This window comes from Aphelocoma coerulescens, chromosome 9, assembly GCF_041296385.1.
Source record: "Aphelocoma coerulescens isolate FSJ_1873_10779 chromosome 9, UR_Acoe_1.0, whole genome shotgun sequence".
Lineage (NCBI taxonomy): Eukaryota > Metazoa > Chordata > Aves > Passeriformes > Corvidae > Aphelocoma > Aphelocoma coerulescens.
Genome location: NC_091023.1, coordinates 8,255,578 through 8,327,666, shown reverse-complemented (window position 1 = coordinate 8,327,666; position 72,089 = coordinate 8,255,578). Strand labels below are relative to the sequence as shown.

The 72,089-nt window shown below is 37.8% G+C and overlaps 2 long non-coding RNA genes across 2 annotated transcripts; both read right to left on the bottom strand.

Moving 5' to 3' along the window:
- Positions 1 to 16,073: 16,073 nt before the first annotated feature.
- Positions 16,074 to 47,739, bottom strand: LOC138114915 (uncharacterized). Its single transcript, XR_011152881.1, has 3 exons — positions 47,462 to 47,739; positions 18,939 to 19,017; positions 16,074 to 18,509 (listed from the first exon to the last, which is right to left on the bottom strand). It is a non-coding gene; the product is annotated as an uncharacterized lncRNA (long non-coding RNA).
- Positions 47,740 to 52,573: 4,834 nt separating this feature from the next.
- On the bottom strand, positions 52,574 to 55,392 carry LOC138114821 (uncharacterized). The gene is made up of 3 exons (XR_011152819.1): positions 55,303 to 55,392; positions 55,029 to 55,105; positions 52,574 to 53,992 (listed from the first exon to the last, which is right to left on the bottom strand). It is a non-coding gene; the product is annotated as an uncharacterized lncRNA (long non-coding RNA).
- Between the last annotated feature and the right edge of the window lie 16,697 nt (positions 55,393 to 72,089).

Genomic DNA, 72,089 nt, shown 5'->3' with positions numbered 1-72,089 from the left:
CAAAGAAATGCTTAAGTTTATGAACTGCAGAATGGAGAATCAATTTTTCTGCATGGAGAATACTTAATTACAGGAACATTTATGCCAAGAAAATGACATTCTGAAAACTCCATGAAAAACTGACACTGGCATCCCACTGAGAGGCTTTTTTCTGCTTTCCATAAATAGACTGCTGGGCCCAGCTATTTATTGTCTATGATACTATGAAAGGAGGAGCAGAGTGAAGGTTTGTGAGGATATTCTGTAGGCTGCATTCACTGAGAAAGTAGGAAATGCATATACAACACTTAAAACTGCTCAAAGTCAGCAAAAAAGGTCTGGAGCATTTGCCAAGCTCACAAATATCTGTCAGCTGGAGGAATGGTGAAAAGAAGGCGAGAGGATGAGGCACAAAATAACAAAAAATATTCAAGCTATTTTATAAACCTCTTTGTCAAAAGCAGGGATCTCTGATATTATCATGGAAGGCAATTACAAAGGCAGGTTTTTTTGAGGTGATGACAGGAAAGAACAGCTGTAAAGCAAGTCCTTTACAGGATGGATGAAAATTGATGCAAATCCATTTGATTGAGCCCAAATAGCCCCTCACAAAGCCTGGATATCAAAGGGTACATGGCTGCTACAGAGGAGCAACTGCTTGCTGAAACCCAGCTAAGGAGGCACAGTCCCTCTCTTATTCCTTCTCTGTAAAGAATTTTGGGAAGCCTGGAGCCATCAGGCTGTCAGAGGTGGCATGACAAGGATTCCAGAAGATTTACGTTAAATTTCTGTGGTTTCTATGTCAGCTTCTGGTTCTGAGGGCATTGGTGTATATAAGTATTGAGGGGGGAGGGAGATGAGGAAGACAGAGGATGGAATTAAAAAAAAAAAATCCAAGTAACTCCCAAAACCAGGGGAGAGGGAAGAAGAATCAAAAGAAAAACCACAGTGTGGAACCATGTCCTTTCAGGAGAAAACAGTAAAAATAAATAATATGAGAATTTTCCTATCATTCCAAAGAATTTAATGTTTTTATTGGTCAAGTTTTGTAATAACCTTCTGCAAAACCCTTCATGATGTGCTATGCTGAAAACCAGTACTAGAATAAAAATAGATCCTTTTAGAAATTTTATCTGTGACACCTTAACTCATATACAAATTAGTCAAAGACTCATGGAAGTAAGCAAATATAAGCATTATATCAAGTACACCTAACAACAGCTTAAAAAATAATATGCAATATGCAAGGATAGACTTTACAATCAAAGATCATTAGCCTAACTCAGCAGTTGAAAGATAAAAAGCACATTCTCTTTATGATTGTACTTTGCTAAAATATAAGTAAAATATGATCAGCCTCAGGGGTTTAAGAAAACAGTTAATAAAAATGTAGTTAATTTTTTTTATGATGAAAACAAACCTATCCTTCTTAATGCCAAAGACACTGTACTCATTGTAATCATTTTTTATATAGCTTCTTTAAAGGAAAACTTATTGATGAAGATAAAATTTCATGCTTCTTAGCGGGCTGAAATTGGCTGATGATGAAAGCTACAGAATTCATTGCTGCAATTAATAAGCAATAAGTTAAGAGCAAAACTCTGCAAAAATTATTTCTAATCGGATTTTTTGCTTTGCTTGTTGGATAATTTTCAGATCACATTTCAAAGGAGGCATTGTAATAAAAAACTGATTAAATTGAAATATTGTACAGCTAATTAAACCTGGGGAGCTCTAGCTCCTCTTAAATAATACTGACACGATGAATGCTGATGCCAGTGTATGCTAATGTCAGCATTAAAACTTAAACTTTGTTTGCTGCTCAGCCCTACCATTGGAACACCACAGCTGTCAATCCCCAGCATATTAAATGCCCTGCCAGAAGAAAGAGCAAGTCCTGCTGTGGGTACAAACTGTGCCTGGAAAGGTTTGCAGGGGAACACACCAACGTCAGGGTCACCTCTGAGGGTTGCCTCACTCTAAAAAGGAAATAACACAAGAGCATTTTTATTTACGCAGCACAACCAAACTAAAAAAGTTTAAAAGATTAAAAGAACTCTTACTTTGCTAAGAAATTCATCTGAGAAAGATGAATCCAGAAGTTTCTTTGACAGTAATTATTCCCTTTTCAGCTTTGCATGCAGAAAGAATTACTGGAATTTCATTACGATCCCTGTTATTTAATCAATTACGTTGCTAGGGAGGTTAACTTTACTATCAAGTGAGAATTAACAGGAACTTCAAAGGCTGTAGGAGGAACCACAATAATGAGATATTACAGTGCTCTTTATGCAAGCCTGAATTTGAAGAAACCATTCATGAAAACATTTTAGATTGCTACTAATTAATCAGATTGATACATATAGTCTCAAAACCACATCTGACAGCTAATGGTACTTCTCAAATAGCCTGATCCAAAGCCTATTGAAATCAAGGGAAAGACTGTCATTGACTTTGATTATGCCACACAAATGCAATTCCCATATGCATGGAGTACCCAGTGAATGATCTGCATTACAACAATCATATTGTTATAACAATATTATTGCATGTTTCTAATGACTGGTCTATTATTTATAAGATGCCAAGCATTTGTTGAGCAGTCTATACATTTAAGAGACTCATTTGTAGGGCACAATGCAAAGTTAATGAGAGCCTTTACACAGATTTTAATAACTGATTCCACAGGACTAATTTCAGCTCAGGATGCCAAGCATGAAGGAGAATGACAGAAGGCATTTCTCTCAGGCAAATTCATTTTTCCAATGTTTTTACGAATGGTATTTAATTTTATAGAAATATCAAATTCCTCCAGTTGTTTTTCCTAAACACAGCCCTGTGACATCAGTACAGGCAGGTTCTGTCCAACTGAGAGAAAAAATGTGCTGGTAAAAGTGCAGGATATCCTTTGATTTGTCTTCTTTGTTCCTTTCCTTCACCTGCCCTCCTTTTCCCTAATTTTGCATGTGGAGACTTTTCCTTTCCTTATCTATAAATAATGATGTTTGCCAGTAGAAAGTCATTATCTTACATTAACCTATAGAGAAATTGTATATTACAGTTTCTTTGCCTAAGTGCAAATTAGAGAGCATTTATGGAATCACGAATACAATTGAGATCAGCAGCAAAACCAAATCAACACACAGTATCCCTATTTAATTCTATATTCGACATTTGTGGAAATTATCTGTATGTTTCCACCAAAGATAAATTATTACAGGTCTTGGCAGCTATTTATGATCAATAAGTCTCTTAGAAGTTACAGAGGATCTCACACTGACAGGATTTCAGGAGGAAATTTTGATTGACTCTACCCATAAGTAGAGAGGACAGCTACTGACATTTCTATGAGATGAATATTGGATAAAGCACTTAAAATGATAGTAATTAAAAAGATGTAAAAAATGACCATTCCTATAGCACAACAGGATTTTCAGGAGTGCATTGCATTCCAGAATCTCCTGTTTTCTAGCACCATACAGAACATCCTATCCACCTCCAAAAACAATATGAAGGTAAGTACAATGTGTTTCGATAACACTAACACTGTTAATGTTATCATCTGAAAAGGAACAAAATGAAAGGGACATTAAAAAGATAGTTAACCTCAGAAGAGAGACAGTTAACAGACATACACTTGGAACACTAAATCAACAACAAAATTATGGCTTAATATTTCATTCTTCTACCATTTCAATTTATTGCAGGTAGTTTTGCATATCTATAGACAAAATGTTTTATAAGTGTCAGTCAGGCAGAAAGGTTGTCACAAGGATGGGGGAAGAACTTTTTTTTTAGTTTTTAATAATCAACAACCTCCCCAATGACCCAGCACAATGGATTACTTAATTTACATATACAGTCAATGACTGTGGGACTGTCTCCTTTCTTTGTATGTTCGTGCTGTTAGCAGTGGTTAACTGAAATTAAACTGTCATGGGCTTAACAGAAAATGTCATCTGACATGAAAAGAAATGTGTTGTTTCACTGGGGTGTGAAGTTGGAAACACAGTAGTGGTCGTCCAGTATTATTTTCCTAAGACAAAAAGAAAAACCAAGCAAACCTTTACCAGTTTCTTTTTTTTTTTTTTTTTCCTAGGCTGATATAATCTTCCTAATCCCTTGGGGTTTTCTCTGCTGAGAAGGTTTCTTCAAACTTATCACTAGAAAACAATTAGAAATGAAACATAATTCAGTCACTTGGTCTCTGTTTCCATTCAGTTGCCAAACGGTTCATGACTTTCCCAAATATCTCTGTTGTAAGCAATTTTTAAAACAGCTTACCTAGTCAAACAATGCCAACTCCCAGCCACACACTGTGAAACAGTAGCAATTAAGCTGCCTCCTGAAGGCTATTCCTACCTGGAAGTTCAAGCTGGAGCTGATTTGACATGCATGCTGACATTCCCTAATTAAAGTGGTTTCGCTGGAGAAGCTTAGATTTATTAAAAAAAAAAATTAAAAACCCTTTTGTCTCTACTTCTCAACTATTTGTCAAAAAGAAGAATAGCAATTTCCTCATAAAATAAAGTTTTTCCAGAGTAAGGTAGACCTGTCTGAGCAGCAGTGTCTGAACAAAGCTCTACATTCCAATAGCATTAAGAATTTGACAAGAGACACAAACATGGCTCTGTATATGTTGCAGCACTCCACTGTCATCTCCCACAGTTTTTTATGTTCCATAAAACAAGATCTTTTGGGACATTATATACTAAATACTGTAAGTGTAGTGAAAGCCCTTTCTGCATGTGTGAGACTGAGTTTCTTGAAACATCAAAATATAAAGAAAATCAAGCAATATTTCTGCAAGTCTTGGGGAAACATTAAATGTTACAGGAAAATTAAATGAAAGCACAAGAATTTTTTTCTGTACATAACTGACCTCAAAATACAACAAAATAAATAAAAAAATCACACACCTTCATAGGGGAAGTTTATACTGGAGGGGCTGAAGGCATCATTTCTCACATCGTTATGAAAGAGTTCTGGCTTTGAGCCTCATTACAAGTGATACAGGCAGCTAACATGCTGTGCTTCAGAATGGAATTCCATTTCACCTGGAATTATGGAGGAGGCTTTAGTTAAACATTGCCATGATGTTAGTTTATTGTGTTCAGTCCTTACCCCCTTACGTCATTTTATTATTTCACTTTCACGGTTTCTTTCATTGTCTTTTTCCACAAGTATTTCTTTACTGTGTGTGCTTCTTTTGTTCTCACCACTGCTCTTTTATTCTATGACTTGCAGTGCTCAACACAATTATGACAGCTAAATCAACGTTACCAACCTACTCAAGTTTTCTTGGCACAGTAACTATCATTTAAGATTTGTGTGTCCTAGAGCTTTGAGCTTTTTTCATTCTGGAAGGTCACTTCAAAGTCATCTCAGAATTACTGAACTGTTTATTGATCTCCTAATCATTCTCTGTTTGAAATTCTTCAGCTGTCTCTCTTTGTGCTATTTTGTTATATTAGCTTAGCTATTTAATAAACAAAATAATATTTATAAAAAGAGAAGATTATAGAAAGGGGAATAAAATCCCTAAGTTATTCAAATGAACAGGAGAACAGTTAATTTCCACTGAAATATGAGGATGGAGATAAAATTAAGAAGCTGAAGTTTGATCTACATGGCTGTGTTCTCCTGAACAAAAACAAAGCAAAGCAATAACAGATTTTGGTTTTAAATAGCTTGGCTGCAAAGGTATGATTACAGTGCAGAAATCTCAAACAGGTTTTGCTGACTATATTATCCAGAACCATTTTGGACTTGGGTTTGTTTTGCTTTTTGGGGCTATTGGATATAATCCTTGTTACCCATAAAATACTCCTGATAATGAATTTAGAGACACCAAGAAAGAGAATAATATTTCCTTAGTGAGGCAATTTGGTATTGATCCTTATAAGTATTTCTGCTGTGATAAAATACATTCAACAAATTGAATGATACCAGAGTTAGGTTCACAATGCAAATATTTAAAGTTTTTTAACTACAATTTACCCTGTGGTTCAGACAGATCAACCCTGCATTTTAAGAAGCCAAGATTCTGTGCTGTAATACAGACAAGGTCTGGAGAGTAGGTGTTATTTTAAAGATGCACTCAATGACCCCACAAGTTAAAGTTAAAATAAATGTCCCTGACCTCATGTGTAGTCTCTAGCACACTGCTAGCTATAACTTTTGCCAGCTCAGCAATCAATAAATATCATCCAGATTTTCAATATTCCTCTAAAGGGAAGGAACACACCTTTCTGGTCCACCTGAGCAGCTTTACTTCATGAGAAAGATAAGATATTTTACTTTTTTTTTGGTAACCATTGTTCACTGCTGGGTTTGACTTCATTTGTACACAAATTATTCAATACAAAGCTCACTGTAGGGCATGACCTAAAATTGTGTCCAGACCTTTTCTCCTCAAAAGGTAATCAAAGAATCAAAAAGGACCTAAATAATCCATGGTGCATTTTCTCTGTAACAACACAGCAAATTTCACTCACTGCCTGCTTGGTGTCTATACAGATTTAGCAAACACAACCCATATATCTCTACTTGATCTACATCTTTACGTGCTATTATCAAATAATTTTATAGGCAGAATAGAAATTGAACCATTGAAATGCTTCTCAGCACCTCCTTCTGTTTTAACATTGATAAATTATGATTTTCTAAGCAATTTTGCTTGACCCCATGCTGGTTTAATCTTGATAACTTGCTTCAAATGTTACTGATCTCTTTGTGGTCTCAAATGTTTAGCTTGGTTATTTGCAGCATTTTCAATTTCTGGGGGTTATAAACTAACAGGCAGTCTTACAGAGCAGGCTATGGTAAAAGGAAAAAAAAACCTGAAGAATAAGATCCTGAGAAGTCCAAGAAAGCTGCAAAGCCCAAAGAACTCCTTTGGGAACAACAAAGCAGTCATTTAAGTTAGGAAAATTAAAAGCCTCCTTTGGCAATGATTGGGAAAACCAGTGGAAGTGTTTAATTATTAATGGACCCAGCTAAACATAATTGTCTTCCCAATAAATCAAGATAACTTCATTGTAAAAATTAATCTGTGAACACACACTTGCAGTTATCTTGTTCTGAGTAACTGTTTCCACACTGCAATATCAAAAAGTGACAAACTGGAAGGTGTGGTATATAAAGTGCTGTGATTTTTTAATTTTTGTTTTCCCACCCTATGAGAAGAACATGGGCTTCACACACTGACTTTGGCTTAGGGAGCACTTGCTGGAGTCCCTGTAGAGTATCATTCACATCATGATCAAACAAAACCATTTTGTTTTTCTAATGAGCTCACTGAGCCAAGATGACTACCATGTGCAGATAGAAAAAGCATAGGGTTTTTTTGGTGTTTTGGATTTTTTTAATGTTCATAATAATTACTAATGGTCTTTCCTGTAGCTTTTGTGGTAGTTATGTGCACAGCCATACATTTTATAGTACAGTTGTTCATTATTACTGGTAAAAAACCCTACAGAGTTACATGAAACAACCACCTGGGCTGCAGGGTAGTATAAAAATTTCTACATTAATGTTTTATTTCTCCTTACTCTATGTTATTCACTGCTTATTCCCATTATCCATTCTATTCCATATTTTTATTTTCATAATATCGCGTTCAGTTTATTTGTTTTCATTCCTTATTTCATTAAGGCTCATTAGCCCTTCAAATTACCCACAATGTGACTGACATTTCCCTTTGAAATGATGCGATAATTTATGCAAAAATTATTTCTTTGCATCGGTATTTTTCTGAGGATTAGAGGGAACCAAATCTGCCCCAGGTAACAGAAATACCTTGTGTATCCAGAGCCCTCCCCTTACTCAAGTGCTTAAGCATCAGCATTCATTTGTTTTCTTTTGGATCTGAATTAAGAGATTCTGTGGATACCACAAACGGGATATATAGACGGGGTAAAAGAGCCCAGTTCTGGGTCTGAAGCTGGCAGAATGAGCCAAAGCAATCTGAAAGACTGACAGAAAGTTTCCTGCTGTCAATGGAAACACATTCTCTGCAACGACTTTTGCATCACAGCCCAAATACTGAAACAATAACACTCGATGTGAAGAAAACAAAATATCTCAACAGTGCAACTGTAAACTGTTCTAAGTTGTACAGCTTTGTGAAAATCTCCCTAATTCTCACTGACAAAAGGCAGTGATACAAGTAAGTGACTCTACAGAAACAGATCTTATTTTAAATCAAAGCTGATGAGTCATCTGACAATCTAGCTGTTGTGAAACAAAAAGAGAAATGAGAAAATTGTGTCAGTTCATTACTTGATGAGATTTTGTTTCATGTATTTTATTTTCAGTATCTGATTACCTCTGTTATTTATGTTTTCAGAGTGCTTTCATTGGCTCACTTACTGATTTTTAAAGATAAAAGTCTAAATTACAATTAAGTTGAAACTGGATTTGCTTAAAAACAAACAAGCAAAAGAGGAAGAATTTCCCGTGTAATGGCTGACAGCAAAATTGTTTGAAGTAATGGGGTCCCATTTAAATACCAAGAACTTGGCAGACCTAGGAGAACTGAATTTGCGTAGGCTGTAAAATCTTAGGCGTACTTTGAAAGCTTGCTGGAGTGCTCCACAGAATATAAAACTTTTTGGAATTGCTACAAATCTTGATAAATTAATAGGAGAAAACAGAACACTGTTCACAACTAATTTTCTTTTCCAGGTATGAGGTTTTCTTCTTTCTCCATCTCCCCTGCTCCACATTTGTGTGCCAAATCTTCCCTCTGTGCCCCTCTATGCCTCACAGTGAGCAGTTCCCACTGATTCAGGAGATGCCTGCTGGTGAAGGCACAGCTGATCAATATGGCTTTTTCTTCTGCCAAACTTCAGCCAATGAGCTATTCATGGCTCCAGTCCCTGTTTCTGCTCATTAGGCCACTGGGAATTACATGAATCATTTTCACTCCCTGCCAGGAAGCAACGCCAGTGTTTACTATTACTTATGCAAAATAATTTTCCAGAATCACTTTACAAATGCTGAATGCTTGGTTGACTTATAAAAACTGAAATGAATTAATAAGAAATAAATAAGCAGTCCCAACTGCATGGGTTATCAGTTTTATGCACAAGATGAGTCAAAGCCTTACATATTTCCACTAAGCTGGAATTACAATAACCCCCTTTCTCTAGGGAGAAGCAAAGGCTGAAGTACAAAATTAAGATGTGTGTTATTTTTCTTTCGTAACAACAGGGAGTGGACTTGGTTGAATTAAATTTTATGGGGTATGCAAATGATGCTAATCTATAGGTTGCCTTTACCCCTCTCTTTTTTGCCTTCCTCCTGAATGCTTTCTCATTCCTTTTTCCTCACATAGGACACAGCAGGGAAATAATACTCCTAAAATGTACATCTACCCTGAGATGGGGAAAGGAAATGCTCTTGCCAAGCATTAGATTAGGCAGCCAAAGAACAAAATAAATATTGGCATAATTGAGATATATATATAAATTTAAATAAATAAATGTGAAAATGTATGAATCAGAACACTAACTGTTTTTAATAATTTGCATGTCAGTTAACTTGACTGCTTTTGATCAGCTATAAAGACATTACTGTTAACCCAACAGAAAGGAAATTCTATTGAAAAACAGAAAGAAGCCTTTGTTGGAAAACCAGCAGAAAATTGTGGATAAAACCTGATGGGAGCCTCAAAATAATCTCATTAAAGCAGAACACACTTATTCAAGACAGACAAAAAGGGTTCACAGCAGTCTTAAAATCTGTTTTAAGAATTTCATTTTATCTCTTTCATGAGTAGGGTTCTCTCCAATTACTCTATATTAAACTCTCTGACATTTTAATGTTCTCAGAAAAGTAAGGATTTGTCCAGAGCAAGTAATTTTAATACTCAAGCTAAAAAACAGATCTACCTGATAAGGACAGACCCAACTCATAAATCTGCCTTTCTGTAACTCAGAAGGACACACTGGCCCTAACTTTTCCTTGATGCTCACCCTCTCCTCACAGCAGGATTTCTGCAGACTTGTTAGGAAAACCGCTCTTTCTAAGGCTGAAAATATGGACAAAAGAAGAAGAGGTTTGTTCTGATTTCCTCACTACATTGCTACTCATAACTCATTGTATTATTGATGGAGACAATTTTTTTTCTTCCATGAAGACTTTAGTATTTGGGTGTTATTATTTTTCACTCCCTCGGGCAACAAATCAGCCAGTTTTGACTTCAGGACTTAAAGGCCAGCTGAACAGGTTCCCATTCAAACACAGGAGTGTTGTTTCTGTGTTTATGCAAGCAAGTATTTGTATTTAACTTGTGAGACCTCAGTTCTGTGGCTTTGTGCCTGAAATCCCCACACTCCTCTGCTTTAGCAGTAGGCTCTATTTACACCCAGGAATCCACCTTTCCATTCTTCAACAGGATCTCAGTACATCCTCCAAAGCCTCCTCTTCTTCTCAGCTTCTTTCCTGTTTGTCCCTCTGCCTGCTCTGTGACAGGCAGGCCATGAGGAATAGCTGACTTGAACTCACATCATAGTGAAATTTTAGCCTTTACTGTCTCTTTATCCTCAAAGTAATTATTAATTTAAAATATACTGCTGTCAAACTTGGTTGTAACAAGTCAACAAGCACAGGATGAACAAAAATTCACTATATTAATCTCTTTTTTAGGAAAATTGAGCTAAAATAAAATGCAAATATTTTTATTTAATCTAAAATACTTTAAACATGATTTGAAATGTATTTAAAAATTCCTTCAAGCTCCCTGAAACTAAAAAATATCTAGTGATTTTTATAAAATCTGAAAATACATTGATATTCCTCTCTGTTAAGCAAGGCAGCTAGATTTAAGAGCTTCTAATCCATGATTTTATGCCCTCAATGCAATGTTTTCAATGAAAAAATTGCAATTATCAGACTTAGAGCAAATTTTCCAATTATATAAATTCTGCCTTTCAATAGATACTTATGGTAATGCATTATTGCTGTTCTGCAATACATCAGTGACTGCTGACAGTCTTATCACTGCCAAATTGACCTCTGGGACACAGCAAAGAACAAGGAGCCACCTCCATCCTTCCTTGCCACCCACAGGTACAGGCAGCTGTGAAGGCAGGACACAATTTTTGGTGTCTCAGCAATTGTTTGTTTCTAAGGTCATCTTTCACAGATTATCCCTCCTTTAGCAATGGAAACAGCTGGAAACATTTCCCTCTTCTTTGTCTCTGTGGATATCTCCTTGCTTTCCACATTCCACACCTTCAGTCTTTCCCTCTGTGGCCCTCACGTTCTGTGTCCCACTGATCAGTTCAGGGATTAGCTCAGCAGATCCCTAAACAAAAAAAGTACCTGTTTTACTAGCAACTATCTAAGACAAAAGCATGGAGCCCAAGACTGCTGTGCCATTTAGAGGAACATGAATGCACTCTACAACACTGAAAATTAAAGTAGGAGAGAAGAAAAAGAGAGAAAATCAATTCTAAATCTCTTCAGTCAAATTATTCAAGTTTGAAGGAGGACTGGCTTTGAGAGCCTGCCCAATGCATCTTCTTGTTCAAGAAAATATTTCCTCCTTTTACACTTCAAGTGACATTTTCAACATGATTGCAGACTACAATCGTAATAAAGTAGGAAGAAAAATCCTATAAGCCCTTTTTGAAGTTATATTTGAGGGATGCCCTTCTATTTGAGCAAACAGAGCTTCTAAAATACTAAGTACAGTAAAAAATAATATGAGGTGCAGCTCTCTCTCTTAGAAGGGTCTTTTGGTGGCTACATTCTGGAATAAATTGTCCTAGGAATGATTTGCAAGGCACGTAGCAGGAAGGACTACATAAAATCCTATGATGCAGATCTAAATTCAAAAAGAACAAATTGGACTTCAAGAAGATGTCCCAAAACAATTTAAGAAACAGAATACTTTCTTACTTTGTTTTGCTTGTTTTTAAATAAAAAAAATTGTCCAATTGCAATTTGCATGTTTTGAGCAAATTTTCCAATTATACAACTGCTGTCTTTCCATAGATACTTATGGCAGTGCATTATTTGCTGCTGTCTGATAGATGCCTGACTGCTAAAATAAGAATTCCCCCCTCATTCACACCTTCCTGTAGTCATTCTTTCCAGCCCCTTCTAAGAGAATGTGAATCCAGTAATAACTGAATCAACCAAATATCCCACAATGTTCAATCAAATTTTAAATGTGTAAAAATGAATATGTTGGTTCTTAATGACCACCTGACTCATATAACTTTTTTTGCTGTTGACTGGACAAGTGATAAAAATTGTGCAGAATTCAGGTCTTGTTTATAGCTCAGACCAGTCTCAGTGCTTTTCAGTATTCATCTACAAGCTGGTATTCAATTGACATTGCAGACTAAAGGTTCTTTAGAAAAACAAGGCCTATGTTAGCTCTTATTTAACAATTGCTTCATATCCAAGGTGTCTGTATTGATTATTGTGCAGGGAACTGAATATCCTTTCTTACCAGTTCTTCCTATTTTTCTTCCTCTGAAAGCACAATGCCAGGGTGAGATACACACAGCTGCCAACAGGTCTGCCTAGAGTTTAAGAGGAACATGGAGTATTTGTGCTCAAATAACATCCAAAGAGAAATAAGAAGCTTTATAAGAAGCAGAACAGGTGAAGGTTGACTGAATTTGCTAAGAATGTGCAACCAATCAGTAAAAGCTCCAAAGAGATTTTCCCATTGTTTAGACATCAGTAAAGGTTGTCTCAAGCTTGATAAGGACTGAACACATACTCTTACATTTTCCTAAATAGGATACACTGGAGATATCCCTCTCTATCAAATGTTTTCATTCCACAACGTTTGCTGCATTTCTGAGACTTGATTGTCTGGGATCAGCTAAAAGGGCAAAAGTTCTTAAGACAAAGATATCTGAGACATCTCTTCCTATATTCACTCACAAACAGCATCATGTCATAAATCTTCATTTCTATGGAAAAAAGAAATCTATAAGACTTATTTTGCTTATGTTTATCATTTGCAAAAGAGTGTCATTTATGTAAATTAAAGTTCAAGCTTAGACCTCTAAGTACCAATCAGTGTGAAAAATAATGCTCCATTTCTCTTTTTGAGCAGCATTTACTGACAGAATTAAACTCTACTGATACACCTTTTATTTATGTATGAGATATTCTACCCACTCCAACACAAATAATTTGAAAAAATAAATTATTTTTAAGGTTATTTTCAAATCTTAATTATTGAATAGCGGTAATTGTTCACAGAAATTCCTTTGCAGTGAACTACTCAAATACTGTCAAAATGAATTCAAACTTTAATTTCTAGTTCCCTGGTTTTTGTTGATTTTAAATTTTCTTTTTGGTGGTACAAATGCATTCTAGGTTTGATATCTTAGCCCTGAAGAAACTTTAGTTTGCAGAATATTGAATAATCCTTTGACTGTAAAAACCTTCTACAAAGTGTGAGAAGCTAATTTGGCTTAGTAAAGCATTATTATATCGTTCTGCCCCCCATGTGAACCTTCACACACTAATTTCCATTTCCATAGTGAGATTTAACATTTCTAACACATTTCTACTAAATTCACATGAAGTATAATTTTCTGATACAGCTGACAAATCATGCTGCTATTAAGCAATGGAGGTCATTTCAATAAATGATACTCCACCAAACCATGGACATTTCATTTGGGATTCATGGAGTCTAGAAAAGTAGAACTGGGGGTTCCCCAGTATCAAGTGACATTTCTGATGATTATTCAGAATCTCATACATTGGAAGTAGGTGGAAAGGAGAATCCTAGAAATCTACAGAGTTAACTATCACTTTGTGACAATAAATTAGTGCAATTGTTCTTGTGCTGGGTTTTTTTTCTAATCATACTCTGCAAAATCTGTTTGAGTCGATCTTTATACGAGCCAGCTGAGATTTCATATGCTACAAAGAGAAACAACCCAATATTTAAGCAATTGAGATATTATATTAATAGACAGGTACATCACAACCCTCAGCCTGTCACATTTATAAAACTAGTTAAAGAAGCTTTCTGAACACATTTTTTATTCAAGGGTACGAAAGTGTCAAAATAAATATTATGATACACACCAATGCACTCCACTGTGGTGCTGATATTTCTACATGTATTGGTGTATCATGGAGAAAACACAAAAAACTGCAGGGTCACATCCTTAATCCACCTGTGCCAAAATAATCAGAGAGGAGCACAGTTAGGAATAACACCACAGGGCAAACTTTAGGACCCAAAGCACACAATGAGATGCTGAAAAACTCTGGGTAAGGATGCTTTTAAATTTTCATGTGTGTACCAAACCCTCCCCAAAACTGATGATAAAACCACTCCCATAAGCAGGAGTTGAGTAGCAGGTTTGAACTCAAGCTTGAGAAGTATCCAAAGCCAGAATCACAGTGAATTTCCAACAGACTTCTGTTCTATCCCAAACTCACCATAAGATTTGTGTGAGATCTTAAAGATTTTTAATTTTCCTTCTCTGTGCTTCATCTCTTCATCTCTCAGACAGGGATAATAGCACCTCCTTTCCTCCCAGAACATGTGTGTGAAGTGTGTCAGAGATCACATGACAAGACAGAAATAGATGTGTTTTATTATAGATACAGAGATCAGATCTGTGGTAAAAATCCAGGTAAAGGTTCAATACCAAGAAAGAGGAATAGATACATTTTGTCATCCCACATACTAAAAGTCAGAACCAAAAAGGTAGCTGTAAACAAAGCAAGCAGCTTGTACTCTGGCATATTTCCTTGTATCTGGAATTGGAAACAGCACAGCAAAACCTACTCATTCTTGGATGAAAAGCACATAAATATAACAGATGAGCCCTTTTAGTAACTCATTGACAACAACTGCCTACTGACTGGATGTGTTTGGAGTATTCAGAGTGGATTCAGGAGAAACAAAGGGCCCTAGGACTCTGGGAATGTGTGCAAACATCTGGAGTACATACAACCTATACCTGTAAACTTAACCAAACAAATCAGCTTGCTCTGCTCCTTATTTGAAACACTTTCCTTTTACAATGCATGGGAAAGCCATAGCAATATCTGTTATACCATTTACGATTAAGAAAATCAGGAGGTAGACAGCTTAGATCTATAAAAGTGATTTGATATATTTGGCAATCCAACTTGGCCTGCCTGCAATGAGCTGTTAAATGAAATTTTGCACAGCCATGCCATCAGGCTTTATTCACTTGCCACGTTTTATTCTGAAGGGTAAAACTGATGGCTAGTACTAATCACCTCAATCATTGCCAGGATTGTGTCAAATTTTAGGATGAGATCGATCTCATCTTACACAGGGATGGGGAGTGAGTGTGATTCATAAATAAATCAGAAATCACCAATCAAATTGAAGAGAGAGGTGGCCTAAAATACCAACAACTTCCCCTTTCTAGGGGTGCAGTAGATCAGCATTTTGAAGAATTCCAGGTGAGATATTTCATGGTTTTCTCTTAAAATAAATAAAGTAGATAAATACATGTAGGTTTTGGGGGGGGGTTTACCTGCAATAATTGCTGGATAAAACCTTAGTACTTCAGAGAAAAGTTTTTCAGATGACAGAGAGAAATGGCCACACAGGTCTCCCTGGGAACAGAAAATTCACTGAGAGCAGAGCTGGGGTGAAGGACATTAAAAGCTTTAAATCTATCACAGGTTTTGCCCAAGACTTTCTTTACTTGGAAAAGCTGCTCAGTTTTTCTCATTTCTATTCCCCTACCAGTTTCACGGACAACAGATGAAATGCAACTCCTCCTCCAATACTTATAGACAAGAATAGGCATCAGAGTAGCAGTTACATATTTTTGTCGCACGTTGACTGATTGAAGTGAGCAAAATCAGTGCCATATATGTGACCATATCACTACCTATTCTATGTCCTCAAGTGCAAAGTAGAAAAACGATTTTAAAAATAAGTAAACTACTAGTCATTAAAAGGGGAAGGCTGAAGAGATTGCTTGTTCTAAATGCTCTAGGGTTTTCCTTTCACAGAATCCAGAAAAGACATCAGTGCCAGAAAAGAGTCTGGTTCACCCAAACTCCTGGTGCTGTTTAAACAATTTATTTCATCATTTCTCACAGCCAACACTTGGTTGCATTTCTGTTTACATACTCAGAAGGGGCCACCACATTTGGGAAGAAAGATGAGAACATATCCACATAATGGTATCTGTAAGATTCATTGAGTCTTTAATGACTTTCATGAAGAGTCTTGCTGTGAAAGCAATGAACAGAGTCAACAAAAGGTCCAGATACAGTATTTTTGTAATAAAATAAAATTACTAAAGTAAACTTGTAGGTCTCTGACAAAGAATTGAAAAGTACAACATATTTATATATAATGCATCAGCTGATACTAAATGCAACACATGTGAACTTGGCTGGGCTCAGCGAGAACAGGCTGTGCAAACTGATCCAGACTCTGAGTGTGTGGCATGTGGATAAATTGTTCTTGTTTCATGAACAGATTTTCTTTTCCCAACCTGCTGTTTTAATGACAACAATACTCAAGACCCAGACATGAAAGAAGAAATATCATCCTTAAAATCATGGGTTTAGCTACAGCAGCGACTAAAACAGAGCAGTAATTTTTTAAATAGAAATTCAGAGATAGCAAGAAATTCATTAAATTATATAAACACATACAATTAGACCCTTGATAAGTAGCTAATTAAAAGTGTTTTCAATGAATATTGGTATTTGTATGTTTTTAATTCACACTAAAACTTAACTTTTGTTTTAAGGTTTATTACCTTTTGAATTTTTTGGACGACTTACATAAATCAAAACCCGTACACAAGGACTTGTCTCTAAATAGTTCAAGTGTTTTTAAGCCAATTGGTTTGGTTTTGATCTCGATAAAGTTACTGAAAAGAGAGAGTATGACACATAAAACCCTCTCCAAACTGTACTTGATAGTATTGTGATGATTTCTATTACAGTGGCAACCGCAGAATCAACCCATCTATCAATCAGCACCAGAAAAGGGAAGGATAAAAGTAAAATGCTTTGCATTGTCAAGAAACAGCCTCTGGCAGTTCAATTAGGGATTACTTGCTGTTGTTCAGGTAAATGTTCTCCCAAGTGCACCATTTCAAAAGGACTCTTGAAAGGCATTTCTAGATAAGTGAGTGGCTCTCCACTCCTCCTTCTCAGATGTTTGCAGCTGTATAGGCAGGAAGTTTCCCCTCATTACTTTCCTGCTTCTTTGGCAGACAGCTCTTAATTCAGTCTCTTCTGCACCATAGAGCTGACAGAGTGACCTTCGTCATGAAGTCAGGTAATTATGTTTCCTTCAGTAATCTCATCTCTTTTTCACTAGACGTGAGCATTTTGGGGTTCTGCCCCCCTTTAATCTATTGTATATTATTTTCTTTCCTTACTACATTTTTACCCTCTCATAGCAAAGTTCTATGATGCCTCTCAAGTCAGCAGTGTCAAACTTAATTCTATGAAATCAGTAACAAAATGCAATGGCTTTATGCAGGACCCTTGTCAGAAACACAACAAATGGGCAGCTCTGCAATTAAAAGTGGCTGTTCTGGAGAGAGAACTAAACTTCTGAGCTGTGGAAGAAAAGAATCTCACTCTCCTTTTACATGTTTACCCAGAAATTAATGCTGTTCCTGAAATCTAGACTTACTCTAACAAAATATGATATTTAGGGGGTATGAAAACTTTTTGGTGTGGCAATATAGGCAAAAAATAGAGCAAGAACAAGACATTTCTGTACCTTTTCTCCACAAATTTTAAAACAAACATTTATATGAATTTTCTCAGAAGGTCTCTTGTTGATACACCAATGAATTCACCAAGTTTGACAATTCAATGAAAACATTAACAATTCAGCATCAGTTGATTTTAACTGAAATTTCCCATGCTGACTGTGAACCACTACATACAGACCTAGATGACTGGATTAAAAAGCCAAGAAAGAGAGTTGTGTTTTCATTGGTAAAATCATCAGAGTAACAAACAGAAAGCAGCTACAAGCCTTTGAGTTTCCAAAACACAGCAAAAGAAAGAAGAAAGAAGCAGGAAGAATAGGGATATACAAATATATAAATAGGAAGTCACGCCTACACTTACATTTAGGCCACAATACCACAATATTACTGATGCAATAGGACTTACACACTATCCCAATTTCTATCTTTGTAATAGGGTCAGTTATTCCTAGACAGCCCCTAGTTATTTTCTATTATTAAAAAAATAAATTGTCAAATACAAAAATATACTCTTTGGATACCTGAATTGGGAGAGATTAATCCAACCCTAAAACTACTGGAATGCATGGGCCACTAGGGGTTTTAGTCATTACGGGTGGCATTTTTTTTATTTGGGAAAGGGGGGGGGTCTTTTCATTCTGGTGATCCCCTTTTTACTTCCTCATTGCTAATACCAAACCCTGGGTCCTTAACTTTATCCCACTCATTTTTTTGTTCTACTTTTCCCCCCATCCATCTTTGTCTGCCTTCAATTTTCTGTCATTATAGAGGGAGAACTCTTGAGCACCACCACACCTGAAAAACAAACAGACATTTATATGAGCCCAGAGCTTTTCTTTCACAAAACAGAAAGGAAAACGTGTGACACTAATGTGATATTCAGAGAGCAGCACTGCTTATTTTGTCCCTTACTATCGATTCCATTATCCTTGGTCTGATTTGGTTAAGCTCTTCAGGCCCATTGCTAAGCACAGCATAACCCATCTCCTTCCTGTCCTGACCTTACACAGAATAATAATGAGCATGTCCTTGAGGGAGCTGAGACAGAATTACTTGGGTCAAATTTTATGTTTGAAAAAGGAAAGAAAGAAATAAAAAAATTCTTTAGTGTGTCTTACTTGTTGTTGTCATACCCATGCTGATTTCCTGAGCAAGGTACTGACTCATTTCCCAAATCTGAGATTCCTGCTAACTCCCAAGCCAAGCGAGATGCATTTACTGTACCCTCATTTTCCAGCTGAAGACTTCTTCATCTTGCCAGGCACGTCATTTCGATAGCTTGTGCTCCAGGTCACTTGGTGAACTATGAAAGAAGACTAAAGTAAATGTATTTTAGCTAAGGTGTTAAGGACACCTTACTGTTTTAAACCTCCAAGGACACATGAGGACCTCTGGTTTGTTTTTTTTAAACAAAACAGAGGCTGGTTAAGAGAACTAATTTGTGTTTAAAGAAAACTGGTATAGACGCTTGACACATATTTAGTCCAGGCTACAAACAAAAAAATCAGAGATTTAAGCTTCAAATCCCACCTGACACCACCTGTTTCAGCTTTGAAACCCTGACCCCACCTGTTGCTCAGGAGGTGCAGCCACTGCAGTCCAAGGCTGCTCAGCTTCCCTATGGCAGCAGCCACAAAGAAATGCAAACATTTTCAGCTCTCCAGCACACTGACTTCACCCTGCCTAGGGGACTGAGTTCAGTTTTCTTCAGTACTGCAAGGGGACAATTCCCAGTGAAGGCACAGGATAATCTGGGCAAGGGAAAAGCACCTGGCTTCTGCATTCATTGCTTCATCAATTAATTCCTGTTGCAGTGGTTAAAAAAGTACTCCAGCAACAAAAAGTTTAAGAATACCAAAAAACTCATCACCAAGGGCTCTCCAGCTGTCAGATTCACTGAATTTAGGAGAGGTCCATTTGGTTTCAAAAAGGCAGAGTGAGCACAGCTAGTGCCATGTTAATGTTGTGACAGACCAAGGGGAAGATGGGAAAGGCAACTTGGAGAAGGAAATTTTAATATGGGCCAGTTTGGTCTAGGACTAAACTAGGGATTAAAATTCAGAGCCAGTCTGAATTTTTAAAAATTGAACCTATATTATTGGGACATATTGGTATGGCCTTTGAAAGCTGTCAGGGAACTGCAGTTTTGATTCAGTTATATGTAAATTACCTATATAAAAATTATTGTTTGGCTGATTAAGTCCCTGCCTCCCACAGCTTTTAAAAAGTCAAAAAAAGAAATTAGAAAAAAAAAGAATTTATCAAACTTAAAAAATTCCCTTTGAGGAAGACAATTCTGTGATGTCTGTCAATGCCTATAAGTATGTTTGACTGAACAACACAATAAAAAATTATCTTAGAAAAAAGAAAGCTTGGCAAAAAAAAAGTGCCCAAACTCTCATGTCAATGCTAGCAATCTAAGCTTGATGCACACAATTCTCTGTGCTTACTGACGGCTTCCTGAGACCAATTGTTTTAACAAAGATATCATTGCTTCCCCAAACCATCATTGTATGATCTGTATGAAACACACTTGCCCTCCTGTGACTGCCCATTTCCAAAGAGATAAAGTTATTCCACAACAAAAGGGAGAATGAGACACTTGGGCCAAGTAGTTGCTTCACTATTAAATGAAATAATAATATTAATAGCAAGGCAATTGCTCAGTACCTGGTCAGAAACACCCTTAAAATGGAAGCAGCTGCCTTACATAAGAGTAATGGTTATTTAGGTTGGAGGGCAGAATAATGATTGTCTGTCCATGGGAAAAGGGCCTATGCTGGGGTTTGCAGGATGGCTGCATTGTTGGCTAAAATTCTGAAAATTTAACTCTAGATTGAAAGGAAGAATTGCAACAGCTGAAACTAAAATAAAAAATCAATCCTCCCAAACAAAATCAGTTCTGTACACTGAAAACACCAAGAAAGGCTGTGTTTGCCCAAAGCATGTGTCTGCCCACACAAGCGGGGTTTTGAGACATACAGGAGTGCCAGGTGTGGTTCTTGGAAATGGATGTACCCTCCCCTGCACACATCTAAAACACTTTTCCAGTTAAGCCTGTATTTTATTAGAAATCTTCATTCCTATTCCTATGGAAGACCTATCATATTTATATGGTTGCAATTTAAGCAGTTTTGCCTCTCAAAGGAAGTTTTATGTCCAACATTAATTCCGCTGAATCCATTTCACTAAGAAAATGAGTGATACAGCTGCCAACTTCCATCAGCAAAAAAATTACTTTTTTCATTCTCCTTCTTTAATATAATTTGTGGCAGTCGGTTCTAGAGTTATGGGTCTTCAAATACTTCATAAGTATTTTCAGCAGATTTTTTTAAGGATATTTTTCATAGCATATCCTACACCAAGTATTCATAAGACATGAAATTACTTCATTTCCCAGCAACACAGGACATCAGCAATCACACCAAAGTAGCCCTTGTAAAAGCTTGTTTAGTAGACACATATGAGGATACAAATTTCTCATAATGTGATTCATATCATAATCAGCAAGTAAGGAAAGGGCATTTTGAAAAAGCCCGTATAGATAACAACATGATGCAGATAAATGGCATTTGGCTCCTCTGAAGTCTGAACTGCCCTCCCACATCACACACTGGTATCAACAAGAGGTTTTGGCAAGCACAGGGATTTTTTTGGAACAAAAACACCAAAGTGAGCTGTGATAAAGTTACAGTATTATTCTATGCACCTTGTGTGAACATCATAAAAGTAACAAACAGGTACAGTTATAAACAAAATGCAAAACAAAACTATTATTTGTTATACAGTATTCGATATGTTTCAAATAGTTTCCCAAGTTCTGTAGCTACCCACTTTTTTCAAAGGGAAAAGCATTGCTTGTATTTTCACTTGTAAAGAAGGTATTTTAGCTTCTATTCATTGCATATGAATTATTCATTGCTAGGTAAAGCATCAGGACCTGCTGCATTTCATTTCCCCAGAAGATATTTTAGTTTTAAGAAAATGAGACACTCTCATTGAAGTGGACCTAGAAGTACCAGTCTCCTTACAGTGTCTTCTCAATCCGCAGAAGACAAAAGAAAAAAGGATAATATTTTTACCTGACATGTATGAGAGATTTTTTACACACACACATATTATATATATTCTTACAAAACATGAACAGCAATAGTTCAGCATCTAACTTATGTACCAAGCAACATTCTTACACCCTACCTACAAAGCAGTAAGGGATAAATATGAAGCAGATAGAATTTAAGAGGAGTAATATATTGTATTTCTCCTTTTATCAAAAGGCCTAGAAATGTAGAAAATCACCAAAAATATTAACGGACTTTTTTCAATTGACTTAATATTGCCATAATTGAAAAAACAAAGCTACACAAATAAGTCCCAAGAGTTATAATACCAATATTGTCAGAAAATATTCATTTGCTTTCCTTTTTTTTTTTTTTCACGTCTCGTAAAACCATCAGCAATGTTAGATCTGGCAGCAGTTCTAAGCTTATTTGCTAGATTCATTTTTCTTGAGTCATTACAAGTATTTCTCACATCCTCACTGAAATGCTCTGCTTCTCATGTCAGCCCTCTCATTCCACAACGGCCAATTTCCCATCCTCTGTCCTTCAACACGCTGCGTTTGCTTGCACTTGACCATTAGCCTGCAAGCAATAGGGCATTTTAGTGCCACTTTGGACATCAAACAATTTCACAGGATGAACATTTATTTTATGACTAGATATTGCTTTCCTTAGAAAAATCACTCTGGTAAGACCATCCTGATTAACAGCATTTGTCAGAGGCCAGTGCTCACTAACCCGGCTCTTTTAGATATTTTATAAGTGTAGGGTGTACTACTTAATAGAATATTTACGAATTTGAAGATCACTGATGTTACGCCAGATTTCTGATTTAGTGGAGTGGTACAAAATATCTTGCATAAAGGTAGGTTATATTTGATGATAGAGATATATATCTCAACTGCAATATGCAGTTTAATCACAATTCCAGTGTGATTCCCACACCTGTGTCCAGAACATGCTATCTTGTCAGGATGCTGGGCAGCCCTAACCACTGTGAAGGAGTTCATGGGTTGAAACTGCTCAAGCCTGTTGCTCTCTTCAGTTTTTATCCCCTGATGCTGGTTTCAGAGGTCTAACGGCAAATCACAATATATTAGCTGTTCTTTCATATTGACAGTCTTTAATTTCTCGTGTAGAGGAAGTGAAAACTATTCTCCATCATTCCCAAGCAGCATTCCCTACCCATATATTCTTGTGGTGTCAGATTGCCAGGGGAGAAAGCAGAAGGCAAGCCACAGTAATTTGGATTTCTGACTACTTGAATTATTTATATAGTTATCATTTCTAAGAGAGACATCTTGGTACATTCATTAAACACCAGTAATGTATGTCTAATATATCAGATGAACAAGAGATTGAAACATATAGCAGAGCACGTTATTTAGCAAAGAAAATTAACACAGTTCATTCAATGTTATCATGCAGAAAACTTTAAACTCCTCTGGCATCCAGCACAGTTTAACTCAGGGAACCAAGAACTAGCCTTTCTTGAGAATGATGAGAATAAGAGACCAAGAAACTTAATAGCCAAAAAAAAAAAAAAAAAAAAAAAAAAAAAAAAGTTGTTTTGAGAACTGCTTTACCTAAGAGCTATTAGTAAGAGTAAAATTATCCTGTCTCTCACTCCACACTTTCCACCCCCTTGTGAAGTTGGGGTTAGTACCCCAGAGCTAACATGTGATTAACGAATTTCAGGGTCTGTATAGCAAATCTGGAGAAAACATCCAAGGCCCAGTGAAAACAAATCAAGCTCCACAAACGGAAGCAAAAGTAGTATGGCAATATTTTCTTGAAATACTTACATAGTTCTGTAGTTCCAATGTAAACACAGCCACCACCAGCTTTAATAATGACTAGGTGTAGTTTGCACTGAAAAGAGATTTATAGAAGAAAACCTCACCAAGTCAGAGAGCATATTCCTAAATACCTTTGTATTTGCAGGTAACGAGAGAAGAGAAATTAAATCTCACACTGCACGACTGAAAAGCCAGATAAGAATTATTTCTTCTTTTCAGGTGAACAAGAAGGAGTTGGACTTAGACTTCTAATTATAAATCAGCTGCCCTGTGTGAGCAGCAGCAAACACCACATCCTGCTCTCAGCTGGCCTCAGCCAGCTCAGGCTGGGTCTGCTCTTGGCAGGAACTCTTTTTCATCAGGAACATGAGTGTTCAACTCAGTGACGCAATTCACATCCAAGGTAGTACAATCTGGTTTACCACAAGACTTAAAATTTTGAAGATGACTGTACATTAACTCCAGTTCACCACACTGCTATCTGAAATATCACCTAAAAGCACTGGAGAAGTACATCCAAATAATCACTTTCAATATTTAAATTATAAAGATTTTCTAGAAGACGCAAAAGATTTATTAACCCTTTGGTCTTTTTATTTCACTTTGGTTCTGTAACTGTTTTTTTAAAATCAAGAGCAAATTACTTTAAACCTGAGACCTTCTTTGTATTGCCAGAAGGACATAAAGATGATAATGTTCAGGCAGGAGAAAAACAAAGAAACAAAAAGTGGCCTTCTAGACCATGGATATATTGAAACAACCCAATACCTTTCCAAGTTTTCCAGTTACCGTGGTCCAACATTTCTGTTATTCAGTTAACTCAAGGTAATTTTTCTGTCTCTTATTATTTGCATTTACTAATTGTTAAAGGGGGAAGAGAAAAGAAAAGCAAACCTTATTTCTTATGGAAATAAGGCATTTGCATGCTTTGTTATGCTTGTGGTTTAGCAGTGTCTTTGGTGCAAAAAATACAGAAAGTGTACATGAAAATCTATAAACTCTAATTCATATACTTGCATTGGTGTGACCTCTTTTGTACTTCACAAGTGTATATTTTGTGCCTCAGCTACATGTCCATTAGCACTGAATTTTTTTCATGTCTTGACTTATAGATGATCATCCAACAACCAAGCCTCCACATACAGCTATGGAATTGTCACCTGCTTTTATTTTTAGTACCAAATTTCAGAGGAAGAGAGACCTCTTTAGGGCTTCCCTATTAGATGATTGCATTACTCACAATTCCATGCTGTTTAAAAGCCATCTTGCAGGTAAAAGCCACTTGTTCTGCTACCCGTTTCTCACTAATTTTTTTAGACAGTCAAAACATGCTGATTTCTTTACCCATGCAGATCACAGAGTATTAAGGTGATGATTTTCTACTCAATCTTCCTACTCCAGCTGTGAAACATATTTCCCATAAATGCTCTCTAGTGTCAATTTAAAATTTGCTGTGTCAGTAACAACTCCTGCCAGTAATTTTCTGCTGCTAAATATTCAGAGAGTAAACAGCAAACAATCGATCTATACAAATGAACTAATTTTTTAAATTAGCATCAGGAGGAATTCTTATGGTCCTCCCCTAAAAGAAAGAAATTAACATGTTATGAGTGTGTGCCATTCCTTACTCAACAACGACTAAACAAAATTCTAACCATTCTGAGCACTGAGAAAAGTCAGTGAAGAAGGAAATCCACAGAGCAAAGTGGCCACCGTAGGCTTTTGTTGGATGTCCAGACACAAACCAACTCGGAAATTTTGCAGATCACAATATCTTATATTGAATAATTCACATGTCCCCAGTATACTTTGAAGCAGGACATTCAAAGGAGACAGTTCTCATTAGAGAGAAGAAAAAGTTCTGGGCAAAACAATTTGTAAAGTATAAAATTAGCTTAACAGGCTGAAGCATTGAGTGGTAAGTTTATTTAATCTTTACAGTTACATCATAGTATATCCAACAGTGTTAGTGATTTCAGAATTAAATTCTTTGATCCATTTTTTTAAAGAGCCCATCAATATTATCTTAAAAATATAAAATTATTCACTGATAGTTGAATAGGTAATAAATTATTTAGTGACTCCATATGCCAACCATATTTTACTCTCCTGAATTTAGGTGATCTGTCCCATGTCTATTTAGTGGTTTTGAACCTCCAAAATGAAAAGAGAGTGAAAGCAGAAAACTACTTTTGAAATCTTTTTTGGTGGTCAATCTAGGGTCTGTGAACAAATATCCAGTTAACAAATTAGAATTCCTAATTATCAGCTTCATTCTGTGCTCTTATCAAAGTGATCAAGATCTGAATCGGCATTATCAGCCTAATTATCTAGTAATAAAATAATGTTATACTAATGAGCATCATCCTGCTGTTAATCAGGACCTGAAACTCTGAGAAACTCTCCAGAAACTCAGGTTTCAGTTCAGTGCATTGCAGAGAGCATTAAAGCAGTTCACACCAAAAAGGAAATTAGTGTCTGGAAAAAAAAGGGTTTAAAGATTCAGATTTTAGTTGTACTTGACAGCTTGAAGAGGTAATGAGTTTCATACCTTTAGAGATTCTAGTTTTAGAGCAATACATTTCAGTCCTGGCAGAATTAAAAGATGATTCACTCATTTGTCAGGATGAAATTTCCATTCCTGTATGACTCTGTTGAAATTGCCCCACAAAAAGACCAGCATGGATATAGAGCTCCCAATACTGTTTTGCATGATCCTTCTTCAGAGGGCAAAGTGCATAATCAGACACAATGGAGCTTAATGGAGCAGCTCCCTGCCTTCTCCTATTCCTAAACCTGCAAGGCTATAAATCAAAACTTGCCAAGAGTTTGAACTGCTGATCAGGGGGTACAGTTCAAATCAGTGGCCACTTCAGCCCCCTGCTCTTAGAACAGCCTGCCTAGGCAGGAAGCAAGTTGTTGTATCTCAGCTTGAGGTTTTCAAGGGACAATTCCATTACATTCTCAGGAATTATAGCCCATTCCTTAGCATAAAATAATTTCCTTCCTCTCTTAAGAAATATTATACTATAACAGTTCTAAATAGGACCTTATCATGAATTTCAATGAAAAAACAGTAGAGAAGTAATTGATGCATTAGCTAACTTATACAACTGCATCCCAGGATAGGATATCCAGTTTCCATGTTTGTTGAAATGGATTTATTGTATGGTGTGTAAAGAGAGTAAAATTAATTTTACTCTCAGACCTCTTATTTTAAACCTTTTATAAAGTCCACCAAGGATACACACAGAAAAATACATTAAGGAGTATTATACCTCTAGGATAGCCAAAGTAAGGTAAATTCAGTTTTCAGACCTGAGTATTTACCCCAGAGTATTCTAGTGCAACTCTCTTTGTGATTTGTGACTTTGGTACAAAGGACTAACAGGATTTCCAATTCAATAAGGTCATGCTTCACTTGCTAACACAATAACGGAGGAAAAATTGCTGTAGATCTAAGTAGTGAGGCAAAATTACTTAATTTTATAATGTAAAGATTAACCTGTATCTAATAGTACAAAACTATTCTCCTTACATGCTATGCATGGTGATATGTATTACATTCTCTCTCATGTTTTCCTTATCCAAACATCCAAACAATGTATTTCCCTGTTGAATATAGATTGTATTTTTTAATGACATCATTCCTTAAGTAGGTATTAGATTTTAGAGAGTTAATTATAAGTGGAAATATAACAAATTTTAAGTGGAAATACAAAAAATTCTATTTATATAATAAGTGATTATTTATAAATTACTGAGAGCGGAGATGTAAGATAGAGATCAACCCTTGCAATGATCCCTCTTCCCTCGTACATGAAGGATATGGACAGATTTGGTCTAGCAGAATAGCCTAAAATGTTGCAGCCTCACAAATTAAATTCTATAGAAGATTGAAAGTTTGGTTCAGAGCAAAACATCAACTTAAACCTATTTTAATGAATTAAAAAAATACTTATGTCTGTCTCTCTAAATAACCTTCTAACACCATCTCTCTTTACATACATCTGACACTCCAGAAAACATTAATTTACACTAACAAGGCTGGCTGTGCACCAGGAGAGACCAGGAGTGTTCGCAGAGGAGCTGGTAAATGCTTGCAGTGGGGCAATGGACAACTACAGCAATAATTCTTTGCAGTTATAGAAGCAAAAAGAAAAAAAGAAAAGAAGAAGTATAATTTAAGAGACACCCATGCAACTGTCTTGGGAGCATTAAACTCTTTTACCCTTCTCAAAATACTTAGAAATTACTCCTACGATTAATATTTTGGCAAATGCGTTCCAGGTGTTTTAGGGATTCCATCCCTCCCCAGCCCTCCACCAAATGCTGGCTATTCATTTTTTTATGATTCTGAAGGCCATAAGGAGGTGTTCTTCCTCTGTGACTGTTTGAAACAAAGGAGAAAGACACACAGCATACAGGAGAACACCTTAAATCATATTCCTCTGCATATCTTTGGAGGATTGAGGATTTTCAAAAGAATATTGGGCAGCCACCCAAATTTTCATGAATAGCACTAGCTTCAGATATAGTAGCAAACAAAATCTCAATTTTTTAATGAAAACTTGTCTTTTTTGCTATGAGATGGACTTCATTAATTTGTAACCCTCAGAATGCTGAAGAGGAAGATATGTAATAGTATACTAATTAAGACAGATCCACTTAAATTGAAACAAAATTTGTATCATTATTTATGTCTAGTAACAGAATGCATTATTTTTTACAATGTGCATGTGAGCTTAAAGACATAAGTATTGAATGATGCATACTCAGACACAAAGACTGAAGATTCTGTGGAAAAACATTTTTGTGATCACAAACACAGAATGTACAAGAGTTGAATTGCTAAGCAAAAGCAAGAGCACTCCTGAATGCAGTGAAATGAGAACTTTTTTTGAAGAGCATCTCCAGGGAACACATGACTGAGCCCCACACCACACTGATTCAGAGACAAACAGTTCTATTGAGCACTTAAACACCAGTTGTGAGCTTTAAAGTCCTGCCTCGTGCCCTCTCTGCTGCACAGCACCTCTCTGGCAGCTCACCTCCTTGGGATGAGAGGCCAGCTAAACACAGCAGGGTTGCTGCATACAGATTCACTAAATGCTTTCTCTTGGCTCTTCGCAAGTGAATTTCAATCTCCAAGTTTTACTAGGAAGCCACACATTGAAAAGAAAACCAAAAAAATATTAAAACCAAATCCTATCAATTATACTGACTTTCTTTGCATGTTTATACAATGCCACAGAGGTTTCTTGATTTGAGCACAAAACCCTCCAACCCAGACATGTTTTGAACTAAGGAAATATGCTTTATTTTTTTGTGCACATTGATTTACCAAAAAAATTCAATTAACGCTGTATGTTTATACATAGGAGAAAGCAGGAAATTAGTTTGGTTTTACATGTCCTCTTATTACATATACATTCGGTTTAGAGAAGTGGGAGGGAGAGAGGTGATTTCTGAGGAGTCTGAAAGAACTAAGAGAGAAAACTAATTTCAGCACAGTTCTAAGACTGCAAGAAGCTTACCCAGGAGAATGAAATGACTGCAACACTTCCCTCTCCTGTTGGTTATTTTTATTTGTCTTCCATGACTTTTCACAGTTAAAGTAGATTTTGTTGTTTTGTTTCCCATCTCACTCATACAAGTGAGTGAATTTCTGAGGACTGAGTCCTGTGTACCAAACTGCGACACAACATCAGCAGCAAATGAAGGAGTGACATCCCTGCAACACTCAGCTGAAAAATACGCTAAACTCAGAAGACTATAAAACAGGACAGCAGAAGGCAGCTCAGCAGGATTACAAAGAAATCCAATCAACTCTTCTGCAGGATTCTAGCAATTTTTAGTAGGGGACATTAAAAACTCACTTTCTGAAATTACTTTGAAAGAGAGAAGGATCCAAAGGTTTGATTTCAGAAGTGGATGGCCTGCATTCCTTGCCTCCTAAGCTGAGCCTGGAACAGTTTGAAACCCTCCATCAAGAAGACAGAAATTTGCAGCTGACCGTTTCTTGCAAGACAGAAGATAAATGATAACAGGCTTCCAGACTTTGATGGTTTTGTCATCCAGAGCAAAAGTTTCAAACAAACACATCTGCGCAATGGTTCTAATGCAAATATTACCCAGTCCTCTCCAACTGAAGTGCCTATTGGCAATTCTCTCAGTATTTCTCCACAATCTTTTTATACACAGCCTAAGGACTCTGACAAACTCTCTCTTTCCCTTCAAAGGCTTGTTAAGTATGTGATGAATAAATCTGTCACTTCCAATTCTAAACTTACCTTCTGTTTTGATTGCTGCAGGATCTTGTATCCATGGCAACTTTTCAGCACTCAGAATCGATTAGAGAAGTGATCGGTTTATCTAAACAGCCGTGCTGACGGAGGCAAGTGTTTTTTTCTCAAATAGCAACCCTGACAGGTAAGGTAAGTTTCCTTGACCAGTTAGTTTTCCAACACAGCAAGTAATGAATTCTCAAAGAACACACTGTGGTCAGCTGAATGCTCAGTTTCTTTCTCCTCTCCAAAACAGGTCTCTAATTGAATACCCTGTAAATCAGTATCTGCATTTCTGATTGATGTGTCCTGCTCTGTTCTTAAGCAGAGCATTAGAGCATATAGATATCACTGGAGAAAAATGCAGTTAGGACCTTCCAATACTTTTTATTTTATTTGCTTTGGAATTTAGGACAATCAGATTTATTTATTAAAAGATGAAGCCATCAAAAATTTTCAGTCAGGCACAGATGAATGTTCAAATTAATTACACAGCATGGAAGCCAAATTTACCAAGAAACTGTCAAAAAAGCACTGCTACAAAAGGAAGAATGTGAGGCAGAGCAGCACACACAAACCTCTTCTTAAGGTGTTTCAGGTTCTACAGAATGTCTTTATTCTGCACGTTTTTCAGTATGTAAAGAGCGCTTAATTCACGTATTAAATGTGAAGCCTCTTGGGACCAAACATTTAAGACCTTAAGCACACACTGGAATTTATAGTGATTAATGTGGTAACACATCTTGTAAAGTCTACAAAGGCACACTTTCAAAAAATAAGGAAATGCTTGAGGGGACGGAATCAATTCTTAAGGGCAATAAATGGGCATGAAGCAGCTTAGTGGGCTTTACACGACAATATGCTCAGATGTGAAAACAGCACCCAGAGAAACACTATAACTTCAAAGTAAAATATTACAGATTAAAGTACAGAGAAGGATTTAAACCATAATTAAACCTATATTTCTTTGAAGACAGAAGCTTAATCTGTGATCAATATTAATGATATCTATATTAGCATGAACCAAGCAGGATGTGAGCCTTTTCATTAATATAGGGGTTCTATGCAGATTTCCTGGGCAAAAGCTCAGGATTCCAGGTGCAAGATCATTCACGTAGCAGTGACTCCTGCCAGCTTCACCCAGAGAACAAATGAAACAAGCCTGAGCATGAAGTAGCTGTAATAGGATGCCTGACACAAACCATCTTCATTCAGATGGTCTGACAGCTGAACAAAAGGTTTGCAATGCATCTGAACATCTCTACCTATGCCATTCTTCTGTGCTCCCAAGCTTGGTAGTATCTACAATGCATGTACAATGAATGCTGAGAGATCATTTAGGAAAGTGTAAATAGCATAAATACTCGTTTTGCTCTGAAGAATGGAGAAGTTTGTTTCACCTACACAGAGAGCTCTTTTGGGTGATACCACTTACAGCACTTCTACAGCCATGTTATAAGCATCAGGCTATTAAGATTATGCTGACAGGGTGCTGAAAATATGAAGTCTCCAATAGTGGCAAGGTTTCAAATCATCTCCCTGAAGTGCCAGGAGATGGGACAAAGAGAGAGTAGAACAAAAAAATTCAAAGAATGAATGGTGAAAGGTGAAGAAAAAATTCTGAAGTGGTCCTTTCTCTCCTTTCAAAAATTCACCTTTGCTCTCCCAGGTGTCCCATGGGAGAAAAGGCAGCTCAGAGGAATCAGATTCTTTAGTTTTGTGTTGTGAAGTATGAGATTCCCATATGAGTGTAATGTGAGGTTACATATTTATGTTTATATTATTATAATGTTATTAAACTGGGGCTGCAAGAGCCAACACTGACAAGATTTACACGGAAGTAAAGCACCTGAGTGACAATTAATTACCTTTCCTTCTGTCCCACATTGCCCCACCTTCTTAATACCTTTTTCCTTTTATCGCTACTATAGTGTACCGGTCTTATTAAAAGACCGTGTTGATCAGTGGATGAAATTTATTTTGTTTTCTTTGCCTTTAATATGTGCCTGTAATTCAAGCATCTCTGCATAGTCAACTGCCAAAGTGTGACATTTTCCCCCCAAAACATAAAGGTCATACATTTGGCCATCAAAACTGTAAACTGAAAATTTCAGTCTTGATTAAGCAGACATAGATGCTGACCAAAAACAAACTTGGGAACTACAGAGAATTAGAAATAAAACTGTCAGACCTGACAGTTCATATTGCATTCGTAGTGTGAGATACAGTAATATATAGATATCTTTATTTCTCAGTTATTTTTTCCAAACTTCAAATATACACACTGAGGGTCACGAGTCCTGAGCACCCTTTTTTTCTTTTACTTTTCTTCCTTTAAGAGACTTCCATTTGGCTGTCTGAACTTGTAGCATTATTGACACTACTGACATAAGAGCACGACTATTTCAGTGCTTCAGCAAGGAACAGGTTTATAGATTTTTGTTCAGTATGCAAAAAGTTATCCACATTTTTAAAAATCAAAGACATTGAAAAGGGGAGGAAAAAAAGAATAGTAGTATGATACTAAGCATATCAACACTAAATCAGACTTCAGAAAAAGCAAAGGAAAAATACTGATACCTATGAATGCCTCCTGTGTTATTTAATGTCTAATTTTGTGCTGATAATCAGAAAGTAGCATTTAGATTGTTAATTTACACTCTCCGTTATTTCAGTTTTTTTCCACACCTACTGCTTTGCACTGAATATAGCCAAGCAAACCCAATTTTGAACATTTCTATAGAGAGAAAAAACCTTTTTTGCCAACAGAGGTTTGTCAGCATGGACATACACTCCTTTCCCAATCATGTGGCACTGGTTCCCTCTCTGATTTGAGGTTTATAGAGGCAGATGAACTAAATCCACCTGATTAAAGTTACATTTGGCACTGGTGTGCCTGTCCTTAGGACAGCTGCCCAAGGCTCCCTCCAGTCAGCACACAGAGGGGCCCTTCTGAGGCAGCCCTGGGAAATCACCAAAGGTTAACCGAACTCTTAATCTCTGCAATCAAATGGTGACCTGAGATTAAATTAAATTTTTGCAGAATGTGCTCATCATTCAGTCACTCTACCTGTATGACATCAGTGATACTTTGTTCACCCTCAGAAGGGCAAGAGGATTGAATTTTTTTCCAGCTTTTATTCAACTTGACCTGTGAAAAATAAACTCCCAAAAAACTCTTGTCCCTCAACCCCATAAAACCTTGAACACACATCAGCTCCACCTGAACTTTAAATAAAATGTTCTAATAGCCCCATATGGAACTTTTCACACCTTTTCTTTGATCTACCAAATTTAATATTATATTAAGTTTGGATACCAAACTTTTTCCTCATGACATGACATATGAGAAAGAGAAGACCTAATTCTAATTTTATTTCCTATGTTATGTTATTTATTTATTCTCCTCAACTAAACCTGAGGTCCCTTTGGGGGTTATTAAACCAGTCTTACACACAGAGATGTTCAGATATTTGGATGCGTACCAGAGAGCTAAACTTTAAAGCTGACACACTCAGAGCTGGGGCTCCAAGATTACAATAAAATGGAAACCTCTAACTACCAAAAACACAGAGTGCACATCATCCTTGGGTAAGTAAGACAACCTGACATACTGCTGCACAGATGAGCAGGTAAAACAAATCTTGTCATCAACAACATCCTCTGCTAAACCTCTCACTTGACAGACTTCCATTTTTCACAGAAACAAAAACCACTGGACAAATTACTCAGGAAAATGCCTACCCAAAATGAGGCATAATGTCTCCCTGGTACACATCAACATCCTTCAGTGAGTTTATTAAAGGAGGAGAAGACAGCAGAGTTAAGGAAATGTCATTTCCCCAGTCTCCTCTTTGCCCCTGGGTAAGAAAACAGAACAGAAAAGTGGAACCTGAGCTCATTTCCCTCAACCTACAACACAATGGTTAATCCAGAGAATCCAGTAACAATCAGGAATTATATTCAGTAATCTGAGATTACCCATGCCTGCCTGCAGACCCCCAAAAAGAAGGGCAACAGGCAGGATTTCTCTGTGCATGTGTGTGTGTTTAGAAAAAGTTAAACCCACAAATTGAGGCAGTTAGCACACGGGTGGTAGAGAGATGTTGTGCTTTAAAACTGAGAACAAAAGCCATTCTACTAAATCCAAATGCTTTCCATATTCCAAGGATGTTAAGAGTAAGAAAAAGAATGAATGGGAGGAGGAAACAAGAAATAAGCAACAAGAGTCATTTAAATTTATGGGGCAATAGAATCCATTACTTGGAGGTGGAAAAATGTTGCTTGACTTAGCTTATATTACTCCAAATTTAGGTTGTTTTCATATCAGCTGCAGCATTCACAGCAAAAAAAAAGTCTCCAACTGTTTAATACCCGAGGTGTAAACCAGCTCATTAACAAAAAAGGATCAAAGCCTTGGAGTAACATCATTTCCCACACCTCTCCCTCAATACACCTGGCAAATGGACAGCAGAGCAAACTCCTGATGCAGTGAAACAATCTGCACGTCTGACACACCACAAAGCTCTGGCACAAGCCATTGGCCTCAGTGAATGGAAGATTTTCAGTAAATGAGAGACTTCACACGTGGAATTTGTTGCAGACTCACATAAACATTGCTCCTTCTTGATGGCTTCAGATGAAACGTGTGGTTTAGTACTTAGGAAACTCAGTGTGGTTTAGTGCTTAGAAACATTACACATATCTATGGCTGACTGTTTTTTGAAGTAGAGATTAAAAGTTAGAGGAATGGTATTGAAAAAAAAAGGTATTAAAAGAAGGCACAGACCATTTTATGGGCTGCTCAAAACCAAACCTGGCCCAGCAGGTTGGGACTGTGTTGGTATAACATGAACTGCAAATATTCAGTTTTATTGAAAGCAATTGAAGAAGACAGTCCACACAATTATTTCAAGTAAATTTTTGTGCTGTTGTTCTGAGCTGAAAACCATGTTTTATGTACAGCTTCATATTCATAATTTTTTTGTCTCAGACAGAACAGAGTAAATTTTATAAGACACTCTGAGCTGAACAAACACTAAAATCCTAGGTGACTTTTTGGGAGAAAGTGACCCTTTGAATTTTATTTAACAGAACACGTTAGAGCTGGATTTAGGATTATTGGGAGAACAGAAGAACATTTCTCACAGCACTTCTTACAGTACTTTGCAAATAGAGGTGGCTTTTTCTCTTTCCACCCCAAGGCTGTCTATCTCCGTTTCAACTCTGGGCAATGGAAGCTCCTCCAGCCCTGTAACTCAAGAGATTTGGGGCCATCCAGCCCTGGACTCTGCCCACCCAGCCCAAGGCCCTGCACAGCATGAGCTGCTGCTGCTTCACCAGGAAGTACAGGTATTAAATTTCAATTTGCAGGTTTTTTGGGGGAATTGATCTAACCCAACAAGATGTGTATGAAATTGTCTAACTAGTTGTGAGAATAGCCCTAATTACTCAAGACCTAATTGGGGTTAGTAGTAGCTATGCCAACTACTTAAATGCAAGTGTTTTCCTATTTTCACTGCTCATAGCCCTGTGGCCAAAAAGACTTCAATTATTTACACCCATTTGGTGGTAAATTAGACCCAGAAGCTACTCCTAGGACTGGAAGATTAACCCTGAGCATTCATTCTTTCCTCACTCTTAGCTGTACAAGGCAGGAAACTATATAATACATTTACTCCCACATGAGTAACAGCACAATATTCATATTTTTGATGTATATTATTTATATATTATATAAATACCTATATCCATCTCTCTCTCTATATTAATATTTTGCAACTTCCATTACCATTTTTCTGGATTGTTTCAATTTCTCAATCTGTTACCTAAATGCATGTATATATTGCTTTCACATCACAGATTTCTTAGAAGTAACAGCCAAAAGGTAAAATAGATACTGTCATCCTTGAAAAGCCTCAACAGTCAGTAATGAAAGTTCAAAGAAGTAGTTAAGTTATAATACCAATAAAACAGTGATCTGTAAATTCTCTATAGTTTTACTGGGTAGTTAAAGACCTATAACCCTTTAAAGATTATAAGCCATATATAACTTTAAAGTCACTTACTATATTTTTAGCCATTATCCACTAGTAGTATAACTGATTAACTATATAAATATTTTCATAACTCATGAGTCCTAAAAAATAATTAAACATCAACTGCAAATGGGTAGCTTCTAACAAACCAAAGCTAAAGAAATTTTAAAAATAGTTTCCTAAAGTTAGAAAGGTAATATGTCCCCAAACTGACAAATTAAAAGAAGGATAAATTAAGGTGGTCCAGTTTTTGCTATGAGTAGCAGCAAATCTGGACATGATCAAGGTTAGGATTAGGTCAACTGAAAAAGTTATTCTTTAGTACCACCATTTGGCAGAGGGAACACTTGTGTCTAGGCATCTTACCAGGGATTCCCAATATACAGAAGAGGGCTTGGATTGGCTTAAATAATGCACTTATACAAGGTCTGCACAACACTGTGTTCATAGTCAAAATAAAAAACACACAAGGGTTCATCCAAAAAAAGTTGCAAATAGAACTTCTTGATATATTTAGTTGGATTTACTGGAACCCATGCCTACCCTAATTCTCTAGACTGTCCCTGTGGGCAGAAGTTAACTCTGACCTTTCCATCTCAAGGGCGAGTGAACAGGTTTCACAAACTTCTGGCATTAGCACTGAGCAAACAAAAGGGATCAGACCCCTCCTAGTATAAACACACAGCAGATTCCCATAGTCATACAAATGGAGCATGTATCCTACAGCAGGATTAGCAATTTTTTTTTATTTTAACATCCAGAACACTCACATTGGAATTACAGTTATTCGTAGAGGATTTAAAAAAAACAAAACAAAACAAAAAAACCTTAAACAAAGCTCCCAAAATTATACCTGTAAACTACTCTTGCTTTACCTCTACAGGTAAATATATTCCTCTATTCATATTCATCCCTGTCATTGTAATATGGTACCTAACTTTTTTTTTTCCCCACAGAAGAAAAAAACCCAACAAAATAATCCAAAACACAAATACAAGAAGTTTTCAACAGCCACAATTCTATAAGAATATGTTCCCAAAATTATTTGAGATATAAGCCATCATTCACAAGAATATCTACTTCTAAAAAGGAGGGAAAAGATAACTCTGGAAATATGATACTACGTGATAAAAAGTCTCCATCACATTAAGAAGTTTCCACTATGGAACAACAGTCAAATAGAAAAAACAGGGATATGGGCAGATGTTTTAAATCACTGCATTTAGCTACATAAAAGACCTCACATTCCACATCGGCTGGCACAGAATCACTCACTGGACAGCTGCTCATGTTCTTAAAGGTGAGCTACAAAGCTGAAATGAAAATCAAGATAATTTTAGATGTGTGAGATGAATTCCCTCCTCCCCCATAACCAGACAAATGCTGGCCTCCTTCAGGTACCAGTTGCACATGCTCTGCAGCCTCTGATCTAGGGCAAGCATTTCCCAGAGGATGGAGAATTAACATCCTCCCCCTCTCACAAATGTGGCTATAAAATAAGCTGTGCACATTGTCCACATGAAGCTTCAAGTGGCTTCCAGTCCGTATCTCTTCCCCTTGAACCCCTAATAATCCCAAGGGCCCCTGATATGGGCTTTGATATTATTGTGCCACCTCACTGACCAGGGCCCTAAATCTCCTTGAAATAACTGCTGTTACATGAGAGAACATCATCACATCAAAATCATAATTTTCCAGAGTATTTTCATCAAACCTAGTATCCCTAGACATTTTCTGAAATTTCTACTGGTACTGAAAAACTTGCTTATTTTTAAGTTATTGCGAAAGTTTTTGAACAAATCCTTCAAATTCAACTAATTATGCCTCTGTTGCTTTGCAACTCACATTAAGAAAAAAAGGAAAGAAAAACTGGAAAACCCACACACACATTCAAGACTTAAAAGCAATTAATTACATAAATATCTTCCTAAGGTTTTTTTCGAGGACTTTCCAGGTCTCAAGCCATAAAAGGAAGCTCTAAATGAAGAAATGGGAAATAATATAATCTGCAGGCCCAGGTCCACCCTGCACATATTCTGCCATTTCAAGAGAAACATTTCGTCTAATGATCTGTGTATAAATTGGGCTGATTGACACTTGGAGCACCAGCTTTTAATTATATTCACATTCATAAATATGCATCATATCACAGATTAGGGCATGCAGCTACCTACTGTGCATGCCCTATTTATCAGTACCTTTATTTATATTACATGTGTAAAATTGCACCAACTTCATCTGTATTGGAACCAGACTCCCCACCCTCCAAAGCACCACTTACGCTTTCTCCATTTTCTTCCAAGTGCAAAGCATAATGAGTTCCTTGTGGGAACTTAAGAAGACTTAAAATGGTTAAAAATAAAGACTTTGTAATTCATTAACAAGTAGGCTGCTGTGAATTTTGTCTTTGAGACTAATTCACACTCAAGGCAAAATCCTTCCCTTAGATCTACATGACTGATCTCAGATCAGATATTCTACTCCTTTTATAAATGAGCCCTTTTGGAGATTCACATATGTACCAAAGATAGTCAGAACACAGATCTGGCATCTGGTCCCAAAGGAAAGGGCTAAATCTCAGCATCCAATCTCAGCTTGAAAGAACTGCTCCCACCCAGCTCTGGTAGATTTTCCATACGATTCACATTCTACATGAGAGGGAAACCAGTATCACTGGAGGATTTTCCTCAAAGTACAAGAGTCAGCCTCAAAAAAGACATTAACAAATTTAGGTCACTCCTTTGCAAATAGAGAGGTTCAAATCTTTAAATGGAATTTTTGAGTCTCAGCACCACCCCACAGCCCACCAGCCCAGCTGATGTTTCACTTACCATCTATTTCAGGGTATTTCTTTTATCTTTCTCCATTTTAGCAAATATTTTCCACTGACCAAAGAAGATTTGTCCTGATAAAAGATTCCCTGGAAGTGCCAGGTTGCACATCTGCAGTTTTACTTGGAAACCACTCCCTCTGTTCAGACTGATACAAGAGAGTTGACCACAAGAAATTCACAATTCCAGTACTGTTGCTGTGGAGCAGAATGTATTTGAGAAAGAGTCTAAGGACAGTACTTTGGAACATAAACCCACATGTCATCTCTGTGTTTTTAGTGGGAAACAAAAGAAGGCATGCAGACCCAACTGCTCCTACAGATACACATGGCCCCATAGCTAGGAACAGACAGGGTCTGTTGGTCTGTGTATCCAGTGGTGGAGCTACTGCCAAAATTCTCATGGAATAGATGGCAGATGTTTATGTTCTTGGCCAGAATTAACAATTTCTACCCTACAAATCACTCACAACTTTATATTCACATACTTTGTATTCACATACACATCAAATTCTTTTTCCAGGTAGGTAACCTAAGAATACCTTGAATAGAACAAAAAAACACCTTCTGCTCACCTTGTCAAAGGACACTTTTAGAACTACATCAATTAATAGATGATACCTTTGTGTTTCCCAAGTTTTAGGGGATCCAGCATCCACTGAGTTATGTTTATAAACTTACACACTTTGTTCTGGGTGTTTTGTTAGTTACTACTGGTCTTGAAGAGAAGCAAAAGGAGGCCTTCAGCTTACTACTTATATTGGAATATATTAATTAAAACTGTGTAGAGGTAGAAGGGAAAATTTACCCTGTTGTTCAGAGTCACAAAGTACATGGCTGCCCTTCCACTTTCAAGCACAGGCAAAGAACTCTGTACCTCTATTTTATTATGCTTCTATTAGAGTAGCTTCTGGTATCTCCCAGTCATGCAGTTTGAAGACAAAGGTCTACTTAATTAAGTTTGTGAGAAATATCTTATAGATGGAAAAAAAAACACATCAAAGAAAAGGCAGGGGTGTTTGAAATTATGAAGAAACAGAAGGTGGACATCTACATAAGAAAGAATCAAGGATATAAGGTGAAATATAAGGCGAGGAAAAAAAGGAAGATGAAACCTCTTCTGACTTCAAATATACTTCACAGAAATGCAGCTTCTTTTCATCAGAAGCACATTATTATCAAACACTTGGATATTTCTAGTAAGACACTGGGATTTATATTATACTTGACAGAAATATTTTGATTTTGTCTGAAATAGTGTTTTGCTTAAGATACTTTTCTTCAAATGTCTTCAAGAAAAACTTTAAATTGTTGTGATTTTACTCTGAAGTGGCATTAAAATAAAATTTGAAATCACACAGTCCTGTGTTTAAACAGAAATTTTACATTAAACAATTTCCACCTCTCGCGGAGTTCGATGGCAAAAAAGTTCCCAGCTTCTAGTCCTATGACAAAAATATAGGACTATTCATCTGCCATAATTCCATTACTGAATGTTACAGATGGCAGAAGGAGGTGAAAGGGATTGGTTGTATGTCTATTACAAATTATGCTTTTAGATACACAGGCTCTTTTGTTGACAAGTTTTTACCTGACACTGAAAATGGTCAAACATGGAAAACTGTATTTGAAATAGAGTTTACCGACACTGAGTGAGTCATACATACATCTTCATCAGGAGACCTTCCCCAGAACGATCATGTTTAATTAATGATTCTGCAGCTCTTATTCTTCAGGAGATAACAGTTATTAAAGTGAATGGATGTGTCTTCCTTACGTGTTTTAACCTCGGGAGAGAATGCTGCCAGTGAGGGTAAACAGATAAGCAGATCAGCGTATCACACTTAAAAAAGATGAATGAAACACTTAGGATTTTGCAAGGTATTTATCAGATAAATTCCACTAAGAATGTAGGTTTTGGATTGCTTTTATGGTCCATTTTCCTGATGGTATCTGGCAGGCTCTCCAGGTATAGCAGCGTGCATCAGGGAATGGTCTCATGGGCTATTATTTTAAATGGCTCACTGTAAACAGCCTATTGCACATAAAAGCCGTCCCACTTAGAATTTGGTGGATAAGCACGATGGAGTCTCAGATGTTATTATTCTCACCAAAAGACAATAGTTGATTTTTCATTTCTTTTTTCTGCTTCAAAGCTTTGAATGAATTTTGTTGCGAGACTGTCAAAGCACTTCACACTTGGCATGTGAATGTAATTATGCCATTCACAGGAAAGTCATGTAACGTTGATTACACTTGGGTTTACAATTCCAAACTGCTTTATGCAAGCAAACAAAACAAACATAAACAAATCTAATGTGTCTCCCTGTCTCCAGAAGCAGAATCTTCCAGGACAGGTGAGAACTGACGTGTATTTTAGCAACAGGAAGCTCCAGTCAGAGAGGAACTGCTATTCCTCAGTAGCACTGGCTCAATGTTACCACTAACAACAAAACCATTCAGGATATTTTTGTTTGTATCCCTGCAATCATATAGTCTAATACAAAACAAACAAACTACCCCCAAAACAAACAAACAGAAACCTGAAACAAAACACCACCTAACCAAAAAAACCCACCACAAAACCCCCCAAGTTCAAAGACTAGGATCTAGGAGAGTAAGATTTCTACAAATATTGTATTGTACATGTTCCATGTATTTCTAGGAATACATGGAACTGTGCTACAGCAATTATGATAGTTCTATCTGACTTTGCATTTGGATTATACAAAAAAAAAAAATCAACTAAATACAGAATATTCATTATCCTTCTCAGAATTACAATGCCTACCTCTTAAAATGATGGGGCTTCTTGAGGACACAGTCCTGTTGGTTATGGTGACCCAGAGGATTTTTTCAGGGTTCCCTTGCAAACTTGCTTGGTATATCAACATTTCATATCAAATGGGAGGAGAATCAACAAGTCACACAATACCAGACAAAGGATACCAATGGCAACAAAGACAGAGAAGATCACACTTCACATTTCTACAAAGAGAGCAAGATGTAAAACCAACAGATCCCTTCATTTACTGCCCAGTCTTCCATCTACAGGTGTGAGAACATGGTGGTACTAAGCAGAGATTAGTCAGAACAGAGGATGACCACCCAAGTGCTGGCTACGGGAAAGAATTTTATGGATACAACTCTTCTTAATTCACCTAAATCTTTATTGTCCTCTCCAGTGTTTTTATCATAAAGGAATTCACTTTTACTTCAAATGACAGGGACAAAGCGTTAATTTTTCAAATCAGGAAATTGAGAGGAAGAGGGAATAAGCAGACTAAGGTGGGTCTCCTCTTTTAAGGTATAATCCAGAGCCCATTAAAGACTTGCTTTAAACTGAATGGATTTGGCATCAGACCACTGGAACTTATTCAAACTATTGGGTAGATAATTGCATCTCCAATTTAAGCATATTTAAATTTTATATATTTTTTTTACTTGTGAAGTCCTTTCTTTCTGCTTAAGTATTAGAGGCGTCCAATAGGTAATTAGATAGGATACCAGGTCAAACAGCTTTCCTGTCCTTTGAAAAAAAACCAAAGCAAAAGAAAAAAATCCTAAACAGCTCTCCTCTCCTTTTAAAGAAATCCAAAACAAAAGAAAAAAAAATCTTCAGCAGCTTTCTTCTCATGCAGGGCTCAAGGCTCAAAAAAATTTTTGTACTGGTCATCGGAGGACTCACAAATATTGGGACTCCTCTCTCTGGTAGTTCTCTCTTTGCCCATGTCCTTTAAGTGGTTTTCTCTCAGTGCATTTTAAACCCCACATTTCTCACAGCCAGTGGTCGCTCTTGCTTTCACGTGTAGCATTTTTTCAGAGTTATTAGCTTTTTTTCAACATTTCTATGAGCTCCAAAGGCAGTTTCCACAATAGATAGGAAATCAGATGAAAGACGAAATTTTGGGTAGAAAAGTCCCTCAGTATTCAGGTTCTGCACCTGCCCCTGACTGTCCACCAGGTTCTGCACATGCAGACTTTTGCTTTCAGAATGAGTTCCCCTGATAGAGCAAACAGCTCCTGGTGGTGTTTTTATCAATGATGCTCAGTGATCCTCCCACCTTCCTCCTGAAAAATCTTACCACTGCCAACATTCAAAGCTGTACTGGTGAGAACAGAGCAGAAGCAGCACAATGTCTTCTCCATTCAAGTGACAGGTGTCTACTCTTACAATTTAAAGAAATCTAAAACATTAATTCTTTTGAACTTCTCCTCCTCATCAGTAGTTTTTTTGATGGAGTAACTCTGAGACAAAAGGGGTTTTTTATGCTGAATGTGAGCAGTTAATCAACAAAACCTTTTTTTTGGAACATGTGAAAAGTAGTACACAACAATACCACTGCAGAAGTTTGCTTAAGTAGTCAGAGTATCTGTATATTATGAATCAGATCATGCAATGAAAATGCTTCTCAAGCTCTTTAAAGTCCTTCTCTATCAAAAATCCCCATAACTGTTATCTTACACCCCGAAATCTCAATGCTACAGGAAAGTTTTCCCTCTCACCACCTCCAATTGCACCCCCTGGCACAAAAGCCCGACCTCAGCAGGTTTTTAAAGTAGCAAATAGCACCTAGGTCCAAAACCAGAGCCTGTCCTGTGTGACCTGGTAGGTCCCAGGAGACAGAGAGCCACTCATATCCTACAGCAGAGCAGGAGACTCTAGATTCTCCCTCCTATCAACCCCTGCTATCGGAGGACTCCGGACCTTGCATAAGGATTGATCATCAGTTCTTTACCTCGACACAGGCAATACCTACCAGATCCTGAAGAGTCTCTGATTTAGGAAAAGAAAAATAGTGTGACACACAGATGTTAGAAGGTTACTGACCCTGTGTATAAGATTATTGTTGGGGACATTCCTGGATTAGTTCTGCAGACATATCCTTACACAAAGGGTTTATTTCACATTTCTGTAGTTCAGCTGCTATTTTTAAACAGTGTTTGAGCTCCGTGTATTATTACAAATTAATTTCTCATTATCTCCTTTGGAATTTCATTAGAACTTCTTGGTATGAACACTAACAAAATTCTAACATGAAACTCAAGCAGATCCACAAAGCTTATGTTTATAGATTGACACAAACACTAAGTTTAAATATACATTATTTAGCACACATCAACTTTGGTTTCACATAGATGCCCCACAGCTGAATTTTAATCTCTATCAGTGTCACACTGATAGAGATTTGTAACTTGCCTTTCAGTAAATCCATTGTTGGGCATTTGTTAAAATAGCCTCTACAAAGTTTTGAAAAACTGTCTTCCCAGAGGCAGTCAGTGCTGACTGAATTCAATCTAGAATACATCCAAACAGAAAAAACTAATACACAATTAGGGTGTGATAACCAGATTTGATGTGTCTTGTCTCAACCCTCAAGATCTGGTTTTGAGGGACCAAACCACGACAACCACAAACAGTCAAAACTGTAGAATAATACTTCTAAAAAACCCCACTTGACTCTGTTTTTCATTCTGTTATTTCCACACGCCTACCAAGATGAAAAAGCATGCAAAGACCTACATTTGCCAAACATTGCTTTAATTTCTTCCTAATTCCACTTGAAGAAGTGGCCTTTATTGCTAGAGTGAATTCTGCAATTCTGCTTATCTTCAATTTAAGACAAGGTAATTGGGCTTGAAGTACTACTGCCATCACATTATTAATATACTTCAGGTTTCTTTTGTCATTTGTATGAGAAAGGGTACCAATTAATCTACAAATAGAACTCATTTTGTATTTTAAAGGTAGAGGTGCATGCAAGATTTATAGAGAAACATTTATCCTTACAGACAACATGAAGATTAACTCACATAGGACTAGTATTACAAGAATTTGACAAAAACCCCTCAAAAGTGAGCAGAGCAGTATTCAAGTTAAAAAAGAAGGGGAAAAAATTCATACATAACTGATAGTTAGTTAAAAATAATTTCAGGAAACAGAGTCAAAGAGAAAATTCTTATTTTTCCACTCCTACAGCTTTTAAAAAAGTATTGAATGGAGTTTTAACTCAAAAAAAAAAAAAAAAAAAAAAAAAAAAAGAAATCTAGTGTTCTGGTCTTACCTGTAAGTCTCAGTCAGCTATACCTTTTTATGAAACTGATTTGATTTAGAAAAGAAGTTAATATCATTTTCAAATGAATCAAGATGATGTGCTCTGCTAGGAATTCACCACCCCACAAAATAGAACTCATTTGAAAGGCAAGGTCTGTACTCCATGAGTCATTAACACATTCAAGCCTTCTGGATAAGATTCAACAGGAAAAAACAAAACAAATGAAAACCTCATAAGAGCACTGTGCACACATCTGAAATGAGAGACGCAGAGAACTGAAGATGGAAAACTTCCCTTTTTTTCCTGAATCCACTGGTTTTGGACTCACAATAGACTTAAACTATACTATACAACTGTCAGGCACACTTAGTTTGATAACACTGCAATCTTCTCATTTAATTTTTATGACAATGCAGCACTATCTTCTATACAGAATTGTCTCCTATTCTAATCTCACACAAGCACTCCTGTGCACTCAAGAACTGATGACCCCACATTATCCATCGCCCAACCCACCCCCCACAACTCCAACCAATGAATCCAGATACCCCACATGTGGACTTCATTTCACAGACTTAGAATGTAAAACTATAGGAAAAGGAAGATTACACCATTTTTTTTCTCAATAGTTTCAAGCCATATAAAGTTGTGTGAATGAGATTCAGCCTGGTGTATAGATTTATGGATTCTCTTAACATCTTAATGTACAGCAAGATATTTCATTATATTCATATTTATACTTAAAATAATCAGCAGAAATGTTAAGAATGGGCACAAAGAGCTCATTTGTTGTGACATCTTCCCAAGGTTATAGAGCCCTTCTTACAACTGCCTTCTCAGAGAAACTGGTGCTCAGAAAAGCAGGGAAGGTTTTCTGGGACACATTATCATTTTAAAGCAACCTGAAATGTTGCTTTAGGATTTTCCCCAGGGAAGAGGGAGAAGACAGGGATGCAAAGTCACAAATTGCAACAGAAATCTTTGGTCCACTTTACAGCCCACTTCTAAAAAAATACAGTTTTATTCTAATGTAAAATAAGAGGAGTGAAACCACCCAGTATTTCCAAAAAAAGCAGTGCCACTCCTGTGTCTTGGCAAATAGACAGGTGGCACCCATGTTTCAAAGGCAGTGCTGTATAAATTAAGATGGTTTACTTACTCTTGATGGCCCAGGTTTAGAACTGGTGCCCTTTAAGAATCACTTTCTTAGTGCAGCAAAGGTCTGCCATATAACAACAGACTACTCCCCAAGAAGTGAAGTGTTTAATATAATATTATCAACTGCTAAAAAGAGGGAAGATGTCTCTCTTCTACCTCCATGCCACCAGCAAAGCCACACTGTGCCCAGCCCCTGCTCTCTCACATTCCAAGGAGTCTAAGTACTGAAACTTCAGAGACTGAAACCAAGCAATCACAGTTCCACATCCGTAATGGAAATGCCGTTAGAAAAACAGGGAAACATCACAGCAACACTGCAGCAGTGGAGCAGAAAGGCTTTGCTTGGCTCACACCTGCACCACGAGCTGGGCCATGGACAGCAAACACTTGCAGCTCACTCTCTCTCTTCTGAGGCAGAAATGCTTTTAGCAGCTGCGACTTGATCCCTGCTCACCACCTTTGGGGGCATGCCATTCCCAGGCAAGGTGTTTCTGTTTGCATTACAGCAGATCCTGAGACCTCTTTATCAAGTTGCCCTGTCTTCAAAACCCTTGGCAAGCTCGTAAGGCACATGGCAAAGCTCTTTGCTCTCACAGCTGAGCCTGAGTACAGAGATAGTGCTCTCCTTTAAAATTCACTCCACAGGGTAACAGAGTCCCGGGCATAGCCTGGAGGGCAGGGAAGAGAGCTGTTATCCAGTAGTTAGGCAGTTACATTATTGTTGAGTTACTTGCATTATCCATTATTTACTCACACTAGGCCATTCAGCCACCAGACCTCCCTGCATTATGCTTGGCTGGGTGAAAAGCCGTGGTCTGTGCTTAAAGGAAGATAGGAGACACATTCATCTCCCTGTACATCTCCCATTTGAAAGACTGTTTTTAAACACCTAGCAGTCAAGTGATTAATGGCCTACCAAGAAGTATTAATGTTAGAATACTAAAATTAATTCACATTTCTTACATCATACAAGAACTGCAAAATTTGCATTTCACTAAATGTTTTGATAACTGCTAGAAATGCAAGAAACAGCCTTGTTCAAAATGAAGTTACTGTCTTTAACATCTCTAGAAGTATATGGTATGTCTACCATATACTGTCATACCTAAAAATAGCCAGTGATAAATGAACAGGATTGGTTCTTTCCCTAGCACAGTCATTCATTTAAAACACAGAGATGTGTGCAGTTTGCTTCTCTGGGCCACTATGAAAACACTATATTTTCATTATGTTATTACAGTACCATCATCATCTATAGATGGTAGCATTTCATGTTATTAATAAAACTTATAGTGATAAAAAAAAATCACCATCTATAATAATAGCTGAGCTCAAAATAAAGCACCAGCTGATGGCTGAGACTTTAAACACATCACCATTAACTGCCTATCAAATAAATAAAATATATAATTTCATTACAGTCTAATATAGAAAGCTTTAACAATTCGCTTTCATAGTTCACTTAATAAGAAAATGGAACAAATATTAACACCCCTTCTTTGTGAAACATATATTTACCTAGGTACTTTTCAACAGGTCACACCACCTAGTTCTGATGGGAAGGAAGTGGAGCAACACAACACCTCCTCAAATACTTTCTGTAGTGCTTTTATGCCTTCTGCACATTCCCAGGCACTAACTAATTAATTACAACTCACTGATGCAGGCAATCACTCAAGCACGCACATGAAGACCAGAATCAGGGCTGGAGCATAGGAGCATCTGGTTGTCAATTATGGGACTGCTCTGTGAGAGCACAACGCTCATCTGCCTGTTCCACACATGGCAGCAGAGCTTATTTATAGTTGCTACTCAGGAAGCTGTAATTTGTATTAAAATACGTAATGACTGAATTACTCTTCAGTGCCTGTACTTGAGAATAACAAAGTGTTCCCACCAATCCCCATACTATCTAAAGCTGTAGCTAATACCGAGGATTTGTTTGAAAGGCAACCTAAATTGGAATGAAACCTCACCTTTCTACGGCAGAGAACAACTAAGCAAAATTCTTGCTCATTCATACCAACCTACAGGTGGCTGCTGAACACTGACAGGCTACACAACATCAAGCAGTGGTCAAATGTAACACAGCAGCTCAGAGTCGTGCTTTAAAACAAATCTGTAAAAACACAACCAGCTTCTTACACTGTCCGTTTGTCCTTCCCTCTCATACCTAAGCCATCTTGAGCAAAGTGCTAATCAGGGCTCTGCTCACTCGGAGCTTTAAAGCGCATGTAAAATTCCTCCTTGCCTGCTCCCCACCAGCTACCCCTTCGCTCCACCCTGCTGTGCATCTCACACACCTGGCAGGCAATTGCTGGTTCACACAATTACTTTGTAATCTCCACCAGTTACATTATCACCTGCTCTGCCTACAAATCCGCGGCCCTCCCACCTCCTCCAATTAGCAAGTTCTTACTTAAGCCTTTCTAGCATGGAGTTGGGAAACATAATTTCTATAGAGAAATTAATTAACTCTTTCCTGAAACACTTTTCAGTTTGTTAAAGCCAGGTTGTTCTTCCAAATGAAAGAACACAAATCTGCAGGAGTCCTCCAAGCGTGAGATGAAATGCTGCACTCTCCTTAGCAGCCAAGTGACTCTGGCTCCTTAGGCAGGGGTGCACCTTGTTCCATACATACATTACAATTCCTAGGCTTTAATAATCCAATTGTAAAAGGTTATGTAAATTAAAATTAGATTACATGAAATGTCCTTGTTAACTGGTTTGTAATACATCTGTACAACACAGCATCCCAAGGACATTCCATTTCTGCCAGTAAAATCTATAAGTGATGTGATTGAATAAAGAAGGGATGATTCTGCTCATGATTTATACACTTGGGAGTTTGGCAAAGATGTTTCTTCTACCTAAATCCCTGTAAAGAAAGCTTATGAGTCATAAGCAAGTTATGTGGGTGCAATAACAGCAAGCAGAGTTATACAACAGCCCCAAAAAAACCCCTGTAGTACAGATTGAGCAAACAGGCTTGTTTTGCCTAAGAAGAATGACAGTGGATGTAAGTCATCAAGTGTGTGACAGTCTGGTGAAAAGAGATAGGAACAGCCTGTCTTAGAGTACACAGAGCAGAGGGCTTCAGATGCAGAAAATAAATAATTCATCTTCAGGAAAAAGCAAAGCAAAAAATCCCAACTTTCTGATGGAAAAAGTAGTGAAAAACAGGTAAAGAAACTAGGAAGTTTCAGAGTGTTTAAAAGAGTTTTATTATGTTTAAAGGAGTTGTCCATTATGTTCATACATTTCCAGAATTCTGCTCTAAATGCCTTGATCATGGCGAGAATAAAAGTTTGTGCTGAAATCAAAACTTGAGATGTTTCCCCACAGTTTAGTCCAAGTTAAATAACTTTATCATTCCTCACAGGTGTGCACATCCACTTCTTGCTGCAATAATCCAAGTTCTGCACCTGAAAGCCAAGCAGGACTGGAAATCAACTAGTGAGATCACCAAGCCTAAATTCTTTTTTCCTTCTGGTTTATTCCCCATGCTATCATCTCAAATACCATTCTCTAAACTTTAAGATATCTTTAAGATATCTTCTCTAAGATATCTTTATGGGTTATTTCCCAATTTTAAAAGTCCTTTTACTTTCTGACATATTGCCAGTATTGTTCATGTATGTCCTAGTTAAATGATTCTTTACCTCATGATTGCTGTTAGTTTGTCTTAAACATTAAGAATATGGATAATTAAAAGGAGAAGTCACAGGTTTGAATCCAAGAAAAGCATTGGCATACAATTCACCTATTATTTAAGTGCCCCTAGGAGTTCCTTTTCATCTCAGTTTCTAAAATCCATAAAACAAAGACAAAAAACCCTTTTACTTCCACATACAACTCACTGTATTATCTGTATTCCTCTTCTACCCCTTGTCAAAACCACTTAGAGAAAACATGGATAGAGAAAACTACATTCAAAAAACTGTGAGACTTTGCTGCTGAGCCTATTAACTTGTGATTTTAAGGATACTTCCTCATTTCCATATGGATTGTAGGGAAAGCAGATTCTGACATTGCAGAATCAATAACAGAGATGTCAGGAAGTTCTTGCCATTATATTTCAAGTACAAAACATGAAGAACATGACAAGAGTAACATCCTTGTTTTACTGAGCTACAGCTATCAACTCAGGAAAATATGGGAAAACCTGATCGCAGCCTTGGATAGAAATTTCCTGAAACCTTTTCCACCTGCGGCTGAGAAGTGTTGACACTGACCTGGGGGCCAGTTCTGAAATCCAGTAGCACTTGTCCAAACAAACAGTGCATGCTCACTGGGGCTCCTGGGCACACAAACTGTAAATATTACACCCCTGACACAGATTTCTCATTTGTTCATCTACTTAACCACGCTCATGATACTTGAGCTGAATCAGCTTTCAGCCACGCTGCAAACTGCCACCACAGTTTGTAGTTTTACTGGATAAGATATCACAACACTACTTGCTGAATCAATAATGTTAATACAAGATAAAACTTATTTTACTTCAAGAAGAGGACAAAGAGCGCTGTGGATCACTACATCAATTTCACTTTCCTGAACTACACAACAATTCTGTCAACACAACCAATGGTAACTTCATTTCAGTTTTTGTGATTTTTTTTTTTTTTCTTGTTTCCATGTATTTAGGGCCTGAAAAAAAGGAACAGTACACAAAATATTTACTTTCCTGCCTTTGGGCTTGTGCAGCTGAACCTGAATGGACTCAGATGAAACAAACTTTCCTCTGTGTTGGCCAGTACTTGGGGCCCCAGTTTGGTCCACCAAAGAGCCAGTTAGTGGACTGGAAATTCAGTTAGGTCATAAGTACCTGTGAGATATTGGATCAGGGATTTTAATTTAGAGAGAAATGATCAATTGGACTAAGAACTGTATTTAACTGCATATTGATAGATGCAGAAATATTCCTAAAATCACAGTACTGTAGCAAAAATATTGGTTCCTTTGCTTACATGTAAGTTGTAGAAACCTCTAAAAGGTACATAATTCTCTCACACATATCACAGAATTGTTCAAAGTGACTTATAGAGGTAGTACAACCTTTTCATAATATTTTTATTTTATTCTAATACATTTTCCATATGGCCAAATTGTAATATTTTCTTATGCACAAGAGTCTAACATCCTATAAACCTGTGTCAATTTTATAAACAATTTTCAATAAAGCCTTCTCCTGCAAAAAGTTAAATTCATGCATACAAATGAGGGTGGGATATGGACCTGAAGGACTAACCCTGCCAGATGCTGATTTCAGCAGGGACTTTGCTACTACAGTGCCGCTTTTAAGACAAATTTAAGAGAAAAATTATTTTTATCATTTCAAGTCTATTTGCCTAAAAGCCTTGGACATTTTTGTGATAAATTTCAGAATTAGGCTTTACTTGAACTTTTAAAGACAGATAACAAATTCTTCAATTGTGACGTATAACTGTCATCTGATCAGAGGCAATAAGAAAGAGACAGAAAATGATTCAACTCTTTGGTATATGATTACTCTGTGCAGATAAAGCCACAAGTCCTCCCTTCCCTACCTTCACTCCGGGAGCTTGAAGTACTCCTGCTTCTGCCACTCATGTGTAGTTGTGTTTACGTTTAATCTGAGTCAAACTGTGCCATTTTTAGTGATGTTAAAAAACCCTGCCATTTCTCTGTGCTTCTGGAAGATGTTACAAATAAGGAAGGAAAGGGGGATGAACATGACCTTATCCAAAAAGCCCTGCAGTTTTCCTTCTACCTTGGAAAAAGCTGGGTTTGTGTTTTCTTAGGGTAGAGGTATGTTAGTTTAACATAATGCCAATCAAACTCTACAGGTTAAAAGGGCATAGCTTGTTTATCTTCAGTTCTGATATTAGCCAGTAAAGGGATTGAAAAGCAGCTGTCTGGACTTCAGGGACAGTATTTGATATAAAACAATTGCAATATTTGGATAATTAAAACATATTCCCAACAATTATTTATAATCTGCCATTTATTTTGACAATATTTTTGAACTGCAAATGGATTAAATTACCCTAAAATTTAAAAATTCAGAAATCCATACCTTAAGTCAGAAGGAGTTTAGTTTTAGCTCTCTCACTTTATAATTTGAAAATTCATTGGAACTGGTGTTGGTGACCACAAAATACAGTAGGAAAATTGTAGGTTATGCAAGAAAAATCTGAATCTGATCTACAAAGGACCAGTGTTTTGTCACTTGTTTTTATTATAGTATCCATTTTACACAAATAGTGCATTGACAAATTACTATGTTTTAGAAATATTCGGGGCTAACTTACGTCCACTCTCTAGATCAAAAGCATATGCAGGGAAAAAGAAAATAAATAAAATGCTTGAGTTTGCCATTTCTTCTGATAGTTACCCAGGAAGATTTAGGCTGGTTTTGTGGGTTCAATTTTTTTTTCTCTCTCTTTTTTTCTTATGACATTAAATAGGATTTATTAACTCCTTTTGCAGAGTTCTATGTAAAATCTCACCTTGGTTTTAATCAAGATTTCACTGCCAAACTGACTAGGGACTGCTTACAAGCTCCTCAGCCCAGTCGTCAACTTTAGAAGACAGAGATATGTTAAAGAGGAAACAATACCAGAGTATATTGACACAATTACCATCTTTTATTGCACACTGTTGATTAAACCATCAGATCCCCATGGAAGCCACTTACATTTTCTAGAGCCCAATATTAAGACAGGCTTTTTTTTAAGGTGTCAGAAAGGATCAGACTTACTTACTGAGTTCTCCTAGTTTGTCCCAGCTTCCCAAGTGGAAGAAAATGAAAGTATTTTTAACCACAATTAAAAAATGGCCTCTAACTTTGCTAACAAACAGTATTAATTAGAGAATTAATATATATCAGAGAAGAGAATTATTTCATTATGCAAGACCCTATTATCAGTGCCACAGATAGACAGCTTCAGGCCCTAAAAGGATATCAAGGACATGGCAAGTGCTTTGACCTCCCAGCTCTGGTGATTGTAACACCAGAGTGTAGTTGAGGCCACCCTTTTGAATTTTTAGAATATGTGGCATTTGACTGAAAATGCAGCAGTTACCCTGTTTTTAAATGGAGCAAAATGCTCTTTATCCAACTTTCAAGACTATATGCAGCTGGTGCAATGATTCCTGGCCAGCTTCAAAAGTTTCCAACCTTATCTTGCAAGTCTCCTAAGCTGCTTCAGAGACTGCCCCGAGGTTTGCCAGGAGCAGCCAGGGATCTGTTGCATGGGGTTGGTTGGTTGGTTGTTTGTAGTGTAAATCTCCCGGGCGTGAGGCAGCCTGCACCAAGCATGCCAGCAGCTTCCCTCCTGGTGGCACCATGGCTGAAATGGCCTGCAAGGGCACTGTCTGGAGCACTCCATGTCACCTGTGTACCCATAGCCTGCCTTAGTCAGAATTTTTATAAGTGATCATTTCACTTCTGATCAAGTTTGTGTTCAATCTGCTTGAAACCTAATCGGAGGACAAGTTTCTCAATGATAATATCTCAAAATCTGAATGTCTTTCAAGGACAAAATCTGACATTTTCATAGCTTCAGCCTTGGTAGGGAGTGGATACCATATTTTAAACACCCTGAAATTTCAGCCCTCTAGGTCTTGTTGAAAGTGGCCACATAGAATTTTATTCACCAGTTGTTATGATATTGATAACCACCGGGATAAGGGGATTGAAGTCCAAAGGAAAAAGTAAAAGTTATTGACAAAAGCTAAAGTAAAATCCCCCGTTTCCTTTCAGATTTAGAGCCATTTGATAACTAAGCATTAACTAGTAACTGCATATGACTTTCGGTTTTGTTGTACAAGTTTTCTGATATTTAGAAGCTACAAAGAAAAAGAGCAAACATTTCAAAAATAAAGCAGAATAGAAACCATAGGATTCTTCAGACAAATGTAGTGTACACAGCACACTTTGGAAAATCAAATACATGGCAAAACCAGAACCCATAACGGAGTGGGAGGTATGGACTGATGAAGGAAGTGGAAGGCTGGGTCTTGGGCTTCAGGCCAGGGCAGCTTCCAGAGATAAAAAACAAAGTTCTGTTGGGGGAAAGACAAGAAACAAGTTAGTAAAACCAGAGAGAAATTAAAACTTGGTCATTTTTCTTCCTCTACAAAGAAATTGAAGAGGTTCATATATGGACTGGAGTAACTATTTCTGAACGAATAGCACATAGCCATAACTTCCCTTGTCCCTTATTTTAAATGATTGCCTCACAAAGCCTGTGTCAGATCTGACACTGGTCCAAGACCTCAGGCCATGGTATGATCTGCTGTGTTCTACCATGAGGGGAGCAACCCATTCTTTCCTTTCCAGCCTCTCAGCAAGGCTGATCCTTACAAGGAGGCTGCCATGGCTCGTCAGCTGCTCCATGTGCTCCTTCTCAAAGTCTTGAGTGGGTCTCACAGCCTTTTTTTAACACCAACATCTGCACTCACCTTGCCTAAGAAAGAACATTTATCAGCTCCTCTGCCTTGCAGAGACTTGTTCATGACTCCTTAGCTATTGTGATGCTCAGTACCCAGGAATGGAAATTTTACAGCTCTAAATTCATAGCACTGAAAGGATGAAAGTTTCAGATCAAGAAAACCTTTTCATCACTGACAGTACTTCATTAGCAAAGCCAAATAACCAGTCTGTGCTAAACATAACAGTTTGAAAACTGAGGGCCAGGCACCTTCAGAGGAAAAGGAGTTCACTGACCTGACTAGTTCATTGAAGCATTTCCCCCTTCATTATAAGTATTAGTTTATTAGTGGCTGGGTTTAGCTGAAACCAGATGTTTCTGATTTTTTGAAGACAACCTTGCTGTCATGGCTCTGAAGCCAGTGTTACCCTCCAGCCCTAGGTGTATGTGCAGGTTGGGAGTCAATTAAGCTACAGATCAGCTATAAAATTGCTCATAATTCCTGATCTACACTATTTGCTGACCATGAGATTACATCACTCATTTGAGACACTGGAAATCACAATTTCTTACATTTCTATCAAACCCCAGTTCCCTCCCAGCTTGGGAACTTTTCACTTGTCTCTGGCAGAGGGAATGTCCTCTTACAGAGGGGGCAGATTTCTTACCTAGGAGAGCATCTCTCAAGTCAGTTAGCACAAAACTTCCACAGCTCCTTGATATTAACAGAACCGTCACATCTATGCTATTGCAGCAGAGAAAGAGAAATAAGTTAATGACACCTCAAAGCTAAGCAAATCAATCACACAGCTCTCATTCCCAAATCCTGGACTGCATCACATCATGCGAGCCTCTCCAGCTCTGACTGGATGCTGTTGGAACTTTTGATAGTGCAGGACAAGACATGAGATAAATAAAATGCACATTTTTTTTCCTCCTTGCCTGCCTCATGCTGACCAGAGAGGAAATGGCAACCAGATGCCCCTGTGACCCACAGTTCCCCTGAGGTGACCGATCCAAGTGTAACATGTGGTCGCCTCATTTGGGAAGGAGCCAAAGCCTGCTCTGTTTAATTGGCCGAATGGTCCCCTACAGCTGCAACAGATTAGGGACAAATTCTCTTCAAATAAAGTTGTGCTTTTTTCTCCCCATCCCCCCCTTTAATTTGGGGGGTGTTGGGGAGAAATCATGCCTGGAGAAACATGTGCACATACACACACGACTGAAGTTAATAAAAGTGTCAGGTAGGCAACCAAAATACCATTTATTTTTAAGCAGCAATAAAAGACCACATTGATGTCTATAAGGAATCAGGCAACTGGGGAGCTCCAGAGAGAGGGAGGGTAGTGGTGTCTCATGAATCATTACAAAAGTTTTCTCTGATCTTTAATACCAGACTCAATGACTTTGGGAAGGGGGCAGGGTGCAAACATTTGCAATGCCAAGTCCTAAGCCCCCTCTTTCTAATTCTACAGCACTTCACGTGTGAGGGGATGAAAACAGCCTGGCTGGAGCAATCTGCTGCAAAGAGCAGTATAAGCTGTGAGAGCCATCTTGGAGGGCACTTTCAGGCCTGGCCTGGCCTGTCAGTGAGCTCTGTAGTTATTTTAAAGAATAAAAAGAATATTTTAAAGACTGGAATTTTAAAGATAAAGACATCTTCAGGGCAGAAGCAGGATGTTCATTTACCTAGAGATCCACTATCTAAGAAACTTCTGATGGAAATGCTATATTTAGCAGCCATTCATCTGGCAAAGAAGTGCTTGCTATTCATTATAATCTCAAATTTTCATGAAAAGAAGCTCATTTTCTTAGACTTTGCAGAGGCTGAGTTTTAATGTAGGGGCTTTTGTTCCCTCTCAGGTTATTCTTACTGTGTTTTTCTTTCATTGCTTGGTCTTCATCTTGGATGTGGAAATGAACTCTTTAAGGGACACATGTAGAACAGACTACGGACATACCTTGGGGTAAAGAGGTGACAAGAGTTCTCTTCCAAAAGTTCTGGAGGCACAAGCAGATGCCAAACTGTTCTTTTGTGCAGATTCCTCTGGATCCTCCCAGAAAGCTTGTAAATTTTTGGAGATCCATTCATCAAGTCTGATGTAATATAAAGATTGGTGTTCCTACCTAAGCCTAAGGAAATATTGTCTTCCTTTACCAATGGGGGCCATTAGGAAATGAAGTGCAACAGAAATGCAGAGTGGAAAGATCACTACACATCAAATATTCATTCTGCACATTTTGGGGGAAAACAGAAAGAGTAAAATACATTACTTTTGCCACATGTGCTGCTATACTTAGTCAAGAAAAAAATGATGGTTCTTTTATTTAGACAGTGATTTGATAGCCCAGTGCCATCCACTTGATTATAATCATTACATTAAACATAACCACACACATACAGTCAGAGCAGTTATACAATTATAGTAAATGTTCCAACTCAATTTTTCTACATGCCTTCCGTGCCAACATCATGGATTAGAGATGTTGAAGACAGCAACAGTCACTTGTAAGAAATAATTCAACTGGAGCTGTTGCTGTGTCTTAAATGGTCATTTATTTTTTAAAAATAAAATTTAAAAAATCTGCAGATAGATTTGTTGTTCATTTAACTGAAAGGAGGAATCTTAGTAAGAAACTGAAAACCCTGAAGTTGAGAACAAATACCTGTATGTAGGTCAGCAGTGTGTGTTCAGCTCCCACTAAGATCTGAACACGCTCAGAAGCCACAGACTTTGGCTGAAGAATTTTTCTACCCTCAAAAGATTAGACAGAATGAGAAAGCTCCCCTCACTTTGGGGTATCTAAGTGTTTAATTCTCACAATTCTTATTAATTGTCTAATTTGTTTACATCCCCAAAAATATCTTCTGAAGAGGGAGGGACTCAAAGAACAATGAAAGATTAAATGAGTAATTGGGAGATATTTCAGAATATTTTAAATACTTTGAAGAAACCCCTCTAGTTCTCTCTGTCCACATGCAGAGGTATTTTATCCCCCTTCACTGCATAATCTGGCATTAACTGGTTTTGCATGTGTCCATCAAAAAGACAAATATATATCTACTAATAAACATTTAGAATTGTAGTGGTGGGCTTGGTGGTGCTGGGTTTATGGTCAGACTCCATAATCTTAAAGGTCTTTTCCAACCTAAATGATGTTATGGCTCTATGATTTACTTCAGAACAACGCAGCTCCATCAACATGAGAATTCATAAGTATTTTCTGTGTACTCATCTCATAAAAAAAACAAATGTAATTTCTTTTATCACTAAATACAGGCTTTTCCTCAGGCAGCAAAATGGTTTTACAGCGCTTTTTAAATAGGATGCCAAAGGGGTGGGAGTGGGCTGAGCCCAGCACATGCTCACATTGTTCTCCAATGCTATCATCTCAAAAGCCAGTGGAGGAGGAAAAAGGGCCCTCAGTGCCAGAAACATCTGCCTCAATGGGTCAAACATGATGGTACACTTTGGAAAGAGCCCTTAGGCTCAAGGATGCTGTCTTCTTGTACTCAGCTGAACTTGAAGTGTTTTACACTGGGAACAAAGACACTGAGAAATTCTTAGCTGGACACCTGTTTATTCAATCTACCACCTTTCTCCCACTGTTACCTCATTAAAATGTTAATTATATCCATTCTATACTCCTATCAGGATTTTGTCAGGTACAGGACTGCATTGTCTAGAAAACCATCAAAGGCAAAAGCAAAATCCACAAATGGTAAAATACAGAGAATACTTCGGGCTTTTTCCTTTCCTACTCCTGGTTTAGAATCGTTATCAAAATCTGATTTAAAACATGGACAACTGAAAACCTGGCCTTGAGGATGCTGTGACAAATCTGTTTCATACTGGTGCATAATCACAGTTTTCACAAAAGATTATGTGATAACCCAATGTCAGTTTATGGTCTCCTTATACACCATAGATAGTTATCTCAAGTTTTTCTCATATTGATATCCAGGTTGAATAACAAAAAATAGTGTGGATCTGTGTTATCCCTTGTCATTCCCGCCCCCCCCCCCCCCCCCGTTTCTCTCCTGTCCTGCAGCCCTGGTGAAAAAAGTCCCATTCTTCTGCTGTGACATTGGTTGGATGAATTTGGTCAAACGAGAGAAGCACAGAAGTCCAGAACAGTAATGAGTTTTTCCAAATGGTTGTCTTGGACATATATGATTCTTAACCCATTTTTTATTACAAATAAAATCAATTTTATGGAAATGCACTATCACATTGAAAACATACTACATTTATATTTTTGGATTCTTTGAATGTAAAAATTGTCAACTTTTTGCTGACATTATTGCATAAAATACACTTTTTGAAGCAATTAATTTTGTGTAATTCACAGTGTATGAAAACTGACCTGTATTTGTGGATTAGACTCTAGTTCTAACTATTTTAAAAATATATTTTTGTGAAACTGACATTTTTCCATATTGGACACAAGTGTGGTTCAGAGACTGTTTAGTGATGGTTTTTTGCTAGTAAAATCCAAACTTACAACTTAGTCTCTGCAGTGCTGGATGTGAAGGTGCCTGTCTCAATAAATTGATAAATATGCCACCACAGTCATGATTGAGGATAACTAGTGCTTGTACAAAAGTACAGGAAAACTGAGCAAATCCAGGAGACCAAATCATACACCTTTCATGTGTCAGAACTTTCATGCCTTCTCAAAAACCTAGGGAATTTTGCCCAGTTCTGCTGACTGACCAGTGTCATGTACCATAACACCCTCCTTCAAGCAGGCTGCTGTATAAATAGGGTTTCTCGTGGAAAACATGACAAAAATCTCTCTATAGAATCCATCACTTCCTGCAGAATTCACCAGTCTATAACTCTGTATGGCCATGAAGTTTAGCAGTGAGCTCCAGATCAATTGCAGCTCTTGACATTTATCTAACTTGAATGCTGGAGAACATACTTTTTGGTTTGATTCCTATCTGTTACCAGCTAAATGGATCAATAATGGTTTTTTTCTTTTTCAGTGAGAGAGGGTCTACACTTGACATCTTCTTTTAAAGTTGGGCAGACAGTTTCATTCAAACTGCAATGCTCAGCAACCTCTGATATTCTAGCAGCACCCAGCTGCTTTTCTATTGTTAAGACATGATTCAAATCTCTATTATAAACCCTTCCTTTTTTTTTTAATTAGTTTAAAACGCAGCTGTAAAAATTGCTTTGGGATGAACCTTGGCATGCGGAGCTGACTGCTAGCCTCTTTTTTTCTTGTCTGCCCTCCCCCACTCCACTTTAACATTTGAATTTAGATTTATTCTGCCTGGAGATAGAGGAAGGAAAACAAGTAATAAAAAGAACTTATTCCAAAACTAATAGGCAGACACCAAGCCATCAGATATCAGGTATGTGACTTGACTATGTATTAAAAGAAACATATTAGGTAACACATATTTTCAAGTGCCAGGCACGAAAACCTTCACAGCATTAAACTAAAAGATGTAACAGGTAGGTTGGTGTTAAAGGTTATGCATCTGAAATAGATCCTCCATCACCAAGTCAGGATTCTCCTCCAGGCCACCAATTCAGCAGTTCATGGAGCCACTCTGGGGATTGAGGAGGTAGTCAGGACTGAAAGTACTGTAGCAATGCCCTTTAATACACTGCTTTTATCATCAGCAGGTCAAAACAATTGTGTATACCGTACATGGAATGTTTCAACAGGTCAGAACTTACCACTGCATGGCTGTTTCTGTGCCCCTGCTTCCTCAGCAGGGAGTTTGCTCTCCACGGTAATGCAAAGCAGAGTTATTAAGAGGCAGACAGTTAATTGTTATGAAAAAAGGTAATAATATGTGCTATGTGCTGCATTCTCAGTGACTACCACACTGATATAATCAGCAAACTACATGAGGTTCAGAGTTAGCCTTTGCTTGTGCTGGAAGTAATTAGCTATCAAATTGATCTCCAACTACTAGAGCCCATGGATAGGATGCCTTCTATCAAGCAGCCTTCCATTATGCCTGAAGCACTAGGATGCACTGCAGAGGACCCTCAAATTTCACCCAGAACTTCCATGCTTGTGTAGAGTTAATTAAGATTGTCCTTAGTCAGTAGAGAAATACAACATTTTGTACTTGAATTCACGCCCATATTTGCTTGCAATTATTAGGATTATAAGTATCAAATAAAAAAAATGCTAAATGGTGATATCTAAAGTCTTAAAAATTAGTAGAAAAAAAGCTCTTTTTCTGAAAGAAAATTCCAGAAGTTGTATTTGACAGTGTTAGAAACCTCCAAAATTGTTCTGAAATCTCAGCACAAGTAGCTGTTTTTGCCTGACACACACACACATTACACACCCCAGGAATAAAGGCTATTAGTGAAACTTCCTTAGGACCCAGTGACATGGGGCTCCTCACCCTGACAGCAGCAGCACAGTTTAACCAGGGTGATACAGGTAACAATTGGAAAATAGTCTGTCAAGCAACAAATTCAATCATAATCACCATGTGCTTTGTCACAGGCAGATCTCCAGCCCTTGGTCTCACCTATCACATCTCTGTTCACTGAAAAAATTATTTGGCCTTCTACAAACTATTACTATGTTCTGCCTTGAACAATGTCTTGTAGCAGTGAGGCTCACACGTTAATTAAGGGGACATGCTTCATTTTACATATCACTATTTTAAATACATTAAAGAAAACCAGAAGCATTCTCAGTAATATTCACTTCAACTTCCACTTAAACAGATAGATAAATAATCGAGTTCATATAATTTGTGTTTACTAAAATTAATCATTCTCTTCCATCTCTGTATGGGAGAGACTTCATAACTCATCATATCTTCCATCATTATTTAATCCTAAACTTCAAAGTTATATTTTTAGAACGTATTTTCTGCCTCAGAAAACTCTCTTGTAACTTGTTTTTATGTGATGGAAATATTAGTGTTTTTCTAATAGCAGTTAGATGCTAAATCATTATCAAAGCTAAAGATAATGACAGTTTTACATGAAGAAACTCCTTAACTGTTTTTTAACTGTTTTATGCTCTTTATTATACCTTACATCAAGGGCCCACAGAACTATGACATTGTGGTACTTTTGCTATGAAATTCTTATCCTAGAATTTTTATGGCCCTAAAACGATAGAAACAAATTCCCAGTCCTTTTCATTTCAGGGAGTCAATCTAGGACAAATTCCAAGGCTTTCATCTTCTATGTAAAATATATAAACTGTGGGATCCAGGAAATAGGGTTCTTTATGTTCTGTGCAAAGGAAAAAGGCTCCAGTGCTGCAGCAAGGAAGCACCAGGGCTGCATGCACTGCATACCAAAGACAACTCCAAGGGCATCTCTGCTTTTCCCTTTGCACTAGAATGTATGAACAGTGCACTCTATTGCTAAGCCCCGGGATGCAAGTTAAAGAGAGGGAGAAATTATTACTCCAGCCTTGGCCAAAATATATATGTATGTATATTTAGTTATAAAGTAATAATGTGAAAGCCCATAAATGAATACAGTTGATTTATTTAAGACTTAGCAGGCTTTGAGCCAGAGCTCTGCAGAACAGGTACTCCTCAGGGCAATGGTACAGCACAGCAAGAAACACAACAAGCTGAAGCTGCTAATTAAGTTCATTTAAACTTTCCATTAGGAAGCTTGGATCGGTTACTCACAATGTAAAGGCTCTCCACTCTTTGGGTTAAATCAAGTGTTCCTTACAGCTGTAATCACGATGTACAACACAGTTTTGGCTGTGGCCATTTCCTCTCTGTCAGAAATCCATCCATAGCTCCAGTTGGAACCCATGTGCATGTGAGGATTGATTTCTTGACATTTTGTCAGTGCCACTTCTCCCTGCATGACTGCAGCTCTGATTAGAGGCAGAAATGTGCCTGGGTGGAAGGCATGTGTTCCATTTCCTGCCCCTGGCAGCAACCCGCTCCACAGGGTTCCACCAGCAGCTCGTATGCAGCAAGTCCCTCCTCTCCCCTGCCCTCACCCAGAGCAGGGAAAGAGAAAGAAAAACTTGTTAGAAAACAAAGAGAGAGAGGGAAATTCGAGTAAACAGCATAGGAAATTTAATAGAGACTGAGAATAAATCTCCATCCCTAATCACTTTCCACCTTTTTAGAGCAGATCAGATTAGTTAGTGTGATTTTACTTTTTGGTGCAGAACAGCATAAAACAACAAAGTTTGACTGACAGCAGAGAGAAGAGGGGAGTGAAACGAGCTCCCATGCTAGAATTTTAGCAATATTGTGAATAGAAAGCAATGTTTTCTCAGGTTTTGGTTATTGTGCATTATAAGTGATGCCATCTCAATTTCACTTGCTGAGTGGCTGCAGAACAGACTGCAAAAAACTGGAATGAGCCTCCAATCAACTGCCCCAATGACAGCCATCACAAAACTGGGAAAGCTACTTCCAAGCTAGTTCTCATTAATTGTTCCCACACCATCTTTGCTGCTTAACACAAGCTGTTGCAGCCAGCAGCTTATTCCATTAGGTTCTGAGAGTACAAGTTAACCCTGAAAAAGAAAGACACTGAGAACAGTAAAAGATGGAAGAGGAAAAGAGAAGAAGAGAACAGGGGCTGAGAGATGAGGAGGCTCCTGAATTAGCTGGATTCACCATTCAGCCCTATGCTCTTCCAAATAGGTATCCACATTCATTGCTGTGGAGAAAGTGAACAAGGAGGGGGTGGCACACAGACATCACCTCAGTTCTTCATGGGTTTGGTTTTTTTCAGAAGTATTTTTAATTAAACTTTTGAAAAGCAGCAATTTTGTTACAATCACACATTCATATGTTTAAAGTCTGCTTTTAATTAAGACAGATGATTTAATCAGCCACAGTTAAAAGTATTTTATAAGTGCAGACATTGCACAACAATCTGAAAACTTGTAGGATTTTTGATGTCATGAGGACATAAACTTAAAATGTTCTCCCAGTCCAAAGATGTAACTTGCTCAAAACCAGTCTGCAGGTTTCTGAAACAGAGACCTGTTGGGCTGGTTTCTGGTATATTAGACAGCTCTTTCATGGGATCTAAGCTTTATAACTAGAGATATACCGTTCTGGAGAGCATCCACGGGCAGCTGTCTGAGACTGAGCAAAAGACAGCATCTGGAGCTATAAAGGTCTACTTCAAATCTTGGAAAGAGAGGCAGGGTTTACTACCTACAGGTTTATTTGGTCTTTGGACATTATTGGAGCATTCTCTGCCTGCACTAAATATATCAACTGTATCTAAGATCAAGGCTAGATTGCTTTGTTCACTCAGAGAATGAACAGCAATGACAAAACCAGCAGTAACCACAACAAAAGGTATCAAATCACATCATCTGCTTGCAAGAACTAACTCTGATCACAGAAGTGAGAGGGGAACTTCTCTTCGTCATCAGCTCACAAACAAAATTACAAATCAGAAATTAATAACCACTAGCACACAAAGTTAAGGGAGAATATAGTTTTGAATTTATCCCTGAAAAGCAATTCCATCATAAGTCTCACTCTCCCATTACATTTTTCCTCAGGTGTGGCAAATTGGATGGGGTCCACAAGAGCCAAATGCAAAGATGATTATACCAACCCTCCCACCTGAAAATGAAAATATTTTTGCTTAAAGTTAAGTCTGGACTGAATACAAAAGGTAGAAGCTTTCATACCTCATTTCCAGTGCAATGAGCCTTATAAATCCATCTTTAGCATGGCAAGAAAGGACGAGGAAAAAAGGAGGAAAAAATATTGTTCATTAAGCTAAGGTCAGAGAAATACAGCATTAATAAAGAAAAAGAAATGCATTTTTGAGCTGCACACTGAAGAAGATGACAAGGCTGTTACATCACATCACATCACGACTCAATGACTTGTGTGCATTGACTTACTGGTTTCATTTCATTCATTTCCTAGAGGAGAGCTGCTCTGGTGGAAATTCACTGCAATCGGCTGGCAACATCAGGAGTCTTGTGTGGATGGAAAGACAACATGTCATCTCAGAGATGGTCCTTTTCATGAAATTTGAAGGACACAGATAGGGTATTTCAAGTACTCTTTTATCTTTGTTTATTCTACAGATGTAGTCAATGTTTGTAGCTTCTGATACTTTTCATGAGTATTAAATCATTTGGAGAAAAAGACTGTTTATATAAAACTATATATGAAAATATATATGAACCACTAATGAGTTACTGAAACAAGATTACGTGTCTATAATGTGGAAGCAATGATTGTGCTGAAGTAAAATAATTCTAATTGGCTTAAAGGCTTTCAGAATGAATGGCAAATTGATAATAAGCAATTTCGCTTTGACAGCATTACAATGCCAGGGATTCTTCCAAATCAATTCCTATTTCCTCCACAAAAGAGGTCTGCAAATATTAATTGCAGAAAACACATCTTTATTGTCAGAACAGACCAGCTTTTCTCTCTGAAATTGGATCAGCTCACCTTCTTCAACTGCTGTTTTCTACTGAACTCTAAAGCAGTGCAAGTGTCAAACAGCTGCGTGGTGGGATGAGACAATGGGGAAGAGACACCAGGACTGAGGGGCTATGCACACAAAGTGCCCAGTATGTTATCTGGAACCCTGGTGTGCTTAAGGACAATGCTGACTGAACCAGGTGTTTTAGAAGGGCCTGGAAAATAAACCAAAATTAAACCAACTTTGATCTGTGGAGGTCAAAAGCTTAAGAGACAGCGTTATCCTTCAGCATGACTCCTAAAGTAAGACTGTACAATATCAGTCTCAGTCTGTCAGGCATCTTATTCCTTTCCAAACTACGTTTGTTAAGACTGAAATTTTCCAGGAGTGAATCCTTTACAAGTTCTGATGCAGCCCTTCATGCACTAACACAAACCATGTGATACCACCAGCTCTGTCTGTGGGCAATGGTGGCAATGGAGCATTTGTGACTTAAGATGTAACATGTCAGAGAGGAGGAAATACCAAAAAATCCTGTCATGTAAGAAGGCAAAATTAGCAGCTAAACAAGAGAAGTAAAGAGCAAAAGGAATCAAGAAGGAAAGAATAAGCAATAGTAAGCATCAAGGAAGAAAAAGCACGGCCAGAATGTTTCTGGTGACTACATGGGCACAAGAATATTTTGAAGATTACATCAGGAGTCCTCCTACATTTGCAAAAAATCTACAACAGATATTTTTCTCATATCCCTCCCTGCATTTGCAAGAAATCAAAATGCTTACAATGATGAATTTCACAATCTTCCAAATCCCCAGGGGTTTGCATGATCCAAGATCATGGCAAGTTCTATATACAAAATAGGAAATGGAGAGATGTCATCATTTCATTACCCCTTAAAGATAAGCCTCAGTCAGTTTCTCAGTAACTGCACCAGCTGTTGCCTTGAAAGGGTGCTGGCTTTCCAGAAGGAGAAAACACTGATCGCATGGTAATGCACAGGGATTTTGACTGAAAGGCAGGATGCCAACAAAGCTTTTTGAACATACTGTGATATGGCTGTGAATGTGAACCTCTCATGTCCAACTTTGGCATTGAATGTTTCATGGCACTGTGGGAGCTGATCTATCCCACACAGACAATTAGGGGTTTCTTCTCATCACCAGCTTTGCAGCTTGGCCATGACTGAAGTTCTCCCCAGATACTCCTTGTGTTGCTTTCTTACCAGGGACAGCGAGAAAAATGGCATAGACTCCAGTCAAGAGGAAGGAGCTTTTTATTAATTTCTGAACTCGTTTATATAACCTGGTTCATTTGAATGGCATAAGGTTATTGGTCCTTTGACCATCCACCTCTTAGAATGATTGGTTAAACCCTACAACACCCATTTCAAAATATTTCTCCAGTCAGTAACTTAACAAACTACATAACAAATTGCATCTGCAAGATAAAAGTATTGTTTTACAAAAACCTCTCACTGTTCCCAGCTAGCATGTGTGTGAAAGCAAGACTTTCACATGGATGCTAGCAGAAAGCTGGAAAATTTCTCTGCAATCAAGCTTTCAGCATCCACATCCTTACACATAGTTCTCTGTTTATAGCACTTACAAAAAGACTAATTGCACCTATAATCCTCTGAATTCTTGCTTCTTAGAGGTTTCCACAAAGACTGTGCAATAGTCTAGCCAATCTGCTCAGGGGCATCTTCCCTAAACTGCAGTTTCAGCAGCTTCACTGCAACATAAACAACTCATCCCTAGTGGCCACTCTTCCATAAAGGAAAGGCACTTGCTTTGAACAACATAGTAAATATTATTCTGGATGCCAAAGATGAGGAGAACTTCCTGAATCCTGTCAGAGTGAAGTATATGGTCTGCTAAGGGGAATCACTGCTCTCCAAGTTTGTATGTTGTTGAATCATCACCTAATACAAACTGCAAATATTGTCCCGGCACAAGAGGTGATTAAAGAACAGAGTAGCTGCCCAGACAACTCTTCAGTACTCTACTCTCTGCTCCCTGCTCAATTCCTGAGTTTGCTGCTCTTCTGGCATGTCTGCCAACATCACTCAGGCTGAGCTCTTCTGCTACAAGCTAAACAAGGAACATCATCTACAAAAGTCAGATGATTCAACCCACTTTTTATTCATTTAAAATTGAAAAGAGGTCTGTGAAGGGCAGTGTGATAGAATAGGAGGCATGGATATGCAGTGATGGATTCTGTGCACTCCCACTCAACAGCCATACAGGAAAAGTTTCTGGCTGGTGAGTTCAGGGGGGATAAGAAGTTGTTTTTCTAAGATTTCCATTTGCCTTGAAGGGAGAAAATAAGCCTCATATATTACAGATTTTAGCACAACTTAAATAACAGCACTACATAGGGCAGAATGTTTTGTCTTAGTAATATAAGTATTTTTCTGGCTGTAAAAAAACCCAAAACCTGGAAGATTCTGGCCAGCTCTGCTCATGACTTTCATTCCTTCCATATAAATTTTAGGCTAAGCAAAATATTAAAGTTGTGTTTCACTGCTGAAATGAATGACATTCATTAAATTCACTTCACCATGCTTTCCCACTGTTGGGCTTGGCAAGAGCTCAGAGGAAGACTGGAGATCCCTACGCGACTTATGTGCAGAGTGAATATTTGTTGAAGTGAGAAGAGAATGAGGTTCCCAAAGTACAGAGCCTCAGAGGCAGTGAGATAACTGCAGTTCTCTCCCAGCTACACCACTGACCTGCTGAATGCCTCTGAGCTGGGTAGCTTTACGCTGTCCCATTTTCTGTCTTGTCAGTTTATATTGTCGTGCTTTGGGCCACCAATTCTTGCATTCGGGGATGGAATAACCACAGGCAAGATCAGTCAGAGGCTGTTGGTGCTACTGGAATAACTGCAATAGGTAAAAATGACTTTGCAGTCTACAGGTAAACACAAATGGTACAGAAAAGAGTAGATAAATGATGCACAAATAGAAATGCTCTTCCTAGGAGTCTGCCTGGTCAGTATATCTGAAAATAGGGGACAGATTTTGAATTTCATAGAATTCCATTAGTTCTATGGCTTGGAAATCCATAAAGAATGTTACTGGAGTATCATGCCATCACAAGCACCAAGTATCCCCAATGAGGTAAATGGCATTAGAATGGACCAAAATGGCAATTTTTACTAGGTGCCGTTGAAAGAGGGTAACATTTTTATCAAGATACAATCACAATTCCTAATAGTGTAGGCATATTATGATAAGATGAGGTTTTGACATCATATTTTGAGGAACAAAAATGCATATGCTGTTGAGAGTGAAACACATTTCTTCTTTCTCTCAGCAGACAGCCGTTTAGGAAGTTCTACAAAAGCTCCAGTGAGAGTGGGTGGTAAAGGCAGCAGTGCCATAGTTTTTACTCACCCTTTCTTGATCCCTGCAATTGCTTCCCAAATCTTGATTTCCAAGTCATCCTCCCTACCAAAACCTTACCTGACCCGTGATTAGGGAACTGTTCCTTCCACAGTATGGGTCTGCTAAAGTGCTGGGCAGGCTGAGTGACAACTTCAGCAGAAAAGGGTGAAACACAGTGAAGGAGAACACCTGGGATGTTATATTGAAGGGCTTGTGGAAGAGGGAGAGATAAAGAAGTGTTATGTGACAAATTTAAAAATTAACAATACAGAGAGATCTATTAGTCTCTCAGTAACCAAGAAATTAATGTGCGGTATTCTTACTGGAGCTCAAAAAACGACAGACAAAAAGAGGATTCACACTGCTACCAATCACTACTGTTTCTTCCCAGGGTCTGTAAATTAGTTGTTCTTAGAAAGTTAAAGATAAATGGTATTGATTTAAGCACATTACTAATAGTACCTTCACTGTAGCAATTGGATTTCACCCAAATTTCTGCTGCACCTAAATTATTCTCTCATTCTAGCTGCTCCTGTAAAAATGCAAATTTGTCTTCTGAAAGCAGGATATATTGTGCCAAATTTCCCCATAGCATTTATGACCAAAAATATTTTATTAAAAATGTCTGGATATTTTCAAATAGTATTCCAATGGGCTGTCAAATTAATAGTGAAAAAAACCCCATAATTCAGAGCTGTAAGGTAATAAGAAATTGTGCTATTGCATGGACAGTTGGAACCTACCAGCAGATAAGAACACAAATTTGGACAAAATACAGTGCTTTCAAAGATCTTTTTTCTACCCCTGAAATGTGAAATATGTATTATTTAAAGAAACCAAATGCCTGTATGGGGCAGGGGTAAGAATTTCCCTGAGCAGTTATTTCAATTATCCATCTGTTTAATCAGAGCACTGCCACTCTGCTGGAGCACAGACAGACACACCACAGACCCATTCCCCTGCGCTGGGGTAAATGCAGAGTATTCCACTCTGAGTACACCTACTCTGTGGTGTACTGGCAAAATTCTGAGTGTTCAATAGAAGGATTGAACAAAGCAGCTGCCAAAATCTATGGGATCTTTAAGACAGGATGAGGCTGAAACTGCCATAACAGTTTAAGAGGATTCAAACTCACTTTTAAAATTGACAATAAAAGAGCACAGATGGAAAAGTACTTCTCCCACAAGCTGTATGTGGTTAAGACAAAGAGCTGATATATCAAGATCATGTGGAATAAGCAGTGACTAACTACTATGCTTATCTTACTTCAGCAAGCCTCCCTGCTTAGAGGTTTGGGTTCTCTTAATCAGAGATCAGCGTGGTTGTGGCTGCCTCATCACTTCAGTGTTTATACCACCTTAGCAGCTTTAAATATATTCTGGGCACCGAGAAGGGCCTGAGCTGTGTTGTTGTCACCCTGCTTCCAGCTTCAGGTGTTCAGGCCTTCTGCTTCCTGCAGCTCACTGCAGTCCTGGTGACAGTGGCTCAATGGTGGGATATGCAGCTCTTGAGAAGAAAGCAAGAGACCTGGGAGTGCCAAGGCTTATACCTATCACTCCGTAAGGCACTTTCCTAGTAAAGGAATCCTTCCTTGGCAATAGGGCATCACACAGCTGCCCTACTGAAGGAATAAAAGCCTCTGGGGTCTTGAATCCCACTCTCCCCGTTCAGTAGCTCAGCACCCCCTGACTCTCACTGCAGTCACACATGAGATCCCAGTCAGGAGCCAATCCCTCAGCCAAGGGCCCTTGGAGACAGCAGCACTCCAGAGAAGCAGAGTGAGGGATCCCAGTTTAGGCAGGAAAACATAACAAAGTTCTTGCAGAAGACAGCAGGAAGTTAGATGAAGCAGGATTTTGAGAAGGCATTAGAAAAGCAAAGCATCCAATGTCAAAGTGGGGTTGGTGGCCACAAGGATCCTACAATGAGGCCGGACAGGTGAGAGGAGCAGAGCTAAGCTGATGGGTGACAAGTAAAGCAAAGAGACCGCATGACATGTGACACTGAGCCACTTCTGTCAGTGATGGGGCTGTAAGGAGCTCTCTGGAAAGATATCCCAACAGGTGCCTGCACTGAACACAGGCTGGCTGGGCTGCAGGCGAGCAGATCCCTGGCTAAGCAGCACAGAGGGCAGCGCTATGTGCCAGAGCTGGAACAGGAGACCAGTAAGGGACAAATCAAGGAAATTACAAAACCTGAAAGGAAGTGAAGGCAGAGAGGAATCATAGTTCTGGAAGAGTGGTACTCTAGTGAGTAATAAGAACACATACAGAGAACAGCATTAAATAATTGTTCATCAGGAATGGTTTGTCATTGCATACATCACAGAGAAGGGAGGAGGAAAGAAAAAAAATTGTCATGAGCCACTTCAGCAAGTTAAGGGAAACTCATATACATCATTTTCATATTCCCCTGAAAAAGTATTGTAAAGAGGAAGAGTTAAATAAGCTGTGCCAGAGCCTCAATCACATTAGTGGATCAACAGCGTTTTTGTGGTAAGTCTTTCAAAGCTAGTTTAACTTGTCTCTAAAGGATCCGTAAAAGGACTTTTTAAGTTAGCTCTGCTAGCTTTGGCTAACCATATGGAGCAAAGAATTGATTGCATTCCTACAGAAATGCCCCTAATAACTCCTTAGAATGAGCTGTGGCACTTTTCCACTAATTGTAGACATAACTAATGGGCACCTTGAGCATGTGTTATCAATCTGTCTGCCAATTTTGAGAGATTTCAGTTGTTGAAAACTACAAGGCAGTATTTACTCTAGAGCACACATTCTGCACCAGTAAAAATAAAATGCACATTGTGAACTGGAAAAATAAGAAGGCATTTTTATCACACAACTGTATTATCATTGAAGATAGAAAAACCTGTGTCAGCTCCTCAAAGAACAGGGGTTTAACCCGAGTTCAGTTTCCTTGCACAAATTCTCAGAAAAGTGATAGGAGCCATCAGACATCGTGTTCCACGGTCCATAACGCTCCAAGGGAGAGATATTACCAAAGTGGATTTGGGTTGTATTTATACATTTCATTCATTTCAATGACCAAAAAAGAAGAAACAGCTGCAATTATGCTTTTCTGCTGAGTCACCCCACAGCAAAGATATTCTACTCTACCTCAGTTCAATTTTTCCTAAAGAGGCAAGATTCAGAATATCAAAACAAAGTAAAGCACAAGACCTTGAACAAAATTGCAAATCCCAGATGGAAATGCAGCTCTTCAGTGACTATGCTTTTCTGAAAAAATCTCTGTCGTATCTCACACACTTATTCTTCATTTTCCCTACCCAGTTCTTGGCTCTCCACATTCTCATTGTAAGGGGTTTTCCTACAATGAGTAAATTTGGTATTTCAAAATGTTAGCAGTAACCTGGAACAAAACAAAGACATTTCCTGTTTTTCACAGGTGTTAAAAAGTCCTTTTCTCCACATAACTTGATGGCTGGGACATCCAGTATAGGTGTGACAGAGCAGCTTCAGCTTCCTGCTCTCAGTCATTTGCCCACATTCCAGATTCACTGTCTTTATTGTCAGGATGACAACTATGTTGAGATGACCAAATTCCAAAATTTCTCATTGGAATTCTTCCACTGCCTATAAATAGATATGGAGAAACCAGACCTTGAACCTAGATATGCTATCTAGGAACATTAATGACTGAAAAATTGAGCAGTGGGTAGCAAAAGTTTTATCTAAACTTAGGTGTTCTCAACACAAGTCCAATTTTACCAAACCAGCGTTGTATGATTAAAAAATACTATTGTCAAATTTATGCGAGGCTTTGTCCATCACAGGACCCTCACTCATCTCTAAGTTCTACTGGAGCTGAATCAGGTCCAGAACCAGCATAAGAATGGCTGGGATTGACATGAAGGCTAGTTAAAAAGAAAAGAAATTAAATAGGAAAATAAAAACAGAAAAGCTTATTGCTGTATTTATAACCCCTCC